The 66,444-nt window shown below is 42.6% G+C and overlaps 1 protein-coding gene across 1 annotated transcript; it reads right to left on the bottom strand.

The window, feature by feature from the left end:
* Positions 1-20,618: 20,618 nt before the first annotated feature.
* Positions 20,619-54,460, bottom strand: ALOX5AP (arachidonate 5-lipoxygenase activating protein). Its single transcript, XM_090275694.1, has 5 exons — positions 54,320-54,460; positions 47,606-47,705; positions 43,393-43,463; positions 38,549-38,630; positions 20,619-21,078 (listed from the first exon to the last, which is right to left on the bottom strand). The coding sequence occupies exons 1-5, from the start codon at positions 54,387-54,389 to the stop codon at positions 20,916-20,918; spliced, it is 486 nt and encodes a 161-aa protein (XP_090131820.1). The 5' UTR covers positions 54,390-54,460; the 3' UTR covers positions 20,619-20,915.
* Between the last annotated feature and the right edge of the window lie 11,984 nt (positions 54,461-66,444).

The raw sequence follows: 66,444 nt of genomic DNA on the forward strand, positions 1-66,444 counted from the left end.
TCCCTGCTTTGTGTCCTCAACGTTCAGTAGGAAAGCTCAGCACAGAGGTCACCATATTATACTGGGGCTGTTGATAGGCTTTCCTCTGGAAAACAATAACTGTCACTTCCTGACTATTTCCTATGGGTCAATCTTTAACATTCATTATTTCCAAATCCGTAAGACACATGTACTTTTTTCCCTATAACAGAAAAATTAGGTTCAAAAGATGTAATAACTTCTCTAAGATCACACAGCCAAGCAGAGGACTCAAGCTTCCACTGGGGAGTGCTGGCTCTGAAGCCAACCATCTCTGTGTAACCCCACCTGCCAGTCGACGTCCTGGCCTCCAACCTTGCCCCCCTGGGCGGAGGGTTTCTTGGGACACAGGACTTTCAGTGCTAGAACCAGGATTGTTGGTCACCCCATGAGGGAGTGTGGACCCCTGGACACTAAGGTGGGCCTCGGGGGTAGATGCAGACACCAAGCTGCACTGGCAAGAGGGAAGAGCATCATTACACACAGACACACCTGCAGAACAGGGATAGTGACCTACAGCTTGCCAACTCTTCCTAATAAAATGATGGCCATTAGCGGGACAGAGACAGTGGGCAGAATTTGCCAAACATTAGAGGAACATCCCCAGATTTTTCTTTCTTCTTTATAAATCCAAGAAATCTAAAACTAGTTAAAATTTTGGAAAATATTCATAAACATATTGAACTCAGCATGCTCAAATGCTCATCTCAGAGAAGACTTCAGGATCCATACCTCCCCCAATCCTAGGACATGATCCAAAGTTCTGCTCATGCTCCTCAGTGGCCAACAGCACCAGAGCCACCATGCACCCACATCCACACCCACAGGGCACATGGCATTCTGCAAGTGCTGTGGCCATCATTTAGACAAAACTGTTCCCCTTCCTTCTGAAACCCTCATCATCTTCCACATCTCTCCCCTCCCAGAGCCTCCCCACAGTTTCCTCCCTGCCTGGGTCAGACCCCTCCTTGCCTGGGTCAGACATGGGCGGGTAATATCACTCTATGGTACCACGTGCTGAACTCACCCTCTAGGATAGAAGCCCTGCCAGGTGAGGCCCAGTAACTGTCTTACTCTTGGGTTCCAAGTATCCACTGCAGTGTCTGGCATGCAGATGCTCAACAAAAAAAGTTTGTTTCAATAAAGTAGAAACACTGCTATTTAGGGCATACTGGTAATGGAAATAGCCTAGCATGAAATGTGTACTGTTTTAAGTTGCATCCACAGGTGGTTCCAGACTTTTACAAGTGCTGAACTTACCTGCTCAACTTCTAGCCATGGTTACTGGTTCCTGGCTGTCCTTGAGGCCACCCCACAGTTGCCAAGGGAACAAGCCCTTGAAAAGCCTCTGAGGCCCCTGAACTCCACCACCACTCTCTGCTATGAGCTGTATTGATGCTGCCATGGGAACTGCCCAGATGCCATAGCCTTCTGCTTCCTCCTCACCAGCCCAGCTCTTAGAATTGCCTTGGGCCAGAACCACCCCAGCTATGGCTGCTTTTATGGAGACATGCGTTCAAAGTTCCCAAGTCACCAGGCTGTAAATGAACTCCTGGAGAACATCCTATGAGATGAAGTGGCTTCACTCTTGGCAGATAACTTAAGAAGGATAAGAACCAAGAAGCATGCAGAATGGGAAAGGGACACTAGGAGATGTTATCAGACCTGCCAATGGTGCATTCTGGCAAATTTTACCAACTAACTTTGAGACTATCTCACAAATTAAGTAACTGAGGTTCAGTAAAGTTAATCAAGTCCATGTTCTTATCTTCTTCCTGGCCACACATACCTGGCCTCCCTTACAACTCAGCATGGCCACTGTGGCTAGCCAAGGGATCCAAGAAGAAGCAACATGGGCCACTTTCAGGCCTGGTCTTAAACTCTCTGTGCCTGCCTCCATACTCCCATCCTCACCTGGCAGTCAGGATGATGATGGCCTCTGGGCAACCTTGCAAGTCAGCAGTAACCAGTGACCTCATAAAGATGGCAGAGCCTGAGCCATTCCAAGCCCCTGCATGACTGTGTTGAAAAGGGTTGCTCCACCAACCTCTGCGCCTTCCCAGAGTATTACCTGAACAGAAAATAAATTTCTAGTGTGATTATACATGGTTGAGGTCTGTTTGTTACAACAAATAGCCTTCCCTAACTGGTATAACAAGACAGTTCTGCCTGTCTTTCAGCTTCCCTGTACTGCATTTCACAGGTAATGACAAATTCCAGGGCAATTAGTGGCATCTAAGATATGTAGACTTAGTTGGACAGGTCCAGAGATGCTGGGATCAGAGCTCTTGTGTTCATCATAGAAGCTGCTTCCTGTGCTCTGGAGAGCTTCCTAAGATTTGGCTCCAAGACAGAATATGAATCATTCACATGACATGTGCTCGGGGAGATTATGGATTTACTACATGGTATCTGAGACTTAAACTTAGCCCTGGCTGGTTTAGCTCAGTGGATTGAGCGTCGGCCTGCGAGCTAAGTGTCGCTGGTTCGATCTTCCAGTCAGGGTACATCAGAGAAGGAAAACTCTGACTCCAAAAAACCTCCGCTGCCTTGCGGCATACCTCTTCAGGGGAAAGGCTAAGGGAGTAAACCCCGACAGAAAATCCGGAGCCGGAGTCCCTAAGGCGGTTTGACGTTGTAGTCAACACCGGCAACTCCTGCAGCGCACCTGAACCCAAGCTGTATCGACTCCGTCTTTCCCTTGGACCCTTCAGCTGCAAAGAGAGGGGGGGTCTGCTGCATGGGCAACAGCAGACCCTCCATATTACCCTGCCCAGGCTCTGTAGCTTCAGCGTCATCGCAAGATGTCGATTCAACACGGGAGGAGACAGATACCGTGTCACTCCCGAGTCGGATTGCACAGCCATTCTCGGAGGTGCAGATAGACTCTTAAGAAGCTACACCATCGTCTCTCGAGACGGACGGCTGCCGACGATCTGAGACTTAAAAGGTGTTCTATAAATACTTATCAAATGGATGGGTGGATGAATGGTTGGACAGATGGATGAATGAATGGATAGATGAGTGAATGGAAAATGACTTGTCCTATAGAGCAAGTAAAGGGGGGAATTCCTAAATGGGGTCTAATTGAGACATAAGAAAGTAGGTAAAGAGAGAGAGTTGATTATTTCAGAGACAATACCCTTTTGCTGTATTTTGACAAGTCCAACTATGTGAGCAGAGATGGACAGGCCCACAGAGGCAGCAGAGGTGTGGCATCAGTGACACCTGCTTCTGGGAATGCTTCACACCTGTCCCCAACCAGTTCAATTTAAATTTCAAATAAACAACTAATATCTGCCTATGTGATGCTTGGGACACACTTATATTAAGAAATTATTCACTTCCTGAAATCTGAAATTCAACTGGGTGTTTTGTATTTGATCTGGCAACTCTAAACAGGCTGCCTAGTAAGTAATCTTGGATAGACCAACAGGGAAGCAGCATACACGGTCTGACCCAAGACCACTGTTTCAAGACCCTAAGTTCCATTGTCAGGGGTGCTATGCCACTTCTGAAGAACCAGAAAGGAAAATACTTCTAGCAACTTTATTTGACCTCTTCCCTGCATTTTGGAAAATGTTCTAAGTGTAGAAAGTGGTGGGTATAAAATAGCGATATCAATTACAACAGCAAAAACCAAAAACACACAAACAACAACAATAACAATAACAAACTTGGCCTTCAATCCACTGGGTCCAAAAAAGAAATTCTTACTACTACTACTATTGACTACAATTCAGGGGAGGGGAGAGGGAGAGAAGGGGGATAAGTAAGGGAAGGGTCTAGTCAAGGAATGTGTATAAATGACTCATGGACATGGACAATGGGGAGGGATATGATTGCGGGAGAAGGGGTGGGCTGGGTAGGGGGGAGCAGTGGGGGAAAAATGGGACAACTGTAATTGAAAAACCAAAAAAAAAAAAAAGAAAGAAATTCTTCCCAGTGACTGTTATTAAATCTGAAACAGAATTTAGACTTTCAGCCAAGATGGAGGCCTAGACAGACATGCCGTGTCTCCCTCCACAACTAAGAAGAACTAAAACTATATCAAAACTAAAGACAACCAGAAGTTCCAGGGAATCGAGCTGCATGGAAGTCCAAAAAACAAAGATATAAAGAAGAAGTATTCATCCAGACAGGTAGGAGGGGTGAAGCCAGGGCAGAGAAGAGGCAGTGTGGCAGCAGCAGCAGAGGCAGCAGTGGCAGGCCAGCAGAAAGCACAGTCACACATTTTAAAAAGTCAGGAGGGACAACGGGGAGCTCTCCCAGCACCAGACCTGTCTGCACAACTCACAGCTCCAGTGCTGGGGAAAATACTGTAAAGCCTCATTGCTTCTGACTGTGAAAACCAGTGGGGGTTGGGGCAGAGGAAGAAACTGCCAGTCTCTCAGCAGAGTCTGCTTATTTATTTTATTTTTTATTACACTTTATAGATTATATTGTCACAACAGTTCCAGTTTTTTCCCCCTTAGCTACCCCCTGCCCAGCAGCCCCCTCCCCCAGCAGTCCCTCCCTTCCCCAGTCCATGTCCATAATTCCTGCATGCAATCTCTCCAGTTTCTCCCTTTTCTATGTTACCATTATTTTAGAATTACTTCATTAATTGATTTTTTTATAACAATAAAAAAAGTAACATCCCCCCCACCCCACAGACTTTAGACCCTTTGTAATCTTATAGAGGACAGTGGGTGACGGTCTCCTGCTCTTCTAGCTGCTTCAAGCTGGGCGTGGTCATCGTTTTATCTATCCTTGGGTCCAGAATTCCCTAATAGGAGTGGGGGTGTGGAGGGGGGGTGGCCTTCCCACATAGGGAAGGATCTTACAGAGTCTGCTTATTTAAAGGGCTCCCATGGTCCTAGAACATCCACAGACCCACCCACTTTGAGAACGACGGCCAAGGCAACAGCTAAAGAAAAACCAGTCCCATATGAAAGTGGGAAAAGTGCCTGGAAAAAGGGCGAGTGCCGAGCAAGTGGCATTGTTGTTCCCTCTCAGACCCCTCCTGCACATACAGCACCATGACATGGTGAAATGGGTCACCCTGTACTGACAAATAAGGCTCTGCCCCTTAAATGTCACAGGTATGACAGCTCTACCTAAGACACAAGGGCAAACAAATACAGAATCCTGTCAAGATGAGAAGACAAAGTATGGCCCAAATGAGAAAACAGATCAAGGTTCCAGTGGGAGAACTAAGTGATGGGGAGATAGCCAACCTAAAAGACATAGAGTTAAAAACACTGGTGATAAAGATGCTCACAGGCTTGACAGATATTCTTAAGTATGGCAGATGCATAAGGGAAAAAAATGAAGGCTATGCTAAATGAAACGAAGGAAAACCCACACAACACCAATGGTGAAGAGAAGGACACTGGGGTTCAAATCAATGATTTGGAACTTAAGGAAGAAAAAACAGTCATCCAGTACAGAATGAGGAAACAAGAATTGAAAAAAGTGAGGAGAGGCTTAGGAACATCTGGGACAATTTTAAATGTACCAACAGCCGAATCATAGGGGTGCCATAAGAAGAAGAGGAAGAGCAAGAAATGAAAAGCTTATGTGAAAAAATAAGGAAGGAAAACTTCCCAAATTTGGCAAAGGAAATAGACATAAAAGTCCAGGAAATACAGAGTCCCAAACAAGCTAGAGCCAAAGAGGATCACACCCAGATGCATCCTAATTAAAATGCTAAAGGTGAAAGATAAAGAGAGAATCTTAAAAGCAGCAAGAGAAAAGCAGAAAATTATCTACAAAGGGGTGCCTATAAGGCTATCAGATGATTTCTCAAAAGGAACTTCGTAGGCAAGAAGGAACTGGCAAGAAGAATTCAATGTGATGAAAAGCAAGGACCTACAACCAAGACTAGTCTATCCAGCAAAGCTATCATTTAGAATGGAAGGGCAGATAAAGTGCTTCCCAGACAAGGTAAAGCTAAAGGAGTTCATCATCACCAAGCCATTATCATATGACATGTCAAAGGGACTAATGTAAGAGAAAGAAGATCCAAACTATGAACATTAAAATGACAACAAAGTCACAACTATGAACAACAGAACCTAAAAAATAAAAATGATATCCAACTAAGCAAACCAGAATAGGAACAGAATCATAGATATGGGGATCATTTGGAGGGTTATCAGCTGGGAGCGGGAAAGGGGAGAAATGGGGAAATGGTGCAGGGATTAAGAAGCATAATTGGTTGGTACAAAATAGACAGGGGGGAGTTAAGAATAATATAGGAAAGTGTGAAGCCAAAGGACTTATATGCATGACCCATGGACATGAATGAATTAAGGGGGGTGGGATTGCCAGAAGAAATGAGGGTACTGGGCAGACGGGAGCAAAGGGAAATAATTTGGGACTACTGTAACAGCATAATTAATAAAATATACTTTTAAAAATCTGAAATAGAATTTATACAACAGGAGCACAAGGGACCTTTCTGTTTTTAACCTTTGGAAGAAGTCTCTCTGTGTTTGTGTTTTTTAAGACTCTTAAAACAAATATCTTCCACATGTAGTTATATCATTGTCAAAAGCTGATATTTAATAAACAGCCCATTATCATCATGAAATTCTGGGTCAGTCCTTGTGTAAATGCTGTTGTTTTCCTGTTAGATTCGACACTATTTTAGCTTTTTTTAAAAAATAAATATTCCTAGGAGCCATGGGAGAAGGTTCTAGAAGTAAACAGAATCTAGTCTTACCTATTTTCCCCACACTGATGACATCACAAACTTACATTAAAACCTCCTTGGAGAGAAAAGGCAAGAGGGCTGGGTGCAAGCCAGCTCCCTCTTGGGGCGGGATGACCAGTCAGCTACCTGGCACTGCATCCTCACCTGTGTGCTGACATCTCGTGTTAGTAAGGTCGAGAACTGCATCTAAGCAGCACATCGAGACTCCCCACCGCATTGGTCACATATTTTATTTGTTACTGTCTCCCATCGATGTCTCTATTTTTGTGCTTGCTGTTCTCAGTCTGTTCTCCAACCATATCCATTGAAATTTTATAAAATGTTATTCCTCAAATTTAAACCTTCCAATGACTCACCAGCTCTTTAAAAAAAAATACACAGGCCCTTCCTTGTACTCTACAATATACCACAACTCAACCTCTATGACCTCCTTTTGTCCACTATCTGCCAACACTCACTCCACCCAACTCATCCTGGCATCTTTATTGCTCAAAAACACCAGTCCACCCCTTACAGTGCCTGAAAAATTCTTGCCTCCAGTGTTTGGCTGTTGCTGCCTTGATATCATTCAAGTAACAGCTTAAAGATCATCTGTCAACGCAGCTTGTCCAGATGGTGTTGTTGGCAGCCGTCCGTCTCGAGAGACGATGGTGTAGCTTCTTAAGAGTCTATCTGCACCACCGAGAATGGCTGTGCAGTCCGACTCGGGAGTGACACGGTATCTGTCTCCTCCCGTGTTGAATCGACATCTTGCGATGACGCTGGAGTGTCCTCTCCAGTGAAGCTGAAGCTACAGAGCCTGGGCAGGGTGATATGGAGGGTCTGCTGTTGCCCATGCAGCAGACCCCCCCCTCTCTTCGCAGCTGAAGGGTCCAAGGGAAAGACGGAGTCAATACAGCTTGGCTTCAGGTGCGCCGCAGGAGTTGCCGGTGTTGACTACAACGTCAAACCGCCTTAGGGACTCCGGCTCCGGATTTTCTGTCGGGGTTTACTCCCTTAGCCTTTCCCCTGAAGAGGTATGCCGCAAGGCAGTGGAGGTTTTTTGGAGTCAGAGTTTTCCTTCTCTGATGTGCCCTGACTGGAAGATCGAACCAGCGACACTTAGCTCGCAGGCCGATGCTCAATCCACTGAGCCAAACCAGCCAGGGCTCAGATGGTAAAACCTACAAATATCCCCCTCTCCCCTCTTCTTCCCATCTCATCACTCCCTTTTATTCTGATCATACCACTGACCACTATCTGATGATTTCTTGTTTATTTCCATATTGCCTGTGTCCTCAAAGGAGAATGTAAGTTCCAGGAAGACAGGGCCCTGTTTGTCCCATTTAGCCTTATTTCCAGTACCTAGAACAGCATATATCACAAAGTAGTCTGTCAATACATGGGGACTGAATGAACGAGTGTCTTGTGGAAAATTTCAAAGCTTCATCATCTCACCAGGCACCAAATTTCATACAGACAGCTTATACACAGTCCAATAATACTAGCAAATATTTGTCTGGGGCTATGGCACACCTAAGTCCTTTACATGTATAGTTAATCCTCACAACAGCCCTGGGAATTCTGCCTTATTATTATTGCATTTTCCATCTGAGGGCCTGCAGCAGAGGTGGAAAAGTAAGTTGCCCGTGACCACACAGGGGGTCAAGAGATGCCTGGATGCAGCCAGGCCATCCAACTCCAAATTCTAAGCACAGACAAGCTGAGCTGGTGACCCCAACTACAGTCCAAACCTTGGGACATATAGGTGACTGGGTCCAAGCTGGGTTCTGGAATATACTGCCTGTGAGGCTTTTGGTTGTCTATATCGGCTTCTTATTATACCATTTATTTAGTTCTGGTCATATGTTCAGTGTGAGGAGGAAAGAGAAGCAACTGTGACATGGCAAGACTTAGGAGAGAACCAAAGACAGAAGAGGAAGGAGGCCAACGAAGACAACCAACTGTCTCCTATATCCACGCACCTGTTTGTCATTCACTCAGTGATGTTTTTTGAGTACCTAACTGCTGCCAGACACTATTCTGGGCACTTTTGTCTATCAGGAGGTAGTAAGTGCTACAAAGGCCCAGAAACAAAGTAAGGGAATATAGAGAGACAAGGATAGAAGAACCCTACTTTATAGGCTTCATTTGGGGTCCAGGAGCAAGGTGCTCCAGGCAGTGGGGACAGCCAGCATAGAGGACCCGAGACAGGCATGTGCCTGGTGTGTCCTGAGAATAAGCAAAGAGTGGGTCTGACACAGAGCGGGCAGTGGAGACAGATGAGGTTGGAGGAGATGGGAGAGGTCTAACAGATGCTGAAAGGTATTTGGATTTTACTCAGAGTTGACATGGTTTGGCTTCCGTGGTTAGAGTCAGTCTGGCTGCTCAGAAACTATGGGACAAGTGTGAGAGTGAAAGATCAGCAAGAGGGGTAGTTCTATCCCCTAGTGAGCATTTGACGATGTCTAAAGTCATTTTTGGTTGTCACAACTTGGGGTGGGGGGTGCGGCAAAATATGCTTCTGGCATCTGGTGAGTGGAGCCTAGGAATGCTGTTAACCATCCTATAGTGTACAAGGCTCCCACAAAGCCCAAAATGTCAGCAGTGCCAAAGCAGGGAAATCAGGGTTAGGGGGTTACAGTGATAATCCAGGCAAAGGGTTTACTCATTAAATAGCACTGAGCACCTACTATGTGTCTGGCAGTGGTCCAGGAACTGAAGATACACTAAACAAGACAGACAAGATCTATGCCTTCATGGAGTTTATGTTGCAGCGATGGTGGAACTTTAGAGCAGGATGGAGGTGGCAGAGTGGTGAAATGGTCAGAATTTTAAAACATCTTTTGAAGGTAAAACCAACAAGATTTGCTGAGGACTGGATGTGCAGTATGAGAGCAAGAAGAGTCAGCATTGACCCCAAGGCTTTGTCCTGAGCAGTTAGTACCAAGTTGTCATTTATAGAGATGAGGACCACGGCAGGGGGCAGGGGGCAGGGGGAGTGATTTGGGCATTGGGTAAATCAGAGATTATGTTTTGGCATATAAGATGAAGATGAGGACAATTGTACTTTAGTCTGAAGGTGGAAAAAAAGAAGTCTCTTTGGTAGGAGACAGAATTTTAGAAATCGACAAGTGTCAAGAAGAAAACTCAGGGATTCAGTGTAGGTGTGACAGCACATCCACGCCCCAGCTCTCCACCTCCACCAGGAGAAAGCAAGGGAGGGCACAGCAAGCCTATGAGAGGGCCTTGCTGACAAGCAGATGAAGAAAGCATTTCAGGAGAAGAGAGTGGTCAAAGCATGCCAGGAAGAAAATCTAAAGACCACCTTACCCCCATTTTCCAACATTATAAACTGTTCTGGTGAGGCCTCACAAAACTTGATCCACTCATTGCTGTCTTGTCTGGTCAGCCACTCCAGGGTAATTATTGAGCATTTACTCCAATCAGTAACTGAATTGGATTTTGCACAAGATGCAAAAATGATTAATACAGAGTTTCTGTCCCCATGAAGCTTTCTAACTACTAGAGAAAACACAACATCCACATCAAAAGAAAGCATTAATTCATCAGCACTCACTGAGTGTCTACTTCATAGTACTCTGCTTGTAGTTGAAAATATACAAGAGAAATGTAAGTCAAAGGTCTTGTTTCACGGGATTTTCAGTCTAGTTGAGGGGACTGGAATAAAAACAAATGAAAGATTTAGAGGAGAAATAAAGGCCCTTATAGGGCGGAATGGGAATGCGCTGGGTGGTTGAATAAAGAGGAAACCTTTTAGATTAAAAGACCCTTTACTGTCCCCTAGCCTGCTGCCTCTCTTTTGCTCTGAGTCATATGTATGTGCGGGATGAAGGCCTCAAGGAAGTTGAAGATCAGGCAAAGGACTGTGAATGAAGCAGCATGATGGTGACAACCTCTGAGAAATTGACCCCAAAGTACATTGGCCACCTGCTGACAGTAGGAAGAGGCTTTTCCTGGGTGCTCTGTCTCCTGCTGAAGCATCCACTGGAACTGGTGGTGGAAATGGAATTAGAACCATCATGGAGCTCAGATCTCTTGGTTTCTCTTCCCATTTATTAACTCCCAGCTGTTATTGCCCTGAAAGTCATCAGATATAAGAATTTTTGCTCTTGAAATGTTGAAACCTTGGTAAAATCAATTTTCACACCAATTTCTCCCTCAGTTCTGATAGAGTAACCTGAAATACTTCTCAATTCTGCATACCCGAGCACTGTAAGAGAAGTTTATGAATTTTTGTGTAATGTACCCAAATCCTCACATTATACTGCGCAAAGCTTTGGTACTTACAGGAATTCTTTGTATAAGGGGCAGACAGATGGGCCTCAACAGAAAATCAGGCATTTGCTTGTTTTAGCCTAATTTCTAGAGTATGAGCTGGGCAGTAAAGTGGTAGATTGCTGGGCATGTGTAGGTAGAATACAGCTCAAGTTATTGCAAATTTTATTTACATTTTCTATAAAAGTTTCAGGCATTTCTTAAAGTAAACATGTACCACTTGAGAAGGAATAAAAGAAACCACACATTTTCTTTTTGTACTAATTCATCAAATAGTATTCAATGAAACTCAAGATTCCTCAGAAGGAAGATAGAAGGACAAAGTACAGTATTTCAAGAAAATGCCTGCTTCCTCAACCTTGCCTCAGTGTCTTGTTTCAAGAGAGTCTGATTCAGCAACAGGAAGATATTTTGATTATCTATTCTATGGACACCTCCCCAAGGCCAGAGGAAACATCACTGCTTTGGTGCAAATAAACATGGATCAGATGATTTCTTTCAAACAGCAAAAGGTTGGAAATCACCTGTACTGAAGACCTGTAAGGCCATTGTCAGGAAAAATTCCCAAAAGTTGCATTTCTTTAACAATGAGAAAAAGCCCTGTGCTTTTACGACCCTGGTGTGAGCCATCATGCTGCTCTTTGAGCCTACTTCTAAATTGGGAAATGCAATGGATCAACTGATTTCTAACGAATGTGATTTTTCTTACCTGACATGTTTTCCATAAATTAAGACAACGTTGCTGTGTTTTTAGATTTAAAGACCAGGTTCAATTGTCCATCTGTGGAAAAGGAAATGAAGCATCTGCTTTGTGCCTCCATTAGGACGATGACTTACAACGGGCAGCTGTCAGGAAAGGCGTCTGGATTCTGATGGAGCTGATTTACACAACAGTGCCAAAGGCCATCAATAATTCTCTGAAAGTCACAGTAACTTACCACAACCCTTTCCTACCCCACCCCCCGGATCAATGTAAACAACACGGATGCCCACACACAATTTTGAGTAAAATGTCAGGGTTTTCAGCTTCCCCACCCATAAGACCCAGACCCTGATCCCATACCTATCAGTTCAGATATGTGGGATCTGGGTCGAATTACTTGCTGTCTCCAAGGTGCATGCTCCACTTGTGCAATGGGTCTGTAATAATGCAGCTTATTGGTTTGTTTTGAAGAATAAATGTGGCACACCTGGAGCTCTTGGCACAGTGCCTTGCCCATAATGAAAACTGGTTATCATTAGCTGTTATTTTTATGCCTGGGCCATGAGTTTAAGATTCCCTAGTCAATAATGATAATAATAATAAACACATTATAGTTTATCAGGATCAATTTTTTTAAAGAAATCTATTTTACAAGTTTTATGGAGTAGTGGTTAATAGTATGGGTTTATTTACTTTACAGTGTCCAAAATTTACTTTAGAATAGTTTGACATTATGGCAGTGACATGAGTTTGTGTTAGTTGGAGCATTGACTCTTGGGGCATTGAGATGCTCTGATAGAAAACTCAGCCTCCAGAGGTGGTCTGGTGGCAATATATCAGAAACACATCAGTTCATCAGATCTCAATCATCACCTGAATCTTTGAAATTTAAGATAGTGAGTGTCAGAAATGAGTGCTTATTGGTGAAATGAGAAGTTTGTTCTGGTGTTTTGTAACTCTGTTTAATGTCTTCATTGGCATGAACATTCCTTGAGTGCAAGGGGTCTTGTCTCTCTTAGTCACTGCTGATGCCCAGCATCTAGCCCTGGGCCAGGAATACAGTAGGGGACTGATAGGGATTTAATTGTATGTGACTCTCCTCTCACCCAATCTCAAAACCACAAGTTCTTTATTGTCCTTCTCCTTTTCGTGCTCTCATTCAACCAGTCATATTTCCTGTTGGTTGTTAATTCATAATGTTACATCGTCCATCCTGTGTTCTCCACTTCCTTAGCTGCTATCTCAGTCCAGGTGCCATCTTGCATTTAGACATTAAAATTATTACCTATCAACTATCTCCAACTTGTTCTCTCTCTCACATCTAGCTAGTTCCCTTCACCAAACTATCTTCTCCAAAGCTGCCAGATTATTCTATTAAAACTCTTTTTTGCACAAATCATCATTCTCTCTCTCTCTCTAAAAAAAAAAAAAACAAGCAAGCAAACAAACCACTTTCAACAATTCTACTGAAAGCATCCAAATTCCATAGGCTGCCTGATAATTTTTCACACCCTAACCCATGGACCTTCCTTTCATGAAATCCTTTACTCTAATCAAAATGGTTTGCTCATCATCTCCTCCTGACCCCTATGTTCACAGTTCAGTATCTTTCAAAACTCTTTACCAAGTCTCCCTAAATCACAGGAGAGGGTGACTCCAGAACATAGAGGAAGATGTTGCTTTAAGTCTTGTGTTTGTGTTTTATTTTTATCCTCACCCAAGGACACTTTTTTCATTGCTTTTTCAGAGGGAGAGGGAGAGAGAGAGACAGAGAGACAGAGAGACAGAGAGACAGAGAAACATCTATTGGCTGCCTCCTTGCAAACATTCTAACCAGGGATTGAACTCGCAACGCAGGCATGTGCCCTGACTAGGAATTGAACTCACAACATCCATGGGACAATGCTCCAACCAACTGAGCCACACTGGCCAGGGCTCAAGTCTTGTGTTTTATATTGAGAACTCATATGAGTATTGCATTTCTATCACATTAAGTATATCCATGTTTGTCTTAATATAAAAACATTTTAAATTATAGCCATCCTATAAAATTGGATGACTCCAGTATCCAGGGGCCAAGAACATGTGTCCAGTTAAGTGGTTTGTGGGTCCTGTAGCTCACCAAGAAGCACCACTTCCCTCACTATCACAATCACACAGTCTTCTCCTGAGCCCCAGTGAAGTCCTTCCTCCCTACCCCTGACTATTTGGGGCAGCAACACGGCCTCCTCTGAGATTCTATGATCCCTACTACTGGTCCTGCTCACTGTTGTTTGAGCTACTGATCATCTGTTCATAAATAATACTGTTCCCCCAAATAAAAGTTAGCCTCCTTGAGACAAAGACCCTCTATTACATCAGTATTTATCTCTGGGTGTAACATCTTTGATCTTTGTACACAAACAGCAATGTATTTTATATGCTTTAAAGTGTCTTTTTAACATTTTCATGTTATCAATTTTTTTCTTTCGTCCATTTTCTCCTCTGATTTCCTGTCCCCTTCTTGACATTTCCTTCCCTTTTCCTCCTGTCTTGAGGTCTGAGTGAACCAAACACCAAGTTATCTCTCACAGACAGGAATTTTTTTGATGCTATGCTTTAAAATGCTTCCAACAGAACAATAAAAAGAGTAATAAGAGGAATAAATAATGGCTAATTTATTTATTTTTGTTTTCTTACCATTTTATCAAGGGTCTGGGCTCAGAGACTTATTTGACTTGTTTTAGTTGAGAATCCCTCCCTGAGGTAAAGTGGAACATTCTAGAAGAGTACACAAGCACCTCTCAGCTTACTGGTGACTTCCTTTCTCAGTCTGGCCTCTCTCATTTAATTTCTCAATATAGCCTCAATATGTGGGAAGAATGAAGGCAGGGAATGCAGGAAAAGAAGGGCTTTGAAACAAGGGTTATAATGAGATGAGGCTTAGGCATTAGCTATGCTTTCTGTGGTTCCCATGAACCCAGATGATTGAAGGGAGAGGAAGGAATGTGTTCACTGAATCACAAATGTTATTGTGGTTTTATCTTCAGTATGTAGGAGCTACACACACATACCCTTTCCTCAGATCCCTCCCCCAATTTTCCTGAGGCTGGAAATTACAAGAGTCTTCCAGCTCCATGGCATTAATCACAACAGTCGGCCCTCTTTCTTTGTCACTGGCCAGTGTGATGATAAGTTTAAATATAACTGGGCATATAAATATGCCCAGAGACGGTGGCTTTCCCACTCCAGGTGAGAATAGGCATCTCCATATGGTGCTGTGGCCAGCCATGTCCTTGTTGCCACTGAGGATCCGAATGTATGTGCATGGAACTAAGCAATCACACACCAACTGTTCATTCTTTTGTCCTCTTGTTGATTGGCTGAGCAGTTATTTATTAACTTGAATTCTGACAAGGTTTATATTTCACTATGTTTATATGGTAGTTTCTAGCCTATTAATAGTAAATCCATTTTTGCAGAAACTTCAAATATTAAAGCCAAATCCCATTAAAATTTTTTTCAAATATGATCAAAGGAAAGACATTTGTTGCTTTTCTTTGGATAGACCTGACTTTCTTGAAACTTGAGCTGACTTCTTTGAGGCAGGGGGCAGTGTGACCACATGCAGGGCTGCGGTAAATTTTAATACACAGACAACCTGCACTACCTACCAGCAGAGCATTAACTGCTTAGGCAAGGATCACAAGAAAAGAAGATGCTAAACTTCTCCTGGGACTCAGGTCTATTGGTGTGCCGAGCCAAATTTTTACTTGGAGAGCAATTCTGCAGAAATGAACAGAAACTGCTACCTAAACATTTTAATAAGAATAAGCCCCTAGAGTCCAAGTTCAGTCAAGAGCACCGCTTTACAGTAATTTCATTTAGACAACCATTCCACAAGCTGTCTCTCTCTCCATGTTCAGATAACCCTTGCCTATAGGGTGACTGTAAAAAGTGATATTTTAATAATGGCCACATCTGTGATCAGAAATACTTAATGAAACACCCTCATGATCATGGTAACAAGCTTCAAAGAGCTACTTTCCAGATTCAGACAAAACCGGTTGGCGTCCTGTGGTAACTTTTATTGGTACACTTTTTAGTATCGTCTGCAAGAAATCATACCTAAAGCATTTGCTTTCAGCCATGAGGCCTCCCTGTCTCCTGCAGAACTTGATCTAGTCCTACAGAAATATAACACAAGCCTCATGTGCAGTTTAAAATGTTCTAATAGTGACATTAAGAAAAGTACAAAGAAACAGGTGAAATTAATTCTAATAATAATTTTATTTAACACAATAGAGCCACAAGATTATTATTTCAATATGTAATTCACATTAAAACATTAAGATATTTTACTTTTTTGTATTAAACCTCCAAAATCGAGTGTGCATTTCACATGCCCTGCATATTTCAATTCAAAGCAGCCACACTTCAGGGGCTTGGTAGCCATGTGTGGCTAATGTTGGTAGCACAGCTCTAAAGCAAAGAGCTTCTGAATGGGTGGCCTGTAGTCAGCTACATAAAGAAAAGCCTGAGACTCTTAAGAACCTGAACTCCTGAGCCCCATTCCTGGCCTACCAATCATCTCTTTGGGGGTGGTGCAGAAAGGCTTGCATTTTTTAACAAGTTCCATAGCTGGAGCTGTGTGCACTGAAACTTGAGAACTTCTCTTAGGCTCTGTGTCCCAAATTTGCTCTTAGCCCTTTAGTCATCACCACCCCTACCTCCACCACAGGGTCACACACACCAGGAGACACCATCCTACACCCCAGTCTAGCCTGTCATTGGCTCATCAGATATATCTTGAGCGCTGATTATACGTCTGAACTGTTCTCAGCTTTGGGGATGGAGGATAAACAACACAGGCAAAGTCCCTGCCCTTTTGAATCTCCCATTCCAGTGGAAGAAAAGACAGTAAATGAGTAAAGGGATAAAAATCCGTGATCAAATGTAAGAAAAGGAAGGAAGGGTAGGAGATGGTGGGTGGGGCCAAGGAAGGACTGGGCTTCTACACAGATGTGGTAATGAAGGTCCTGGAGGACTCTGTGAGGAGGTGACCACTGGCAGACACTGAGTAAAAGAGGGGTGGGAGCCCAGAGTGGTCTGGGAGAAGAGCATTGCATTGGAGCAGGGTACAGGCCAGTGTGGGCAGAGCTGAGCAAACAGAGGGAGTGAACAAGGAAGGTGTGCTGAGAGGTTGCAGTTACCAACAACCACACAGGCCCTACAAGGCCATGTCAAGGGCCTACCTTCATCCTAAGAGCAATGAAAATTCCCTCAGATGTTAAGCCAGGGCATGTGATATAGAGTTGATGAAGGTGGCTATGGAAGTTTTCCAGGAGAGAGGTAACATTGGCTCAGACAGCAGGGACAGCATGGGGCTAGTAAGGAGTGGCCAGAGTGTGATGTGCCTCGAAGTAGAGCTGACGGAATTCAATGTAATGATTGACCATGATGTGGGAAGGAGGAAAGGAAGGAAGCATATAGCACCTTCATTTGGGACCTGAGCAGTTGAGTGATGGTAGGACATTTCCTGAGCTGGGGGAGGCATGAGGTGGGGGTGAGTAGAAACACCAGTCATATAGATTCTCTCTTCATAGCCAGGGAGGTTCTCAGCATGAAAAGAATCCTATTTTAGTGAAAATGGAAGGGGAAGGAGGATTTCATTTATTACATGTCTCAGCTTCATGTGCTCATCACTGTGCCCTTTCTCTGTTTTCAGGAGTTGGAAGGAACCCTGGCCTCCTTCCTCATAGAATTCTCCCCAAGGTGTGCACACGTACAAGTCTGCATGTGTGTACACACACACATACACACACACTTCTGCCCAGAGAACCTGCAATCTCATCATCTACCTAGCTCCCTTTGGCTCCCATGAGGCTAACTGGCAGGAGAGAGCATCAAAGTTGTAAAGTGACTCACACCCTGCATGATCCTTTCCCCATGAGTGTGATTTCACTAAGTTACATGAGAAAGTCAAAGTGAAGGGATTTTGCAGCTGTAACTAAGGTCTCCAATCAGTTGGTTTTTAAGTTAATCAAAGAAGAACTTGCCCTGGGTGGGCCTGGCTATCAGGTGAGCCCTGTAAAAGTGGGTCTACAGGTCAAAATTCTAAAGAAATAAAAAAAAAAAAAGACATCAAAGATGCTTCCCTGTTGACCTGAAAGAATAAAAGTGCTATGTTGTGAAGAAGGCCATGACTCAGGGAAGGGGCCTCCAGGAATTGAGGGCCTCAGTTCTACAATCACAAAGCACTGAGCCAACAATCTGTGAGCCTGGAAGAGAACCCTGAGAATCAGTAGAGATCACAGCTCAGCCTGACACCTTGATTAAGGCCTGGCAAGACCCTGAGCAGAGGACTACCTCAGCTGTGACAATCTCTGACCCATGGAAACTATGAGATGGTAAATGTATGTGGTTTTAAGCCACTATGTTTGTGAGAATTTGTTATGCAATGATAGATAACTAACACAATAAGATTATAATAAATACAGCAATAATAGATAATAGTAATACTCAGCACTTACTATGTGCTAACCATTTTAATTGCTTTATCTCACTATCCTTCACAACAACTTTATAAATTTGGCACTATTATCCCACTTTAACACATGAGAAAACTGAGGCTTAGGAAGAAGACACAGAACTGAGGGTGGGATGGATTCAACCCTGGCCCAGAACTCTGCAGACAGAGAATTCTACCACTTCAGTGTTGCCTCCAGTAAGAGGAGGAGTCCTTACAGCAGGAGTTCTATACCAGAACACCCTTCTTTGTAACTGGGAAGCTTGCTCCTGCCACATCTTAACCCCTCGTGCTCTCAGTTATGCACAGTCCATCCAGGCCACCATCCACAGCCTCCAGTGGGCCATATCATCATTTCCCCTCCTTGCACTATAAGATCCCATTGTCATTTTCGACAGTGTGGCCTCTAGGAGCCAAGGTGTCCCCAGGCTCCACTGGAAATATTTTGGCCTAGTCCACCCTTAGGGAGACCACTTCATCTTGGTTTTTTCCCAGGACTGTCCCAGTTTTAAAGCCCCACCTTCCAAATACTCATCAGGCACAGGCAAGCTGGGACAAATGATCACCCTGCCACCATGCAAACCATCCCAGGCTGAGGCAGGCCTAGGGGTCACTTCTACCCTACAGCTTTCCATGACCTTCCCTGTCACCAAGGAGGAAAGAAAGACCCAGATAGGATATTCAAGTCCTACTCTTGACAGAGAGCTAACAGCAGAAGCAACTCTACAAAAGCAATTGGCACTAAGAAATTTCTGTTGGGTGGGCCTTGGTGTGAAAGCCCAGGTGGGGCTTCAGCCAGGACCATCAGAAAGGCCTAAAGGACTATCCATGGGGGTGCTTTTCCCCTGAATCCATAGGTCTGCTGCCTTGGCATCACATGTGAGGCACATTGACCCAGATATGACATAAGCTAGACTCCATGTCTTCATCTGCTCACTCCTCAACTAGGCAATGAGGTTCAAACCCTGTATTTGCCTCTTTCTGCCCAAGACTGGGATCCTCACAAGACTCAGCTGCAGATTAAGCGTACCCACCCATTGCTGGTCACCTCAACTGAGAGCTCAGCCCTGATAAGCTGACTCTCCTGTAGGAGCTGGCTTCTTTCTGTCAGGTGTCCTAGACTATTAACCACACCTGGTCATCTTCTAAATTGTGCTCTTTGTGCCAAGGGACACCTGGTGTGACAGTGGTTGGACCACTGGAGTCTGTCCTCAATATTAGAAATAGCTCAACACACATATTTTATTAAATACTGCCAACCTGCAATCCATGAGCTCAGCCATATGTGTCTTTACCTGTTCAACCACTATTTGGGGGCACTTACAATGGGCCTGGCTTTATCAGAGGTGCTGACACTGAGTTATAGCACCGTTTAAACTGAATAATATAATGAGGGGTGCACAGTCAACAAATAATTCTTAAAAGAGTCTATTTGTATAAAGGATAGCCTTTCTTTCTTTCTTTTTTTTCTTTTTTTCTTTTTCTTTTCTTTTCTTTTCTTTTTTTTTTTTTTTTTTTTGCGTTTCTCCACAATTTATCTTATTAAAATCTTTGAAAAAAATCTCACATCTTAATTTCATAAAACTCACATCTGTAGATCCCTACAATATAACAATTTATTGGGACATTTTTTCAAGTTCCCAAATAGTTTGAGTCATTGGTACCTGCTATGCACCTGTCCCTGAGCATAGTACAAAAAGAAAAAAAACAGGACATTGGGAATATTAAAGAGCTGATGACCTGGCTGGTGTGGCTCAGTGGATTGAGCATCGGCCTGCGAACCGTGTCTCTGGTTCGATTCCCAGTGAGGGCACATAACTTGGTTGCATGTCAGGTTCCCAGTTGGGGGCGTGAGTGAGAGGCAACCACACAGTGATGTTTCTCTCCCTTTCTTTCTCCTTTCCCCTCTCTCTAAAAATAAATAAATAAATAAATAAACAAACAAATAAATAAATTATTAAAAAGATAGCTGATGATTTAGTGGGGTAGAGCGGCATATCCTAATAAATATCTTTACATGGTAATATGGATTTGCTGTGGCTGAAATATGCATATGGTTCTGTGAGAGGTCAGAGGGCAACACAGAAACCAACCTGGAGTTAGGGAAGGCTTCTTGGGAGAGGGCAAGGGTTTAGTTGTCTCTCTTGTTTCCTTGATTAGTGGTATTCATTCATTAAGTAATTTCAAATAATACATAAAAATGTAAACAAGACAGTAAAACTTACCCCAATTCTCTTTACCCAGGAAAAAATCACAGTTGGTATTTTGGTGAATATCCTTCCAGGCACATATATGTGCATGTGTGTATGTGTGTAAGAATAGTGTATGTCTTATTATCATCATTTAAGTTGAGGAAAACAGAGTAGTTGTTCAGCTGTAGTAAGAGACCCACAGAAAATTCAACCACCAGCTTAAAACATGTCTCTGCATTTTATTGTAGGAAAACACAAATCTGGTTCCAAACATCTTCAGAAAGCAGGCTAAGTCAAGGAAGATACAGAGTGGGTCTGAATAAAAAATCTTGGGTCAGTGCCATTTTCAAGGGACAGAATTGATGCAGTTATTTTCTTCCAGGAAAAGCAAGGTTAACTCAAGCTGTGATGGTCATTAGACTTACTTCCTATCTAAGAGGAGCTGCATTTCTCCAAGGGTTGAATGATGATGACTCTTAGGTATTGATCAGATGAGAGTACTAACTCTGTATTCAGTTAGGGAATGAGAAGCAGAGGGGAGATGGTGGTAGTGATTGTCTTTATGTAGTTTTCAAAGTCACTTCCAAAACATAAGATGAGGTAATAGTTGAATATGCCAGCAAGGGACATGAGGAACAGGAACAGTATGATACGCTTCCCAAATATGTAGCCAGGCGTGCTGGAAAAAGAGAGAGAAACCTGTAGAAGCTGCACAAATGACACCCATTGAAGAAAAAGACATTATCACTTTGAAATACAGGGGAGTTAAATCAGAGCTCTTTTCACTCACAAATTCTCCATTTACTTCATATGAAGGATGGAAGTGTCTTTATTATTAGTTATTGAACATATTTCAAAACCCAGCTAAAGATCCCAGACCTCACCCTGTCTGTTGTGGTTCAGTGGGTTGAGTACCAGGCTTTGAAGTGAAAGGTCACCTGCTCAGTTTCTGGTCAGGGCACATGCCTGGGTTGTGAATCAGTCCCCAGTTGGGGATGTGCGAGAGGCAACCAATCAATGTTTCTCTCACACATCCATGTTTGTCTCCCTCTCTTTCTCTATCCCTCCCCCTCTCTCTAATAAGTAAACAAAATATTTTTTTAAAAATTCTTTAAAGAGCCCAGACCAGCTGCTCTGTGTGCTCCTGGTTTCCTTCTGAAAGTAGCTAGTTCTGCTGGCCATCAGGCTTTCTGACTGGGAGTTAGGAACTCCAACAACTCATTCAGATCCTCTCTACCCTGCTCCTCTCCGGGGGCATCTGTAAGAGCCTTGCTGGCAGCTGTGTAAGATGCAAGCCTTTAAGGGCCTCCAGGAGAGAGGTGATGGTTTACATGAGCCAACAAGGCTAGTGGACTCAAAGAGATGCTTTGGCATCTGAGGTGTCAATCTACCTGAAAATAACACATGTACACCCTAATGACATCTGGGCCCCAGCAACAGAAGACAGGTATTTTAAGTGAATGGAGGGAGAGAGGCTTTTTATACATTCATACTCTTCTATCAAAGGCTCTAATCCTGAGCTACAGAGGCATATAATCAGCTGGGGTCAAGAGCCATTTCCCCAGGGAAATGGGACCACCTAATTGTTCACAGCAACAACCCTGGCTTCCTCCCTCTGTCTGCAAAATCTTGTGACCACTGTGGCTGTGTCCATCTGTGTAGCATTAGCGAAGTCCAGCCAAATGGCTTGTTAAGGCTATTAGTCCGGGCCCTAGCAAGGGACCCTTTGGCAACCAGGACTCCTCAACAAAACAGCTAACTCAGCTGAACAGGTGAGTTAATGCCACTGAACCTGATTCTTGCTATAATAAGAAAGCAATATTTGGTTCCCAGGGGTTTAATGTTACAAATTTTACCTCTTTGGAACGGACCCCAAAGGTTCACAATGTAACCCATAATTTTCCCATGTCAAGAATTTTAAAACCATTCAGCAGTTGAGTATCAACCTCCCTGCTACTGAAAGTGTGATCTGTAGAACCAGCAGCATGGAGCTCATTAGAAATGCAGAATCCCAGGGTCCTCCCAGGTCTATGGGATCAGAATCTGCATTTTGACAAACAGTCTGGTGACTCCTGGTCACATTCAAGTTTAAGAAGGACCTGCTACATGAGACGCCTTGCTCCTTGGCTAGGCATGCTCTTCTCTCCTTGGTTTCCTTGATTCACAGTCATGCTCATGAAGTGAGAACTTCTATCTCCATATTGGGAGGTGGGGGATGTGGTCCCCAAAGAAAGGGTTATGGGATGAATTGTGTCCCACCCAAATTTATACATTGAAGTCCTAAACCTCAGTAACTCAGAATATTTGGAGATACAGTTTTTAAAAAGGTAATGAAGATAAAATGAAGGCACTATGGTGGACCCTGACTCAATCTAATGTAGAAATGACCATGTGAAGACACAGGAAGAAGATGATCATCTACACAACAAGACAAGAAAAGAGGCCTCAGAAGAAAGCAACATCCAGAACCATGAGACACTATTCTGTTGTCTGAGCCCCCCAGTCTGTGGCACTTTGTTATGGTGGCCCTATCAGACAAATACTGAGTTACCTGCTAATGCTAGTAAGAAAGAGAAAACAAAGTAAAGGAGTCTATTTTTTCAGAGAGAGAACAGAGGGTGCAGAGGCAGTAAGTTATAAAATGTCAAATATAGGACTTTGGGTCAAGATGGTGGCATAGGCAGATATGGCTCACCTCTTCTCACAACCATATCAAAATTACAACATCCATCACTCATAACCATCAGAAATTTAGTTGAATAAAAGTCTGACAACTACGTATTAAAGAAATCACATCCATCCAGACTGGTAAGAGGGGTGCAGACATGGAATAGACTGGGCCCCCACTCATGTGTGATAGATAAAAATTTGGAAGGGACATCTTAGGAGTGAGCAGTCCTAGCCTCACACCAGGCCCCTATCCCAGGGTTCTAGTGATAGGAAGTTAAGTCCCCACAACTTCTGGCTGCAAAACCAGCAGGAATTGAGTTGGTGGAAGAAACTGCTGGAGCCCAAGCAGTTCCTCTTAAAGAACCCACACACAGACTCACCTACTCATAATCATTCTCTCTGAGCTCTGGCACCAGGTTAGGAACTTGAAAGGCACCAGTGTCATACAGGGAAAAACTGAAATGTCTGGCATCAGGATGAACAGAAGCCATTGTCTCTCTTCTAAACCCTCCCCCAACAGAGCCAGCAAGCTGGTGCCATATCTGAGACTCCATTAACCTGGTTAATGCTTTTGACCCACCTTGGAGATCCCCAGAGACTCTGCCTCACCCAAATTACAGGCCCACTCAAGCTTCTTTTCCATATGAATTCTCGGCTCATGATTCACAACTTCCTAAATTCTATCAAACAAGCAACAGCTGGCCTCAGTGAGCTCCAGGCCTGGCACTAGTAACAGCCAGCCTAGATTCATAGCTTGACTTCACCTGGGAATTCCCAAGCTCAGCACAAGTAGCATCCAACCCAAATGGCTTTATAGGCCCTGGGAAAAACACAGGTGGGGGCTGACCTTGGCCTACTCCACCTGAGAAACCCCAGAGCCAGAGCACAGAGAGGACAGCTACAGATCACCTCAGAGCAGCACCACCATGCCCCTGCACAGCTGATACTCCATAGAAGGTGGAATTTGGTGGTCAGTAGTAACAGCCAGTCCTTGTAGGTGACTTGCCATGATAAATCCCTCCCATTGATCTTCCAACAGAAACCAAGGCTGAACTACAAGACAAGGATGTACTCAGCCCATACAAACAGTGCACCTTGAGTACCTAGCTTAGGTGATAGGGGAGGCTGTGCCACTGGACCCTACAGGACACCTACTACATTTGGCCACACTACCTAGACATGGAGTCCAAGCAGCTCTACCTAATACATAGAAACAAACACAGGGAGGCTGTCAAAATGAGGAGACAAAGAAACATGGCCTGAATGAAAGAACAGATCAAAACTCCAGGAAAAGAACTAAACAAAATGGAGATAAGCAATCTATCAGATGCTGAGTTCAAAACATTGGTTATAAGGATGCTCAAAGAACTTAATGGGGACCTCAGTAGCATAAAAAAGATCCCAGCAGAAATGATGGATACACTAACTGAAATAAAGAACAATTTATAGGGGAACAAAAGTAGAGTGGATGAAGCCAAGAATCAAATCAAGGATTTGGAACATAAGAAAGAAAAAAACAACAAATCAGAACAACAAGAAGAAAAAACAATTTTAAAAAATTAGAATAGTGTAAGTAGCCTCTGGGACAACTTCAAGAGGTCCAACATTCACATCATAGGGTTGCCAGAAGGAGAAGAGAAAGAGCAAAAAATTGTAAATCTATTTATAAAAATAATGAGGGGACACTTCCCTAATTTGGTGATGGAAATGGACATGAAAATCCAGGAAGCACAGAGAGTCCTAAACAAGATGGAGGCAAAGAGACCCACTCCAAGACATAGCATAATTAAAGTGCCAAAGGTTAAAGATAAAAATAGATTCTTAAAAGCAGCAAGATAAAAACAGTTAGTTGAGACAGACATGCTGTGTCTCCCTCAACAACTAAGAAGGAATACAGCTACCTCAAAACTAGAAACAACCAGAAGTTCCAGAAAATCAAACTACACAGAAGTCCAACAAACAAGATATAAAGAAGAAATATTCATTCAGAGAGACACAGAGGAAATTAGAGTGAGACGGACAGCCATCTGCAAGATAGAAAGAGGGCTGTTACCCGGAACCAGACTGGCTAGCACCTTGACCTTGAACTTTCAGCCTCCAAGAACTAATGTGAAAATTAAATGTAAGGAGCAGACCTTGCTGGTAGAACCGGAAGAACGATGGGCCACAATGATTAGAGAACAAACTCTGAACAAGCAACTAATCCCAGAGCGCTAATCCCAGCTCTGCTGTGTTACCTTAGACAAGCAACTCTGCCTCTCTGTGCCTCAGTTTCCCCAGCTGTTATAAGAGGAGGTGATAATCCAGTTGTTGTGAGAATTAAATGACTTAACATAATAAAGCAAGATTCAGCAAAGGAAAAAAAAAAAACGGTTAGTTACTTACAGGGGAATTCCCATAAGGCTGTCAACTAATTTCTCAAAAGAAACTCTGCTAGCTAGAAGGGATTGGCAAGAAATATTCAAAGTCTTGAAAAGCAGAGACCTACAGCCGAGATTGCTCTACCCAGCAAAGGTATCATTTAGAATCGAAGGGCAGATAAAGAACTTCCTAGACAAGAAATAACTAAAGGAGTTCATCATCACCAAACCATTATTACATGAAATGTTAAAAGGACTTATTTAAAAAAAAGAAGATCAAAACTGTGAACAATAAAATGGCAAAAATACGTATCTATCGACAATTGAATCTAAAAAACAAACTAAGCAATCAAGAAAAACAGAGACAGAATCACGGATACAGAGAGCATTTTGATGGTTTCCAGATGGAGAAAAAGATTAAAAAGTGAGGGCATTAAGAAGTACAAATAGGTAGTTACAGAATAGCCATAGGAATATAAAGTACAGTATAGGAAATGGATAGGCAAAGATCTTATACGTATGACACATGGACATGAACAATGATGGGGGGGTCTGCCTGAGGGAGTGGGGGTTCTGGGTGGAAGCAGACGAAGGGGGGAAATCAGGACAACTGTAATAGCACAACCAATAAAATATAATTTAAAAACTTTTTAATTAAAAATAAAAGTCAAATATTGTGATGGCTCTGATTTATCACATGAATGAGGCCATCATATGCTTATTACAGAAACAATAATGGGAGGGAGATTTGTGAAGCTTTTCAGAACGTTCTCTGGATAAATCTGTGGTAAGGAATGGAATGGTGATGCCTCCTGATGGAATAGTAATCCTTTTAAATATGGGCAAGATTTTACAAAGGTCTCAAGGCTTACCGCCCCCAAAGAGATGTGTCCATGGTGTTTTAACACTTCTCAGGCAGTGAAAAGAGAATTCATCCCATGTCCACCATGTGCAAGGCCCAGGGTGAAAGGAGTCCCCAGCAGGCTCTTCACTGATGTATTTTTAAGTGTCCCAAGCTTGGAGATTGGCTGTGGCCATGGGGGTGGATAGGATGTGCACAAATAAAGAGCTGCCTCAGTGGTGGAAGAAACTGCCTGTCTCTCAGGGGAGTTCATTTAGAGGGCCGCCAAGTCCTAGAATTAATGCAAATCTACCCACTCTAGGAACCACCACCAGGGCAACAGCTAGAGGAGCACCAGTTACATATAGGAAGTGGGTGAAGTGACTGGAAAAAGGGCAAGTGCTGAGCAAATGTCATTATTCCCACCCTGACCCCTCCCCCACATACATCATCACAAAGCAGTGAAATGGATTGATTGCTCTGCCCTGGCAAATAACTGAGGTTCCACTCCTTACAAGGTAATGGGTGTGGCAGCTCTACCTAATACACAGACACAAACACAGGGAAGCTGCCAAATTGAGGACACAAAGAAATATGTCCCAGATCAAAACTCCAGGAAAAAAGCTAAGCAAAATGGAGATAGCCAACCTATCAGATGCATAGTTCAAAACACCGGTGATAAGGATGCTCAGAGAACTCATTGAGTAAGGCAAACACATAAGAGAAGAAATGAAGGCTACACTAAGTGAAATAAAGAAAAATCAATAGGGAATCAATAGTGAAGGGAAAGGAGCTGAGGTTCAAATCAATTAATTGGAACATCAGGATGAAGTAAACATTCAAACAGTACAGAATGAATAAACACGAATTCAAAAAAAATACAAGGAGAGAATAAGAATAATCTGGGACATCTCAAAAAGTGCCAACATCTGTATCATAGGGATGCCAGTAAGAGAAGAGGAAGAGCAAGAAATTGAAAACTAACTTGAAAAAATAATGAAGAAAAACTTTTCTATTTTGGTAAAGGAAATAGACATACAAGTCCAGGAAGCACAGAAAGTCCCAAACAAGTTGGACCTAAAGAGCATCACACCAAGACACATCATAATTATAATGCCAAAAGTTAATGATAAAGAGAAAATCTTAAAAGCAGCAAGAGAAATGCAAAGAGTTACCTACAAAGAAGTTCACATAAGACTGTCAACTGATTACTCAAAAGAAACTTTGCAGGCAAGAAGGGACTGGCAAGAAGTATTCAAAGTGATGAAAATTAAGGACCTACAGCCAAGATTACTCTAACCAGCAAAGCTACCATTTAGAATAGAAGGGCAGATAAAGTGCTTCCCAGACTTGGTTAAGCTAAAGGAGTTCATCATTAATAAGTCCTTATTATATGAATTGTTTAAGGGACTTATTTAAGAAAAAGAAGACCAAAACTATGAACAGTAAAATAACACAGACTCACAACTGTCAACTACTGAATCTAAAAAACAAAAACAAAAACAAAAATAAACTAAGCAAACAGCCAGAACAGAATCATAGCTATGGAGATCACATGGAGGGTTATCAGCAGGGAGGGGGAGGGGGAGAATGGGGGGAAAGGTACAGGGATTAAGAAGTATAATTGGTAGGTACAAAATGGACAAGGGGATGTTAAGAATAACAAAGGAAATGGAGAAGCGAAAGAACTTACATGCACAACTCAAGGATAGGAAGCAGTGGGGGGACTGTTGGAGGGAAGAGAGGTACCAGGTGGAGGGAGCCAAAGGGAAAAAATTGGGACAACTGTAATAGCATAATCAATAAAATATACTTTAAAAAGCCATAGAGAACCTGCAATGAGACAGAGTACAGAGGAAAAGCAAGGGATCACGACCGGGCACATGCTAGCTATCAGTCTTTGAACCACCAAGACCTCTCTTTTTAGGTCACTGAAGATGGCAGAGGAGTGAGAAGAGGATGCGCTTGCTTGCTCCCAAGACCTGTTTGTAGTTTAGTCTTATTGTGGACAGAGCATCTCAGTTAACATCTGGATACTGGCAGGAGTTGAGCCTTGGTGCTGCTGGATCAGAGAAGGCCATCTGGGAGCAACTTGTCTGATGAGGACAGCAGAGGAGAAAGAGATGAGATGGGATTTCTGGCTGGCTTGGCTCTCTGAGATGTGGCTGGTAGTGCGCAAAGATTTTTTAGTGACCCTAGGTTTCCCCTAGGAGTCGGGTGGAGAGTAAGTCTCTGACTGCTTGCAGAGCCAGGAGTGGGCCAGGTGGCATCTGGCTCTGAGAGGCAAGGAACAGCGTACTTGTGTGTGTGTGCGTGTGTGTGTGTGTGTGTGTGTGTGTTTGTGTGTGTGAATGTGTTTCTCTTTTTTCTTTTTCTCTTTTGATTGTTTTTTGCAGACAAGGGAGGAGAGGCTAGGGGTGGGACAAAATTCTTGAGGAACAGAGGCACAGAAGCACACTCACCCATTACCCAACCTTCCTTCCCCTGGATCGTGTGAGCACACACATGGAAGTGCCCGAGTCTGCCCACCCAGTTGTGCAACCAACCTGCCTGATGGTGCGAAGAGGCGCCCCCGGCCTGCCTGCACAGGCACACAACCAGTCTGCCCATTGCTGGCCCCATGCTGGTGCACAGAAGAGCCTTGGACCAGCTGCCCTGGTGTGCTACCAGTCAACCCATCCCTGGCCTTCACAAAAGAGTTCACTCACCCCTGGATGAGGCCAAAGGAGGATGAAGTGAACCAGAACACTTTGTAAAAAGTTTTGGGCACCGGCTCTGAAGAAAGAGCTGGGAAAGCAGCAAACTAGAGTCCAGTACAGAATCATCCTGAGTGCTATAGGAGATATCTCTTAAGCAGACTACTCTCCTCCAAGTGGCATCAGCTCAAAAACTGTATACAAGTTCACAACACAGAGGCAGAAAATAAAAGATCAATCTAAGATGCAGAAACAAACAAGACCAGCCACCCAAAATGGGGAGGCAAATAACACCCCACCAAACAGGAACAACACCCCACCAAAAGGAAAGGAGGAATTTTCAGAAGGAGAGGTAGATGAAATAGAGGCAAGCAACCTATCGGACATTGAACTCAAAACAATAGTAATGAAGAAGCTCAACGAACTCAACAAACTAAAAAAAAACTACAATGAACTCCAGGAGAACTACAAAGAACTCCAGGGAAGCTACAAGGAACTTACTGAGAATGACAGCAGCATAAAAAGGAACATAGAAACTATCAATAAAAGCCAGGAAGAAAAGAAGAATACAATTTCTGAATTGAAGAACACAGTAGAAGCAATCAAAAGGCTAAATGAAGCAGAGGATCGAATCAGTAAGTTAGAGGACAACAGAGAAAAAAATTGCCAGACAATGCAACAAAATGAAAAGACTGAAAAAGAATGAAAGGGGTTTAAGAGAACTGCAGGACAATGTGAAACGAAACAATATCTGTATCATAGGAATCCAAGAAGGAGAAGAAGAAGAGCATGGGATAGAAAACCAGATTGAAAAAGTAATGACAGAAAACTTTCCTAACTTGATGAGAGAAAAAGAATTATGCAAGTGCAGGAAGCACAGAGGGTCCCAATGAAGATGAACCCAAAAAGCCCACTCCAAGGCACATTATTATTAAAATGGAAACATTCAAAGACAGAGAGAATCCTAAAAGCAGCAAGAGAAAAACAGCAAATAACATCCAAGGGAGCCCTGATAAGATTATCAACTGATTTCTCAACAGAAACACTACAAGCCAGAAGGGAATGGCAAAAACCATTTCAAGCAATGAAAAACAAAGGCCTACAACCAAGACTACTCTACCCAGCAAGGCTCTCACTCAAAATGGAAGGGGAAATAAGGAGTTTCCCAGACAAAGGAAGACTAAAAGAATACATCTCCATCAAACCAGCCTTTTAAGACATGCTAAAGTGAATGTTTTAAGAAAAAGAAGAAAAAGAGAGAGGGAGAGGAACATAGGTACAAAGGAAATGAATAAATACCTGTCAATAATAACCTTCAATGTAAATGGATTAAATGATCCAATCAAAAGACATAGGGTAGCTGAATGGATACCAAAACATGACCCACATATATGCTGTCTACAAGAGACACACCTCAAAACAAAACATCTACACAGACTGAAAGTGAAGGGATGGAAAAAAGTATTCTAAGCAAATGGACATGAAAAAATATCTAGGGTAGCAATACTTATATCAGAAAAAAAAAAAGATTTTACAGCAAAGGCCATAAAAAGAGACAATGAAGGACATTTCATAACACTTAAGGAAACAATTCCTCAAGAAGATATAACCCTAATAAACATATATGCGCCCAACTTAGAAGCACCCAATATACAAAGAAAATCTTGGAAGACTACAAGAAAGATATCAACAGCAACACACTCATAGTAGGGGACTTTAACACCCCTTTGTCTCAATGGACAGATCTTCAAAGCAAGAAACACCAATGATAAAGAGGCATTGAACAACACTCTAGATCAAATGGCCTTAGTTGACATATATAGAAATTTTCACCCCAAAGAAGCAAAATATACATTCTTCTCAAGTGCACATGGGACATTTTCAATGACAGACTACATGATAGTACACAAAACAAGCCTCAACAAATTCAAGGAAATTGAAATTATATCAAGCATCTTCTCAGATCACAATGCCTTGAAACTAGAAATCAACCTCAATAAAAAAACTAGAAGACATTGAAACTCATGGAGAATGAATAACATGATATTAAATAATGAATAGGTTAACAATGACATCAAGGAAGAAATCAAGAAGTTTCTGGAAACAAATGATAATGAATACACAACAGCCCAAAATCTATGGGGCACAGCAAAAGCAGTCCTGAGAGGAAAGTTCATAGCAATACAGGCCTACCTAAAATGGAAAGAAGGCTCTCAAATAAAAAATCTAACCCTACATCTACAAGAACTAGAACAACAACAACGAACCAAGCTCAGAGCAAGTAGAAGGAAGGAAATCATCAAGAGCAAAGCAGAATTAAATTACATAGAAACTAAACAAACAATTCAAAAGATCAACAAAAGTAGGAGATGGTTCTTTAAAAAGATAAACAAAATTGACAAGCCTTTAGCCAGGCTCATCAAGAAAAAAAGAGTGAGAACTCAAATAAACAAAATCAGAAATGAAAGAGGAGAAATCACAATCAATATTACAGAAATACAAAGGAATATAAGAAATTATTATGAACAACAGTATCACAAGAAACTTGACAACCTAGTTGAAATGGGCAAATTTCTAGAAACATAATCTTCCAAAACTGAACCAAGAAGAAGCAGAAAGCCTGAACAGACCAATAGCAACCAGTGAAATGGAAGCAGTAGTCAAAAAACTCTCTGCACACAAAAGCCCTGGACGGGATGGCTTCACGGATTAATTTTACAGAATATTTAGGGAAGAACTAATGCCTACCCTTCTCAAACTATTCCAAAAACTCCAAGAAAAGGGAAGACTCCCAGACTCTTTCTATGAAACCAGTATTACCCTAATCCCAAAACCAGGTCAAGACACACCAAAGAAAGAAAACTACAGGTCAATATCGCTGATGAACATGGATGTTAAATTCTTAACAAAATATTGGCAAGCCAGATACAGCCACACATTAAAAATATCATATACCACAATCAAATAGGACTCATCCCAGGGATGCAAGCATGTTTTAATATTTGTAAATTAGTAAGTGTAATACACCACATAAACAAAATAAAAGACAAAAATCACATGATAATATCAATAGATGCAGAAAAAGCGTTTGATAAAGTACAACACTCACTTATGATGAAATCACTCAACAAAATGGGAATAGAAGGACCATACCTCAACATAATGAAGGCCATATATGAGAAACCTGAAGCCAACATCATACTCAACGGACAAAAACTGAGAGCATTCCCCCTGAGGTCAGGAACAAGACAAGGCTGTCCACTCTCTCCACTCCTATTCAACATAGTATTGGAAGTTCTAGCCACAACAATCAGACAAGAAAGAGAAATAAAAGGCATCCAAGTTGGAAAAGAGGAAGTAATACTGTCATTATTTGCAGATGACATGATAGTGTACATAGAAAATCCTACAGACTCCACCAAAAAGGTACCCGATATAATAAGTGAATATGGCAAACTAGCAGGGTACAAAGTCAGTATTCAGAAATCAAAGCCATTTCAGTACACCAACAATAAAATATCAGAGGTAGAAACTAGGAAATTAATCCCATTTACTATAGCAATAAGAATTTAAAAAGTACCTAGGAATAAACTTAACCAAAGTGATAAAAGACCTGTACTCGAAAAACTACATAACACTGAAGAAAGAAATTAAGGAAGATACAAATAAATGGAAACATATATCATGTTCATGGATGGGAAGCATCCACATCATTAATATGTCTATACTACCTAAAGCAATTTATAGATTCAATGCAATCCCTATTAAAATACCAGTGACATATTTCACAGACCTAGAACAAATACTTCAAAAATTTATATAGAACCAAGAAAGTCCCCGAATAGCCACAGTGATCTTGAGACAGAAGAACACAGAACAAGGAATCACAATACCTGATATGAAACTATACTACAAAGCCATGGTAATCAAAACAGTCTGGTATTGGCATAAGAACAGACATATAGATGAATGGAACAGAATAGAGAACCCAAAAATAAATCCTGGTCTCTATGGTCAATTAATATTTGACAAAGGGGGAAAAATATAATATGGAGTGAGAAGAGCGTCTTCAACAAATGGTGCTGGGAGAATTGGACAGGGACATGCAAAAAAAATGAAACTAGACCACCAACTTACACCATACACCAGAATAAACTCAAGATAGATCAAAGACTTAATTGTAAGACATGACACCATAAAAGTTGTAGAGGAAATCATAGGCAGGAAAATTTCAGATATCCCATGTAGCAATATTTTCACTGATACATCTCCTAAGGCAAGAGAAATAAAGGAAAGAATAAACAAATGGGATTACATCAAACTAAAGAGTTTCTGCTCAGCAAAAGAAAACATCAGCAAGATGAAAAGGAAACCAACCATATGGGAAAATATATTTGCCAATGATACCTCAGACAAGGAATGATCTCCAAAATATATAAAGAACTTACACATCTCAACACCAAGAAGACAGAAAGGCCAATTAAAAAATGGGCAAAGGACCTGAACAAACACTTCTCTAATGAGGATATACAGAGGGTTCATAGGAATATGAAAGGATGCTCAACATCACTAACCATCAGAGAGATGCAAATAAAAACCACAGTGAGATATGGCTACACCAGTCAGAATGGCCATCATCAACAAATCAACAAATGACATGTGCTGGCAAGGATGTAGAGATATGGGAACCCTAGTGCACTGTTGGTGGGAATGCAGACTGGTGCAGCCACTATGGAAAATAGTTTGGAATTTCCTCAAAAAAACTAAAAATGGAACTGCCTTTTGAACCAGCAATTCCACTGCTAGGATTATGCTTGAAGAATCCTGAAGCCCCAATTCAAAAGAACTTATGCACCCCTATGTTCATAGCAGAGCTGTTTACAATATCCAAAGCTGGAAACAGCCTAAGTGCCCATCTGTAGATGAGTGGATCACAAAACTGTGGTACATTTACACAATGGAATACTATGTAGCAGAAAGAAAGAAGGAACTCCTGCCATTTGCAATAACATGGATGGAACTAGAGAGAATTATGCTTAGCATAATAAGCCAGGCAAAGAAAAAAATACCATATGATATCAGCTAATATGAAAGACTAATGAACAGCACAAACAAATGAATGAAATTGAACCAGAGACATATAAACAAGTAACAGAGTAACGGTTTTCAGGGGGGAGGGGGGAGAGAGGTAAGTGGAGTAAGTAGGGGAAGATTTTAGTAAAGGATCTAGTATAAATAACCCATGGACATGGACAATGGGGTGGGGATTGACTGTGGGAGAAGGGGTGGGCTGGGTGGGTGTGGAGCAATGGGGGAAAAAGTGGGAAAACTGTAACAGAAAAACAATAAAAATAAATTTAAAAAAATAAGACCTCTCTTTTAATAGTTTTAAAAGTTAATGTGTATCCCAGACAAGAAAAAGGAGTTCATCACTACTGAACCAGTAGTATAAGAAATGTTAAAGGGACATCTTTTAAAAGAAGAAAAAGAAAAGATCTAAAATATAAATAATATAATGGCAATAACTACATACCTATCAATAATCATTTTAATTCTAAATGGGTTAAATTTTCCAATCAAAAGACACAGTGGAGCTGAATGAGTAAGAAACAAGGCCCATATATATACTGCCTATAAGAGGCTCACTTTAAATTGAAAGACACATACAGACTGAAAGTAAAACAATGGAAAAAGATATTTTATGCAAATGGAACTTTATGTAAAGCTGGGGTAGCAATACTTATCTCAGACAAAATAAACTTTAAAACAAAGGCTATAACAAAAGACAAAGAAGGACAACCTAAGTGTCCATTGATAGAAAAATGGATAAAGATGTGATACATATGCATATATATCATGGGATATTTTAAAAACATAAAATCTTTCCATTTGAAACAACATGACGGACTTAGAGGGTGTTATGCTAAGTGAAATAAGTCAGACAGAAAAAGACAAATACCATACAACTTGACTTATATGTGGAGCTTGTAAAAACAAAATAAATGAATAATTTGAGAGAAACAGACTCATAGATAAAGAGAACTGATGGTTGCCACATAAGAGGACAATTGGGAGGTAAAAATGGTGAAGTGATTAAAAAGTACAAATTAGCAGCTATAAAACCATCACAGGAATGTAAAGTACAGCATAGGGAATATAGCCAATAATATTGTAATAACTATGTATGGGGCCGGGTGGGTACTAGACTTACTGGGGGAATCATTTCATAAGTTATATGGATGTGTAATCACTATGTTATATTCCTGAAATTAATGTAATATTGAATGCCAACCATTATTGAAAAAATCTTTAATTATATAAGTAAATAAATATAGACACATAGTTCTCTCTTATTTGGGGTGGGAAAGGTCAGAATAAAGCAGTTAAGCATCTGTAGAAACCATGTACTTTATAGCTGTGACCTCACTTAACTCTCAGAACTGCTCTGTGAGGTATGATGAACCTATTTTCTAGGTGAGGAAACTGAGAACAGATTATTGAATGATTTGCCTAAGGCCACATAGCCAGGAAGAGGCAGAGTGGAAGCTCAAACCTGTCTGCATGAGTCTAGCTCTTTCTACCACACTGACTCCCTGAAGACTCCTTCAGATTCTGGAATTGGTTATAAGTTTTGGAACAAATGTGCCACCCAAAACACACACAGCATACAATTTACAGGAAAACATAAAAGAGGCATCATGCCAAACAATTCCCATTTCAACTGTGCCTAAAACCTCCAGGAAGCAGAGATGTGGTGGGAGAGAGGTGAACCCAGGCATTCAAGAGACCTGAGTTCCAGCCTCAGCTCTCTGCAGTGTGGCCCTAGGCAACTCTCAGACCCTCTCCTGCCTCACACAAAAATGTACACAAAGTATGGGTAGAAAAAGAAAACTTTATGATCTCTGGTTTTAAAACTCTGTTCTTTTCAATAAGGAAATATCATTGTAAACCTGGTAATTTCTAAAGGGAAAAAATCTGTAAGACCTGTGAAAGCAGGATACTAACTCCTTCATTTACCCACTCATCCCCAATAAATCAGACCTTCCATAAATGTGTATCGCATGAAGGAATCATTCTCAGAAAAGAAGCATGAGCAGCCTTCTGTGGTTCCTGAACTCCATGTTTATAAGAATCACCTGAAAAAGTTGTTAAATGCAGGTTCCTGAGCCTCCACCCCAGAGATTCTGGTTCCATATACATCTAGGGAGGGGCTCAGGAATCTGTCATCCCAGGAGAGCCTGGTTCAGTTGGTTGGTAGGTTTCACTTTGAAAACCCCAGCCTTAATACCCATATGCTCACCCAGGAGTTCCAAAAGAAGCAAGTTCATTCTCCAACTCTGGTGAAATAACCCCGTAATCCACATTTAGGAGGTGAGACCAGAGGTTCTAAAATATTGCCACTAAAGGGGAAAATGACGGGAAGGGATCAGTTCCTTTGAAAATGGTGCCCATTAGTACATTGATAGTTTAATATTTCTGGACTTGCTTTTGCCCCTGATCCCCAGGGTCTCCTTGAGAGAATGGCTCAGAGCAAGTGGCCATTAAATGTTTATTAACTGAATGCTGAGTGAATGAGGGGGAGATACACCAAGAAATGTCTTCCCTACCCACTGCACAAAAGTTGACAGAGGACTTCTGAAGGGGACAGGGCCAAAGCAACTTTTGGAGAGAAGTAGAGATGATCCAGAGCCCAAGGTAGCAGGACCTTCTTCCATGGTGAGGCCAAGAACTAAAGCAGGTCTCTAAGGCATCAGGTCATTAAGACATCTGAGAGGTTAAGTGTGACACAGTCCAGAGACAGGTAGATAGACAAAAGATAGGGGTCCCCAATGCAAGTAGTTTCTAGAAGGCAGAATTGAAAATCCCTCTGGACCTAGCCACAAAGCCCCTCAAGCTTGCATCTTCCCCAGGTATATTTTGGTCTAGATTAGGACTGGATATCTCATCCAGTATACAGGGTATCATTTCAATGGAAGACAATTGCTCAGAACTGTGTGTTAAGAAGCACTGTGAGGCCATACTTGATGTCAGCAGGAAAGAGCGCCATGACTGAAAAGTATCAACTGCCAGCACAGACCATGGAGAGGGGTGATAGGATCTTCTTACACCATGTGATGGAAGAAACCAGGGAGGGATTGAAGAGATCAGACCATTTACATTCCAATTAGGTCTGAAGAAATCAAGTATTTTTCAGATTTCAAGCCCATATTCTATTGTCCATTTCCTAGTAGTGATTACCTTTAAAAAAGAGAGCCTATGAGTAAACAGACAAATTTTGTCATGCACCACAGATTGTCTTAGCATTAAAGCAACTTTAAGGTCTCAGGCAAGTGGTGACAGATAAAGAGAAAAATTGTGACCTGGTCAAATCCCTAGCACTTTGAAGAGGAAGATGGAGCTGCATGGGGAGCCAGCACACAAGAGCAGAACCCCCTTATTTTATCGATAGACACTCCCTCCACCCCAACTCCTGACAGCAGGTATCTCCTGGAGAAGGCAGAATAGAGGCTTTCCAAGGTCAAAGAGAATAAAGGACAGAGCTAATAAAGATAAGAGAGATAATGAAATTGTGGTTTTAGAGGATAAATAGGAAGGCTACCAGAGAGGAGTGAAGGAGACATGAGCCCCCAGAAAGAACTGCTGGAAGAAGCCATTCTTCTCCAACTATTGCTCACCACTGAGTCATCAAGTCATTTAGCTTTGGCCTCCCAGTTCCTCAGAAGTAATACTTCCACCTGCCAACCTCCTGGGATGTTGCTGCTTTGTCATGCTAAAGGATGCTATCTAAATGGAGAGCCCATTAGCCACTAGAGAAGTGTGCTATTGCAAAAGGCCAGGAGGAGTGTGAAACTAGACAAGAAAGAAAAATGGAGGGGAAGGCTGGGCTTGGCCTCCCAGATCAAATTTCTGGCTCTCAGACCCCCTCTGCTATGTTAGGAATTCTGTTCTCTTGAGCATAATGTCACTCAGATGTTTCTTCAGTAAGTGCCACAATTTATTTTACTAGAATCAGATTTCCCAGTCCAGGTGCAGTGGGACTGTAACTGCTGCTTTGCCACCATTTATAATCCATGCAATGGTGACCCTGTTCTGGGTCTCCATCCTCTGCCTGTGATTGTATCTTATGTTCGCAACCTTCCTTCTGGTGGTCCCTGGAAGATCTGTTACTCAAGAGAACTTATCACAAGGTGCAAGCTTTAGCTCTCATTTCTTTGGGCAAACAATGAAGTGTTTCATGCGCTGGAGGCCCAGGGATGCTAGACATAGAACATCATTCAAGACCCAGACTGTGAAGAGTGAGGTAGAGGGTGTGGGGTTGCAAGGAACGTACAACACGTAACATTAAAACACCTTTTGTGAGCCCAACACCATGGCTAGGATTTGTTCAATGGAAACAGTTGGCTTTTCAGAGCTCGCAAAGTTCAGGGAGAAAAGGAATAGGGATCCTAGTCAGACTTGGTCTTCCCACCTCAAGTGCTCCCCCAGGCCCTCAAATGCTATGCAGAATGTGGTTGTGAATTATCACTCTTCCTGTTCAACAAGTGTGACTCCTCTGTGGTTCTTAAAACTCCTAGTGCCTACCTCTGAGTTCTCTCTCCTAGGTAGCCAACAAAGTACTTTTGCCTCACGAACAGGTACATCAGCCCAGCAAAGGCAGCAGGAACTAAGTGAAAACAGAAAGGAAAACACCTTAGTTTTGTAGATGTCAAAACAAGCTAAGTTAACACATTAATACAGTCATTGTGCAATTACTGTTTGTCACAAAATCTAGCAGAGGTCTCAGGCTCTGACAGTCTGGTCTGATGTGGATTTCAGCGAACAACCTATGCTGGAAGAAATCTGAGGATTTTAGTAATAGTGATGTTACAAATGGCCAAAAGGCATATAAAAAGATGTTCAACATCACTAATGATAAGAGATATGCAAATTAAAATCACAGTAAGATATCACCTCATACCTGTCAGAATGTCTATCATCAACAAATCAACAAACAACATGTTGGTGAGGATGTGGAGAAAAGGGAAAATTTTCTGTTGGTGGAATGCAGATCATCTCATTTAAGCCACCCTGTGAGTACACATGGTGACTGCATGAGTTTTCAATGGCAGTTGTAACAAGTAGCCACAAACTTACTCTCTTAAATCAAGACAAATTTATTATCTGGAGGTCACAAGTCCAAAATGGGTCTCATTGGGCTAAAATCCAGATGTCAGCATGCCTGCATTTCTTCCAGAGGATCTAGGGCAGAATATGTTTCTTTGCCTTTTGCAGCTTCTAGAGATGAGGAGTTTTTTGAGGTTCTTTTCAGCTAAGAAATTCTACCATCTACTATATTGATAAGATGTGACAATTATCATACAGGGCTTACCAACATTTTTGTCCTCTGGCAATGCCAACATGTGTTTCAACAGGGAATTCACAGTCCCAGGCTCTGACATACCTGCAGACTTCCTTTGTATTTGTCTAGCTGGAACAACACTAGATTTGTCTATATCAAGTGTCATAAAAAACATTAACCCCTAATATAAACATATTTTGACTTGACTTTTCAAATCTTGCTGTACATGTTCTTCATTTAACTAGGGATAGAAAGTGGAAAATAAAGAGTGAGCTTACTGACAGTCTCATGAAACACAGAAAGAGGCCATAAGGTGTCCCTGAAGTAGTTTCTGCTGCCATCAATCACTCACCTCTCTTCTCTATCACTGCCCTTATTCTTTTCCCGCATGGCACCTCTCACTCTTGGCAATAATTTATTCATTAACTGATTTTCTGTGATTCATCTTGCCAGCTACTGTGAGCATCCCCACCATCTCTTTACTGGTCACTGTGTATCTAAGCACAGGGCCTGTCACAGAGTATGTGCATTATGTAAATGAATAAAGTCAAAGGCTACTTGTGAAAAATCCAGGATACAGCCCAAAAGACCAGTGCTCTCATCCTGGTTTGTTATTCACCAGCTAAGTAATCTTCAGCAAATGACCTATCTCTCTGAACCCAAGTGTCCTTTCTCAAAGGTGATAAGAAAAATAATTTCCACTCTACCTACTTTGTGCAGCGAGAGGAGGTGATTAGGACTAAATAGTTCACCAGAGAACACTAGTGGCCTTTTCTGATACACACTGCTGGGCCACAGAGTGGACACTGGCCAGGTCATGCCACGCTTCCACCTAACACAGTGCCAGGCTCCAAAGGGGATCAAGAATATTACCCTGGTTTCTGCTTAATTTTTTTTATTTTATTGATTATGCTATTAAAGTTGCCCCAATTTTTCTTCTTCTTTTTTTTTAATTTTTAAAAATTTGATCAATTTTTTTTTAAATTTTAAAGTTGCCCCAATTTCCCCCCCCTATGTCTCCCTTCACCCAGCACCCCCCACTCCCTGAGGCAATCCCCACACCATGTCATGTCCATGGGTCATGCGTGTAAGTTTTTTGGTTACTCCATTTTCTATACTGTACTTTACATCCCCATGGCTTTTCTGTACTTGCTTATTTGTACTTCTTGATACCCTCACTTCTTCACCAATCTCCCCACACCCCCTTCTCATCTGGCAACCATCAGAATGCTCTCTGTATCCATGATTCTGTCTCTGTTCTTCTTGTTTGCTTAGTTTGTTTTTAAGATTCAACTGTTGGTAGAGATAAATTTATTGCCATTTTAATGTTCATAGTTTTGATTGTCTTCTTCTTAAATAAGTCCTTTTAACATTTCATATAATAATGGTTTGGTGATGATGAACTCCTTTAGTTTTTTCTTGCCTGAGAAGCTCTTTATCTGCCCTTTAATTCTAAATGATAGCTTTGCTGGGTAGAGCAATCTTGGCTGTAGGTCCCTGCTTTTCATGACTGAATATTTCTTGCCAATCCCTTCTAGCTTGCAAAGTTTTTTTTTTTTTTTGAGAAATCAGTTGACAGTCTTATGGGAACTCCCCTGTAGGTAACTAACTGTTTTTATTTTGCTGCTTTTAAGATTCTATCTTTATTTTTAACCTTTGGCACTTTAATTATGCTATGTCTTGGAGTGGGTCTCTTTGTATTCCTCTTGTTTGGGACTCTCTGTGCTTCCTGGACTTGCATGTTTATTTCATTCACCAAATTAGGGAAGTTTTCTTTCACTATTTTTTCAAATAGGTTTCCACTTTCTTGCTCTCTCTTCTCCTTCTGGCACCCCTTTAATGTGAATGTTGGACCTCTTGACGTTGTCCCAGAGGCTGCTTACACTATCTTCATCTTTCTGGATTCTTTTTTTCTTCTTGTTGTTCTGATTTGTTGTTTTTTTCTTTCTTATGTTCCAAATCATTAATTTGATTCTCAGCTTCATCCAATCTACTTTTGTTCCCCTATAAATTTCTCTTTATTTCAATTAATGTATACTGCATTCCAGCCTGGATCTTTTTTATGCTGCTGAGGTCCCCATTAAGTTCCTTGATCATCCTTATAACCAGTGGTTCTAACTCTGCATCTGATAGATTGTTTATCTCCATTTTTTTTTTTTTTTTTAGTTCTTTTCCTGGAGTTTTGATCTGTTCTTTCATTCAGGCCATGTTTCTTTGTCTCCTCATTTTGGCAGCCTCCTGTGTTTGTTTCTATGTATTAGGTAGAGCTGCTTGGACTCCATGTCTAGGTAGTGTGGCCAAATGTAGTAGGTGTCCTATAGGATCCAGCATCACAGGCTCCCCTATCATCCAAGTTGAATATTTGAGGTGTACCCTTTGTGTGGGCTGAGTATACTCTCCTGTTGTAGTTGAGTCTTGATTGCTGTTGCCAGGTCAATAGGAAGGACTTACCCAGGCCTATCAGCAGCAGGGACTGGCTGTGTCCACTGACCACCAACTTTTACCCTCCATGGATGATCAGTTGTGCAGGGGCAGGATGGTAGTACTCCAACATGATCTATAGCTGTCCTCTGGGTGCAATGGCCCTGGGGTTTCCTGGGTGGTGCAGACCAAGGTAATCCCCCACCTGTGTTTTGCCTGGAGCTACCCTGCATGAGCTTCAAAGAAGTCTTAGATGGCTGCTATTTGGGCTGAGCTTGGAGGTTCCCAGGCAAAGACAAGCTGGGAATCTAGTCTGGTTGTGGCTAGTGCCAGGCTTGGAGCTGTTTAGCAAGAGATACACGGGGGAGCTCACTGAGGCTGGCTGTTGCTTGTTTGAGAGGATTTAGAGAGTTGTAAAACATGAGCCTAGACCAGCCATTCATATGGAAAAATTATTGTTAATAGCTTGGGCGGGCCCATAAGTCAGGTGAGACAGAGTGTCAGGGAATTTCCAGGTCAGGGGAAGCAGTGTTAGCCAGGTTGATGTAGACTCAGATATGGAACCTACCTGCCAGTTCTGTGGCTCTGTGGGGGGAGGGTTCAGAAAAGGGACAATGGCCTCTGCCCACCTTTCTGTCTCAGAGAAAGCAGTCCCCAACTCTCACTTTGATGACAGACACTTCAATTCTTCCTTGTATGCCATTGGGACCTTTCAAGCTGATACCCCTGTGCTGGATATCAGAGGGAGTGAGTCTGAGTAAGTCCGTGTGTGGGTTCTCTAAGAGAAACTGCTCAGGACTCCCGCAGTTTCTTCCACCAACTCAATCCCTGCTCGTTTTTGCAGCAAGAAGTTATGGGGGCTTATTTACAGGCACTGGAACCCTGGGCTGGATGGTCTGGTGTGGAGCTGCAACCCCTCACTCCCGAGATAGCCCTCCTGATTTTTTATCCACCATACATGTGTGTGGGACCAGCCCATTCCACTTCGCCTCTTCTACCAGTCTGGATAGATATGGATACTTTAATTCTGTAGTTTCAGAGTTCCATTCAGCTCAATTTCTGACAGTTCTGAATGGTGGTTGATCTATAGTTTAGTTGTAATTTTGATGTGGTTGTGTGAGGAGACGAGCCATGTTTTACCTGTGTCACCATCTCAACTGGAAGTTCCCATTTAATTTTAAATCCACACTGAGTGTCAACTTGCTGAGGTCAAAACTGTGGGCTAGAAAACTGGGAAAGTCTGGAGACCTAGAATCCAGCCTGTGACTCTGCAGACATGGGTCATGGGAAGACTGCCAGGCTGGAAGCTTATTAGCAGGAGAGCCAAGTGACAGCAGTCCCAGAATAGATCTCTTTGGTGCTCTCATTTATAATGCCCTTGTATCTGAGCTAACACTGCTTAAAGATTCTGAGTCACATTTAGCCTTAAACCACCATTGTCAGTACAGCCACTCTCAACCACCCCTCAGGGAGCCAGCGTTAGCAATGCATTATCATACCAGTCCACAGATACAAAGCACAGAAACACAGCCTGCCAGGGGTCTCACCTCTCCAGGGCTTCACAGATCATAGGTAGAAGTCAGGCAAAGTCTTTTGAACAAAGGACTTGTGCTGGAGCCTCCTCAAGCACAATTCAGAAAGAGAACACAGAGAGAAGCTGCGTTACCTTGGCTGCACAGTATCCCCGCACTCCAGAGCACGACAAGGAAAGTGGGGTATGCATCGACACAGTTCTGGCTGTAGAATAAATAAATACAAAGAAGAGAAATCAGCAAACATGTTACCACAGTGTTCTTTGAAAACTACATGGAGCACAAACCCCATTCATAATTCCATGTACAACTACCCACGAAGAGAGAGCAGAGCCCTGCTGACCTTGCCATGTGCTCTGAATGCCCATGATTGTCATTTAACTAGTGGACAGCGCAGAAGTCCCATACAAATACCACCTGGGATGAAGTACTTAGCCCAGAGTGATAGCTACAGCAGCTATTATGCATGAATATGACCTCTATTCTATATATTATGAGAGGACAAAATTGCAGCCTCAGGACTGAGAATGTGACCCATTTCCCAGTTCAAGAAAACTAGAGTGAACATCTCTTTTTATGTAGTTGAATAACATTCTGTATCTGATGGGGTCTAATATTTGGTGCTCCCACAGTTTGAAAATCTATTAATACAAAGATCATCCCTGCATCTGCTTTTGTCGGTTGGTTGTCAGGTTGGTTGATTGGTTTTAAAGTACTGATTTTGTCTGGATGATGCAACATTCCTAAAAATTCTCCATTGTTCAAGGTATTTCCTCATTAGACAGACTGTCTGGTGATTTGACACTGTGTCAGCCATTCAATCATTCCTGCCTATTGTCTCAAGTCATGGTCCCCAATAAAACAACATCTGTGGAGTCAAATGAAACTCTCTCAGCTGTAAGAGAATGGGTTCCTCCTGCGGATTTCCAGAATATGCCCCAATCCTGTCCCTCACTCTGTCTCAAGCCAGCACTCTTTCCCCACCCAGGACCTCTGACACATCTCCATCCGAAGCTCCACGCACACATGCCCCTCCTTGATAGAGGGCTGCTGCCAGGATGAATTCAAGTAGCTGTGGTCAGTGACATAGTGCCTCTTGCCATGAAGCCAAATGGGCATTCATGTGGTCTTTAGAGTTACAAAGCCAGGGTCCAATGTGGGGATGCCACTTAGTGGTTGTGTGAAAGCAAATGCATTTCTTGGCCTCATGAAACCTCAATTTTCTCATCTGTTGGAGGTGAATGAAGACATAAGTAATTTCCTTTCTGAATTGTTGTGGGAATAACGAGATAAAGCAGTATCTTGCTCACAGGTGGCATTCAAGAAATGATGGTTATTCTTGCTCCAATGTCTTCCTTCTTAGAATCCCCAATGAAATTGTCTTTCCTACTCACAAGTAGTTATTACTCCAAATTTTATTTTGTGGAGATTTCAGTGCCTTTTTTTTCTGCAAGACAAAACTGACAAACCCATTTTTGTTCCCATTGCCTGAGGGACTCAGCAGATCTCACAACAGCTCACGGGGCTAGGTTCAATTCGCTGTGCCAAAGTTTTGATGGAGAAAAGAACTCATTGCCACTTTCCCTGTTCCCTTTTCACTGTTCTCCACCTTCAGAATTAAACATAGAAGCACTTAGTGTTTTTTCAGTTAGTGTGGGTTAATTTAATATAAATAAGTAATAGTAATTGTATCAATACTAATCAATAGACTCAGTGTAGCTCTATCACCTTCAAACAATTGGAAGCGAGTCTAGAGTGGATTCTGAGAGGTACAGGGAAGAATGAACATGAGGGTGGCATTTCCCAAAATGTATTTTGTAAAACACTAAACCCTTGATATGTTCTTCAAAAAAGGGAGGGTCTGTAGTTAAGTAAGACCTCCCCTTCTTAAAGGGGAATCATAGTGTCCCTTAGCATATTAAAGGTTCTCAAAAAGTCTTGCTGTACAGAATTTTTTCTTCTTGTAACATCTGTTAACAGCACATGAAATTTGTCATCTATGAAAGATGTGCTAGGAAATTAGACATCTTTCTGCAACCTGTGCTTACCTGCACCAATGAGGAAAAGTTTTAGGTCAGCTAACTAAAAATTTTCTCCAAAAAGCAAACTTCGACAGCTCTACCTGTGCTTATCACCTGCAAGCAGGGGTATGAATTGTTTTATAGCTATGAACAGAGAGTTAGGGTTGAGATTTTTTTTCTCTCTCAAATGCTGGCTTAGCTCTGCCCTCATGGGGTTGGGAGTGGGGCATGCCCTTAATGGATGGCAGGTCTGAGCTGATGGGCCATACCTAGCTGTGATGTCTGTTTCTCAGCTGCCCCACGATCTTGAACTATCTGTATCAGACAACAGTAATATTTTATATTGAATAATATACACGAGATTTTTCAATCACTATCATCATTTATCCTTCCTGCTACTTTTTCTTCATAACCACAGTCTCTAAACCTTTCTGATCCTGCACTCTGTCAATCAAAAGTTTTGATCATACAGCCTTATAACAGGTATATTTTACATAAATTATACATACATACTGTGTATGCTAAAAATGAGTAAATCTGAAGTTTCTGTGTTTTAGTTATTTATTTTTTACCTTGAATCTTTTATTCTATTTTATTTTATTTTTTAAATTGAATTTATTGGGGTGACACTGACTAATAAGATTATATGGTACATTTATTTTTTTTATTGTATTTTTTCCATTAAGTTTCTATTTTTTTAGATAACAAGATTAAAGACATGTCTCTTCTTGCACCTCAAGACTCACCTTGCACTTTTATTTGGTGATTTTGGAGGCTCCTGGAGAAGCTGTTGCTGGGTTGGCTTTCTGCTGAATTAACACATCACCCCTTCCCTGTAGCTTCCAGGGGGCCATGTTTTACTGCATTGATCCCCAGCACTTTCTACACCTACCACAGGCACAGGCACACACCAGCTGTTAGCCGGTCAGCAGGAAGTGTCTTTGTAACAAAACCATGGCAGTGTCTGGTCAACCTCTATCTTACACAAAATTCTTCTTTCCCACCTCCTACCCTCAGTTCTCTCTGCTACTCTTATTCTATTTTTCTTCTCTCATGTAGGTTAAGTGGGAAAGACATTTGGTGATGTTGGTTTCGGCTGCTGGGGGACTCAGGCAGAACCAATTGCACACCACACTTTTCTAGTTCCTTCTTATATCAGGAACCCCACACCATTGCAGAACCTCCAACCACCCTCCAACCACTACCAAATGGCACTTCTGCAATTCAGAGGTTGCAACTGGACCAGGTATGAACACAGAGGCATCTTAGAAGCAGAGGTAGTTCACTCCTGGAGGGAATGGCAGAGACAGACAGCTGATCTGCTCTGTTTCTTCCTCATTGCAGCAACAGGCAATTTAATTTCTCCCAAGGAACAGTGGACTTCCACTGCATGGCCCCAATGCCTTGACAGCCTTTGAAGTCACTTTAATCCAGAGAAGCCAATAGTATCCCTGAGTATGGAGACTTCCCCCCAGCTGCTCCACAGAGCCTCTGACTCTTCAGGCTGACTTCATCCTCATGTTTGCTTGTGCTGTTCTTGTCAACCTATAAATCCTTTTCTTAGGTGGCCATGACTCCTCCTTTGGAATGATCTCTAGGGACATCAGAGTCACCCCCAAGCCAAACCCGAAGGCCCTTCACCAGCTCACAGCCAAGCCCTTCCTTTCCTATAGACCTCTAGTCACAGGCCCAGAGGAACAGCAGATATGCATTCTGCACAGAGGGAAAATGAGGGTTTGAATAAAATCTGTTGTATCCCAAACAAACCTGTCTCCTCCACTTGACTGCTCGGGTGTTTTCAAATAGCTTTTATATTCAAAAGCAAAGAATGAGAGACAGGAGATCCATTGCATTGTTCCCCCATTCTTTCTGTTCTTAATCTTGTTGCTCAAAGACAGCAGCATTATGAAATGTACTGTGTTACTCCCAGACTTCCACTGAGGGGACTACAGGGTTGACCAGCGGCAGGCTACTGCCAGGGGGGTCCTGCCTGTTGCTTCTGCAGCCAGAAGGTGAGGAGCAGCTGCACTAACCCTACAGGAAACCTGTCCACTATGTGACTAAACGACTAGCCCCAGACTTCTGGAAGAAGGGGGAGCTGAGGAGATATCACCACTTCAATTCTTTTAACTCACTGAGATAGTGAGGGGTGTCTACAGAGCCATACAGGGGAAGTTCAACCTCTCCTAGGAACCCCAACTTTCCAGCATTCTGAAGGTTGACCCAGACAGACATGTGGCCTTGAGGGTGGTTGTCACTCTGGTATAGAGGCACCTGTCCCTGTGCCCTCACTCTGTTAGCCAGCAGTGTCAGGATTTGGACTCACTTGGCAGTATAGACCCGCTCAAAGGCAAGTGTCCCCGTCCTCTGGAAGCTCCGCCCAGTTTGGGTCCTGCTTTCGTGCTCCACCTTGTGGGCGAAGAACCCTGCCAGGGGAAAGATTTGCATTTGGGTTATAACCAGCATACTCATGAGTCTGCCATCTCATAGTAAATGTTAAGTTTTTCAACTTGACCTCCAAACAGTCCAAAATGTCCTCCATTAAACATCATGTAGCAAAAATTTATTCAACAGCTACCTTCCCCTAATCACTGTGTTTGGTGTCGGTGATGAGACTGAGAGCAAGACAGCCCCCTTTCAAGGACCTTACAGCTGAAGGAATTAGACAAAGAAGTCAAGTAGAAATTACTTTACAGTGATTTACACTAAGATGATATTGAGTGAGAACACAGTGCTATGGAGGGGCAAAGGAGGCAATTTAATTCAGTGTTTAGCTTACAGAAGGATTCTTAGAGGAAGTGGCACCTATAATAAAGTCTGAAGAATTAGGAATTAGCTAAGTGAATAGAGGAGCAGGGGACAATAGGGAAGATCACTCTACTCAAGTGGAATGGAATATGCAAAGATCCAGAGGCAAGAATTGTCCTTGCTTTAGTATGTCTAGCTAATGATGGGGAGTGGGGAGTAGAACCTGGCTGAATTACAAATGAAGCCAGAGAGACAGGTGGTGAATTGTTCTTTCAATGACATTAATCTATTATCACTTGCCATGAGCCAGACAGTTAGCTTGCATTGAGAACAAAACACACAAAGAATCTTAGCCTGGGGAGCTTATGTGCTGGCAAGGATAGAAGAGGAGGAGACAGCAAACAAAATACAACAATTAAAATTAGACAGTGTGTGGAGCTGTGGGCAAAGGAGAAGCAGAACATGGTACAGGGCTGCTGGAAGTGCCTGAAGGGTGGACAGAGTGAGTCTCAGGGAGGAAGCAGTAAGTCAGTCGAGGCTTGGAGATGATGGTTGAGAAGTGCTCACTGGATTTAACAGTGTGACCGAGACCTTGATGAGAGCTATGTTAATAAATTTGGAATTTATTTCCACATCAAGAGCAAAGAGGAGTTAGTGACAGGTGTAAACTTAGCCATGGCGTAATCAAAAAGCAACACTGTTTTTTTGTGTGAGGACCACAGAGAGAGGTGAGACCAGGACAGGGGAGAATATGGGAGGGAGCTGATGAGGGTGATGACTTTGGGATATAAGAGATGTCACGAAGGAGGCAGAATCCAGAGGTTTGTCTATAGATTGGATATTGAGGGGGGTGGATGAAGCCCGCCTTCTCTCTCTCTCTCTCTCTCTCTCTCTCTCTCTCTCTCTCTCCCCTCCCCCACCTCATTTTATTCCCTCACTCCATTTCAAGAGTGAAAAGGGGAGGAAAAATGAGGTGGTCAGGGATCCATCCACAAGGTTCCCTTCAGAAAGGAGTGGAAAAGGTACCTTATCAATTGTGTATTTGAATAAAAGGCTTTCATGATTTTCTGTTTGGCAAAAGTCCATTTCTTCCTCAAGAATGGGCCCATTTTGAGCCCATCTCTAGGACCAGCTTGTATAAAGGGGGATCTACCATACTGCAGGCACTCTGGTAGACATGTGACACAGGTTCCCTTATTAGGCCAGTGCTGTCCCCACTTTGTAGACAAAGAGACTATGGCTCAGGGAGGCTAAATAACTATGTCAGAGTCACTCCACTGGGGGGCAGTAAAGCTGGGGATCAGATCCAGCTGGGCCTACGAGGATGTTTTCCTCTCACTGTCATACTGACGCTCCCTGCATGATTCCCTCAGCTACACAGATTTAAGCACATGTCTGTCCATTCTAAATGTCTCTTGTTACACAGAATCCAGTAGAAAATTCTCATCATTGTCTTTCCAGAACCTAACGTGACATTCTTGCCTCTGAACATGTAAACTGGGACAGTATTAAGAAAATCAGAGGTTATTTTTGCAACCAGCATCACAACTTGACTGTACTTCCCTGAATCTGCCTTTCTTCCTCTCCCTGCTTGGTAAACAAACCCCTTCCTCTTTCGAAGGCTTTCCTTCTACCTGTAACCTGACCCTGTTCCTGCCACCTCTTTAGATCTTGATTTCACTGGTATTTTTCTTATTTTCTGAAACCTCAGGCTTTTTTTCTCTTTCACTTTACTCTGGAAAAACGCTCAAATCTTCCTACTCTTCAAACAAAACAAGCCTGTCTCTATCCAATATTACACTAGACCTACCTCTCCTTCCTTCTAAGCTAAACTTGAAAGAGTTGGCCTATACTTAACCACTCTAACTCCAACCCCTTGTTATCCTTAACTATGTTGCAGAAACTGTGCATGCAAAGGCCATTAACACGCTTATCTTGGGCAGTTGCTAACATTAGGCCAAACCAGATAGAGACAGGGAGACTTGGAGAGAGAAGTCTGAAAACTGTTCCTGAGAATTAGTCACATACTGGGCACTTCTAGCTGCCTAAACTATGTCATTTCTTGCAATACCTTCAACCATCACACATGGAAGTTATTAATAAGTTTGCTTCTCAGCAGAGGAAACTAAGGGTCAGAAAAGTTAAGTAACTTTTTCAGGGTTGCATTAAAAAATTGTGAGATTTTAGTTAACTGCAAAGTTAATATAAGCTAGTAGTGTGATACACATCTTCAAAAGAATATCTCGTACATAGATTACTTTAATAGAATTGGTGTTTAGATCTCAGGAGCAGGAGATACCTATCTGCATTTTAGAAGAAACATGGAAAGATAGAAAGAGTGAGCAATGACAAGGGATTCTGGAAACCAAGATCTATGAGAAATGACCTGTTGAAGAAGGAATGTAAACACAGAAGCAGCAGGCATTGTCTAGACTTTTCCAGAGAACAGAAACAAGACTGATGGATAGAAGTTATGGGGCAGATTTCACCTCAATATCAGAAAGAACTTCTTTCTGAGCAGTGAGTTCTTGAATACATGAATATGAAGCAATATGCATTGTGTAATCATCTACACTTTGGAGTAAGTTTGAATCTCAGCTTCACCACCACTGACTCTAAGACCTTCAACCAGTGGTCTGCCCTTTCTAAGATCTACCCACTTTGCTTATCTGTAAAATAGAAATAATAATACCATATAGTTCATAAGGTACAAGGATTATAGGAAATAATATTAATATCATTCCCAGCAAGAAAGACTGTGCTTGACACAAAGCAAACTCTCACTATAGCTGAAAATGGGCAGTACACACTCAGTGGGTCATGAGCTCTCCACTACAGCAGTATTCCGGTAGGAGCTGTTGAGGATGTGTAAAGATTTCTGCACTGAGGAACTTCAAGAGTCTCTGATCTTATTTCTAGAGCCTATCAAACCCCAGGTTGGGCTGTGAGGTCTTCCAATATGGAGACCCATGAGACTCACAGTGTATTGGTGTCGGAGTAGCAGGGAAGGCATAAAAAGGTAGGTAGTCCCTACCTGCTCTACAGCCTTCCTTATCACAACTCTCCCAAATCCTTATGACTATAGGGCCATCATGTCCCCCTTCTTAGCTTCAGAGTAAGAAGAGACTTGAGGAGGTTGCCGTTCTTAGAGGACAGATGATGGTGCTAACTCCTGCCACTTTCCATACCACCAGAAAGGTTATGGAACAGCTCCTCTGCTGGAGGACAGCTTTTCCCTGCTGTCGTCACTTAGGTTCACCTCTCCTCCCAATCAAATTACTTTGGCTTCCTGTGCAAATCATTTTCTCCAAGTCTGTGTCCTATCTTTGCTCCTTGTCAAAGCTGCTGGCACCTGGACAGGAGAAGTTGTAGGTCCTCTGGATGCTTTTCATAGAAAATGCATCTATCAATCCTCCCCGGGAAACCAGGCTCTGGTAGTGCTGGCCTAGCTTTCTTACAGTGATATATTTCAGACTTGTTCTGCATTTTCATGTCTGTGTCCTGCTGGATCAAGCTGGAAGAGCATCGGCCACATGTTCAAAGATCTTGATGACTAAAGAACGTTTGAAAGGCAGAGGAGGAAGTTCCACCAGATGGCCAGGTCCTGGCCACTCTGGAAAATGAGCTCACACGGTGTATCAAGGCACAGAGCCCTGGGGCCAAGTGTGGACGCACATGAACTGGTCTTTGGACAAAGACCAAGTGTGCAGTGCCTGGCAACAGGATCTAAATATTTCTTAAAACAAACAGGAAGGGTTTGGAATTATGTTTTGTGGGTGAGGGGGAGGAAAGCACAGCTTTTGCATATTTTCCAAACCCTGTAAGGTAGATCTGTGGCTGCTATATTGACGTTGATTAGAATTGCAAAGAGAGGCTCTGGACATTCATTGAGACTTTTGCTTGCCTCAAAACTCATGGAGAAAACAAGTAGAAGTTCTGTCTCCCAAGTCACTGGAATTTTTCTTGTTCTCCTACATGACATGTTTAACAGTTACAGAAAGGCCTCACACAGTGAGTTTTATACCACGTGGGAACCCAGATCTGGGCCTCACAGGGGAACACAGCTTGCCCCGAGCCACCCAGAATGTGGCAAGAGCTCTTTCTGTGGCTTCAGTTTGTCCATTCCCTAAGCACAGATGAGGCAGCACTGTACAAGGTCACTCTGCCCCCATGTTCTGCAGCTGCTCATAGCGGGCTGGGGAGGGACAGAGACTGTGATGAGGGGATGTGTGGGGTCTTCCCAGCATGAAAAAGTCTCCAGCCCAAAACAGTAGCTCTGTGCTTGTCCATACTTGTGTCTTTCCCACCAGGAAACCTCCATCCCACTCATCAGTTGGTGGAATTCTGTGAGTGAGGCCACAGTGTTCTATTTTTAATCTATCTTAAATGGCCTTTAGATTGTGGTTAAGACTTAGACATTTGACCATCCATAATCCCTCCTCCACCTTTGTACCAAAGAACTTTTTCTTAATCTCATCTGCCAAAAATAATTATAATCTCACCACCTAGCTCAAGTCTGCTCAGGGCTTATGACTCCATTACAGGAAAGCAAGCCCAGCACCCACTCGAGACCCCAGGGCCAGGACCTGGTGTGTTTCCATTAGGAGAGATTAAAAGACTATTCTCATAGCAGAAGACAGTGCAGCAACAACCTCACCCCACCCCTCCCCACCCCACCCACAGCTCTGAACTGAGAGGGAGAGCTCAGAGTGAAGGCCAACCGCCCAGGTGAGCTCAACCCTGTCCTCATAGGTAGTGAGAGGGTACTCGCTCCTTGACCACAACACTCATCAGCTATGTTGTTGGGTCTGTGGGGAAGAGCCAGAGGGAAGACCCTGTACAGAGATGAACCAACACTGCCCACCTACCACCCTTACTACTACCTCCCACAAAGGTACTTGCAGACTTCCAGCTGACCGTGCCTGCTCATATCCTCCCACTGCCCTTTCCCTGCCTGTGGGGCAGGAACCAGAGCTGCTCACTACTGTCTCCCCATGTAACTAGGACACTGTTAGGCACAGAGTTTGTCCATATGGGAGTGTGCAGGGATGAATGAATCCCGTGTTCATTGACAAACTGAGGGAGCCCAGGCACAGTGCCCACTTGGAACAGCAGTGGCCTGGGGAAATGGTGGCCTAAATAATTCCATTTTTCTCTCCCAAGCTGCGACTCTATTGTGTGTGGTTTTGTGTAAACATGTTTGGGTCAGAAAGTTGTGAAGTGCTGGCCCACATAGGAAACCTCCTCAGAGTTAGGCCTCTGGTGTGCAGAGGTGGGGGGTGGGGGGACAAGAGTCAATCTGTGCCAAGAATTCTAATCACAAGCCTCTGTTCACATTCAAATTGGGAGAAAATATCAGAATATCCCAAATTGATGAAATACTCAAATTTCCAAAGTATGATAGCGTGTGAACACTTATTAGCATTAAGCTATAGAGTTGCCATGAAGTGCTCTCCTTTTTTCTCTATCTTAACAAATTGCAAAATACAAAGCCACTGAAGATATTTATAAAAAGAGTCTGATGCAGTCCTAACTCAGAACCTTAAGGACAGTCCTACACAGCACTACCTTTCTCAGGTCTGGGTATCCTACTTGGTTTTTGTTAAACTGATAGCAGGGTTAATGGATGTACAGTCCCAAAGAAAAAATTTTTCTTTCTCCTCTCTTTATGTGAGTATATAATGCATGCAGAGAATGCTTTGAAAATTATACACTGCTAGAAAAAAAAGTATTACAAAGAACACATTTCTTCAAAAGAAAAAAAGCAACACAGGTAAAATAATGATAAGGTGCTTTCCCTTTCACAAACTCCCAAATTCACTTTTTTTCGCCTACACTTGACAGGCAACTTCAGATGCAATGAAATCAGCCCAGCTGAACAGAGTAAAGCCCAGTGTCTGATTGAGTATATGTCTCCCCTTCCCTTTACAAGCTTCTCACCTTCCTCTCTGGCCTCATTAACTAATAATAGTTAAAATGATGATGGCAGACCCTTTGGTGAGGGTCTTTATAAAGCCTCGAGGTGGCTGTTCTGGCACTGCAAACCTGTTTAGTCATCACCGTGAAAGTGAAAGACCACGACAAGGAAAACCCCAATTCATGCAGGAATACACATACTTCTACACATTCAAATAAAAAGAAACAAATACAGATAAAGCAAACGTACACACACACATGCACACACGCACACACGCACATACACACACACAGAACTGTGTAAGCCTGACTTTCAAACCACTAACAATTAAAATCTCCCCTTTTTTCCCCATCCCAAGTGAGAGGTTTTACCTACCATTCTGGACCACGCTGATGAGGGTGACGATGGCCAGCAGGACAATATTGCCCAGGGTTTCCTGGTCCATGTTTGCTTCAGGCTCGCCAGCAAGGACTGCTCAGTGGCACCCGCATCTGCGCTGTGCAGGAAGGGGAAGTGAGGGCCTGAACTCTCTTTCATCATTAGCATTTTTGAAGGTCCCAGAACAATAACACGATGCCTTCTTTTTCTTCTTCTTCAACTAGCCACCAAAGTGCTCTGGCTCAGTGTGACCTGCCAGAGGAAAGGGTTCAGGAGAGGAGCAGGAGGAAAGAACAATAAAACTTGTTTTTTATTTATAGAGCACCAAAAAGATCTGTGTCCTGAGTACAGTCTTTCTTCTCTAGAATTCCGGGGGGTGGGGGTAGGGTGGATACTTAACACATGGCAGGGTCCACAGTAGCAGCCTGGTAATAAGGCCTGGATAAATGAATGAATGTATGGATAGATGGATGAATGAATGAGGAGGAGAGACAGCTGAAAGCAACAGGAGAATTAAAACTCAACCAAAGAATTGAGACAAGGGGCAGAAATGGTGCTGCAAATGACACCTAAAGAAAACTTCCAAACAGGAAGTATTGAACACTGCAACTGGCTCCAATGAGGCAACTGTAGAGATGTCTTCCCTGAAGCCTTGTCAACATAATGATAAAAGTACGCAGAAGGTGTGAGAGTAGACCTGCTGGGTGGGTCGGGGGTCCCCTGACAGTTTACAGAGTAGCTTTCTCTGGTAAATGGCAATCCCTCAGAAGTTACAGAGAAAATGCAAGATTCCTGCAATCTTCATCCCAGACTCAACAACTATTTGGCAGTGATTAAGAGGAGCTTTTAGCAAAAATTCACTTGGAAAGAGAATGTTGGGCCAGTATACTTGGTGGCAGCAGGGACTGCCTGTTGGTGTGGAAGAGGCCAGCATGAGGAAGCTGCCTCACACCTTCCCTATGGAAAGCAGCAGAGGCCAGCTTGAGTACCCCAGCTCCACTTAGGGAGAACAAGCACCACAGAGGCAGCATGCCAAGTGAGGATGCCGGAGACCTGCTGCAGGGGCAGTCTAGTCTGGTTGTGATACTTGAATACCTGCTGAGTGTCTAGCAGTAGCAAGACTTTTGTGCTCTCCTTAAGGAGATATTATTTGTATGGAAGTTTGCTAAGCCTCAGGGATTCTTGGGTCCCAGTAGACAGGAGTCTGACCCCCCCAGAAAGAGTGAAAGAGTTAGCCTGCCAACAGTCATCAAAACTTAGTGACAATGCATTCAAAGTGAAGGCCAGTCCCTTTAAATGTGCTCTGACTCCAAATAATAAAACCATAGCTCCAACTAACTAGGGCAAAAAAGAAAACTTATCGGCTCAAAGAATCCAAGGACCTGAACAACCAAAAGTTGAAAAGAGTGCAGATGTGGTTGGGCCTTGAAGCCAGGGAATTCTCTCTGTCTCATGTGGTTCTCTCTCTCAAATTCTCTCTTTCTCCCTCAGCTTTCTTTAGTTTGCTAGCCCTTTTCTCTCCACACACCAGTTTTCTTCACATAGTGGGCAATATGTCCACCTCCAACTCTGGAGTATTATATCTTACAACTTCTGTTACCTATGAAGGACTCACTTCACTCATCTAAATTCTTAGGACTATCTCATTGGCCCTGGATAGTTAGATATCCATTTGTAGGACAGCCCAATGAAAGAAAAATGAAAGAACATGGTAGTTTCCATAGTTGTCATATGGTTAAAGAAGATTGTTCCTAAAGGAGGGTTGGGAGGAGTACTAGCTACATCTATTATAATGCTATGACTGTCCACTACTTAGAATCCCAGATTTAAATGCCCAGTTTTTAAAAATAGGTTTATTAATTGGGGAGAGAGAAGCATTAATATGAAAGAGAAACATCAATTGGTTGCCTCCCATATGTGCCCCAACCAGTATTGAACCCACAACCTGGATATGTGCCATGACAAGGTGTATAGGACAGTGCTCCGACCAACTGAGCCACACCGGGAAGGGCAAAATGCCCAGTTTTTAAGGAAGGTTCTCTGTCCCACAGTCTGGTGTCTGTCCTGCCTGGTGCTTATGTTTATGGTGTGTGCATGTGTGCCCCGACTGCAGGTACATGGAAAACACATGAACAGAATCTGATATGATCCACCCAGATGCCACTAGGAATATTACCAGCTCTGTGGAACTCAGGGAACCAGGAAGGGGCATTCTCCTCCTTCTTTCCCAAGCCCCCAGGAGCCCCACAAAGAGCAGGAAGAGGGGCCTAGCTATTTCCACTTTAGCACCTGGTAAAAGCATCTGGTAGGAGGCCAGTAGCTGTGGTGGGACACCCACAGCTGAGCTCCCATCATAGTGGACAGCACATGTAGTGGAGTGAGCCCACCGCCTCGGAAAGAGCATTTTAACAGTCAGCTGAGTTGGCCATTAAATTCCAGTGTGCACATTAAGATTCTGGCTGCAGCACAGAGGGACACTTACGCGAGGTGAAGCCTCTGGAAACGGCATTCATCTCAACAGAAAGCTGCTGAGACAGGAAAAAAAAGAAAAGGGCAAGGACAGGGCAGCAGGGGAGGGGAGCACCAACCTGTGCCAGATCCTAGATGCCTAACAGTAGAGCCTCCAGCCCTACGGCCACTGGCCTTCCCCAGGCAGGACCCAACCAGACCAAGCCTGGGACCAGAGGCTCTGAACCACTGAGTCCTGGGGACCTCACTTGTGTGTTTGCTCGTCACAACAACCCTCTGCGCACAAATTATTTCTTCCATTGCCAAATGATACAAATGAGGTTTAGATAGGTTAAGCCACATGCCTAAGGACACACATTTAGTAAACAGCAGAACTGAGACTCAAACCCAGACCTGTGTAGCTTCAAAGTCTGGGTTTTAGCCACCACTACCACCACTCCCTGAACACTGCTTCTGAAACAGTTTTCAGAACTGGGGGCTCCCTGGTTCTCCTGCACTTGTGCTGGGCAGTCTCCTCAGAAGCTTGTGAATTGAGCAATGGTTGCCCAGCGCCTAAGGAAATATGTTTTTATAAAAGAAAAGAAAGGAAAACATATACTTTTTCCAGAAAATAACAGATTTCCCAGACACTTGACCATTAGTAAACTTAATTTAACAAGAACTATTCCACAGCTACAAGGTGTGAGCCCTGCTCCTCCCAGACCTTTGCTCCAGAGGCCTCAGTGCTTGTGCATATGCTGCACTTACTGAGTGTGACAGGCTGGTTGGACAAATGTTCCAGGCATAGGGAAGAATAATTAGCACATTCATTAATTAGAGTGCTCTTAGTAATTTCTCTGTGAAGAACAACCATTTGTCAACAAAGATTGGGACAGTGAGGGCCAAGCAGAGACTCAGGGGAGCAACAATTCAGAGAAGGCAGTGGCACTAATGAGCAGCTCTTTGAAACATGGGAACTACACATGCATTTAGTGGCAACATGCTTCCATCACCATGGCAATGTGGGCTACTTCCTTTGGGTGGTCAGGCAACAACATCCATATATCTTTCATCTCACCTTGAGTGCATGTTGCCACTTCATGACATCTCTTCCGTTCACTCTCCATTCATTGTCACCCTCAGTGCTCATTAGAACAAGGGTTTCCCTCTACATAATGTGGAGAGTGGGGAGGGGACAGAATTTTCCTGGGCTGAGGTGTCAACACTAGACTGGACATAGAGATGCAGCTCAGGTCTACAGGCACAAGTCATAGATGGTTACAAAGCATCTCTTTTAATTTCAGTTAATCAAAAGACTATTCAGACTAATATTGACCCAAAAGATAAGTGACATGAACAAATGCCAAGCATGGTCTGTTCAAGATGTCATGGGTTGATAGTCTCTAGGAAAACCATATCAGCCTGGTTGAGTGTCATGTCTCCTTTCTTGGCCACAGTCAAATGACCTTTCTTTACATGAACAGCCATGGTTCTGAACTGAATTGAACTAAATAGAGATGAGACTTCATGTCATTATATAGTTGAGGACTAAGGGAGGGTGAATTTGCTATAACCTCAAGGTTGTTGACTAAATTTCACACATGCTCGGAACCCTAACTTAGGTGCTTTACAAATTTAAATGAGACTTACAGATATCACTTTATTCTCCAGAATCTCAAGCAAGAAACTTTTCATTAAAAAGAAATATATATATATATATATATATATATATATATATATATATATATGCGCAGATGTCTACAGTCAGCCACACAGATGCCAAGAAACTACAATAGTATGCAGAAAGCCTCTTCCTTCTTCTATCACAGATACACACCACACAATATATTGTTATGAGTTTGAAGGAAAATAAAGCAAGTAACCCAGAAGTGCAGAACAAACCCTGTTGTGTATTGAGCACAACAACAGAGGTTAGACATAAGTTCACTCACCAAATATCACCTTGATCTGTCTTACAGACTCTGTAAGGAGAGGTCAGCAATGGGTACAGCCTGACATGGGAAAATTTAGTTCTAATAAGATTAAAAATCATGATACTTATATATGCTCAGGTCATTTTTTTTAAATATGCTCTATTGATTATGCTGTTACAGTTGTCCCAATTTCTGTTCCCTTTGTTCCCCTCCACCCAGTGATCCCCTCCCTCCAGTTGTCCCCTGCTTTTGTCCATGCCCATTGGTTGTGCATATAGTTCTCCTCAACATCTTCCTATTTTACTCCACTCCTTCCTACCATCCTTCTTAATTGCTGTACCATCTCCCTCCCTTTCCCTTCTTCCCCTTCCCCACTGATCTCCCCCCATAATGTTCCCATACCTATAATTTTTTTCCCACTCTCGTTGCCTTTAGTTTGCCTTTGTTTTGATTCCGTAGCTTCTGTTGTTGGTTGTTGTGATACAGTTTTCATTTTAATGTTCATAGTTTTGATCCTCCTTCTCCTAAACAAGTCCCTTTAACATTTCATATAACAGTGGTTTGGATCTGATGAACTCCTTCAGTTCTACTTTGTCCTGGAAGCACTTTCTCTGCCCTTCTATTCTGAATAACAGCTTTGCTGGATAGAGTAATCATTGTTGTAGGTTTTTCCTTTCCTTACTTTGAATATTTCTTGCCAGTCCCTTCTTGCCTGCAGAGTTTCTTTTGAGAAATCAGCTGAAAGTCTTATTGGAACCCCTTTGTACATAGTTCTCTTCTTTTCACTTGCTGCTTTTAAGATTCTCTCTTTATCCTTAATTTTTAACATTTTGATTATAATGTGTCTTCTTTGGAACTCTCTGTGCTTCCTGGACCTGTAAGTCTATTTCCTTCCCCAAGTTAGGGAAGTTCTGCTTCATTATTTTTTCACATAATTTTTCAATTTCTAGTTCTTCTTCTTCACCTTCTGGCAACCCTATAATTTGGATGTTGGCTCACTTATAGCTGTCCCATAGGTTTCTGAGTTTCTCCTCATTTTCCTCATTTTTTGTTTCCTCTTTCTGCACTGGTTGACTGTTTGTTCCTTCCCTATGTTCCAATTTGTTTATTTGATCCCTGGTTTTCCTTCCCTCACCACTTGTTTTGTATGTATTTTCATTTATTTCAGCAGGACTAGCCTTCATTCCTTCCCCATCTTGCTTAAGATCTGCAAGCTTTCTTATAACCAGAACTCTGAACTGAGCCTCAGAAAGATTTCCTATCTGATGATCTGATAGATCATATATTTGCTGTCTGATCAGCTGCATGATTGGGATCTCTATCATGATCTCTGCCATCCTGACAGTTGGTGTTTACCTTTGTTTCCTGGGTGTGGCTGTCACACCTTCTACACTATAGGGGGCAAAGCCCCATGTACTCATCACACCAGGCAACCCTTCTCACCACACTGTGGCATTTTCTGTGGGGATGGGGGTTCAAGATGTATTCCTGCCATTCACTCTCCGCTGAGAGATCGGTAGCCTCCACCTCTGTCTTCACCCCCTCCGGGCTTCACAGTCTAAGGCAATGGAGGTCTGCCTTCCCTGGCATGGAATCGCAAGCTGACAGATTTGATCTGCAGCCAGGGGTGCTTCCCAGGCACTTCTCACCACTGCTTAAATACAGGTGTCTGTTCTCACTGCAGTCCTGCCGCCTTCACCGCAGCTGCCACCTCCAGCACAGCTTGACCTCTCAGCCCTGGCTTTGCCCCTCCTACCCATTTGAATGAGCACCACTTCTTTATAACTTCATATGTTGGACTTCCATGTAGCTTTGTTTTCTAGAATTTCTGGTTATTTCTGGTTTTGCGGTAGTTGTATTACTTCTTAGTTGTGGAGGGAGACAGAGCATGTCAGTCTAGGCCTCCATCTTGGCCAGAAGTCCACTCAGGTCATTTTAGACAAAGTAATTGAATGAGAAAAGGGAAGTTTTTCAACAAAGGGTGTTTGAACAACTGGATCCATATTTAGGAGTTGAGAGAAACTTGTACCCAAAATCACACAAAATATGACTAGAAATGGGTCTTAAATATAACATAAAAATTAAACAACAAAGTTTCTAGAAAAAACATAGGAGAGAGACTTTGTGACCATGAGGAAGGCAAAGATTTTTTTTTAGATAAAACACAAAACGTTTGTAAAGGAATAAAAACAGACTTCCGGCCAAGAATGAGGCTTAAACTGACACGCGCGGTCTCCCTCTACAACGAGAAAGGAGTATAACTACCTCAAAACAAAAGATAACTAGAAATTCCAGAAAATAAAACTACATGGAAGCCCAATGTACGAAGTTATAAACCAGTGGTGCTCGTGGGACAGGTAGGAAGGGTGAGAAACCAGGCGATGCTGTTTGTGGTAGCACCAAGGACAGTGGTAAGGGGAGCAATCCTGGCTGCATTTGAGCCCAGGCAGCCCGCGACTCCAACACTGGGAAAGGCAGCCCCCGCATTGCCTTGGACGGAGAGGCCCAGAGGGCAGGAGGATGGATCCTGGTCTCCCAGCAGAGAATAATGGCAGGAATCCATCTTGGACCCCCACCCCCACACAAAGCACCAACAGTGCCGCGAAAAAGGTTGCGGATCGCCACCAGTCGCTGGGTAATGACAACAAAGCGCCATAGTGCGGCAAAAAAAGATAGCTGATCACCGCTGGTCACCGGGTTGTGACGAGTATATGGGCTCTGCCCCCTATAGCCGGCCCAAGAAGCAAAGCAAAACACAAATCTGTCAAAATAAGGCAGACTACTATAGAAATCCCGGTGATGCAGCTCACCAGGCAGCAGATGAAAAATCTGACAGACGAACAAATAAGAAACCTATCAGAGGCTCAATTCAGAGCTATAGTCATTGGGTGGCTTACAGAATTAACAAAAGATTCGGAACAAGATGAGAAAGGATTGAAAGCCACTCATACTGAAAAGAACAAAAACACATACGAGACAAGTGGTGAGGAAATAAAATCCAGAGATCAAATCAACAAACCAGGCTCTCTCCCTCTCTCTTTGCCCACTGGGTGCTGAAGTTGGACAGATGGCAGAAAACAGGCTCCACTCGAGGACTGAGCAGCCCAGCCTCATGCCCCCGGATCTATCCGAGAGCTTTCCACTCCTCCAGGCTCCCGGAGCTTTACAAACCTGGAGGGGAGAGAGAATGGAGGAGGAGTGAGGGGAGGCTGCGCTTTCTGGCTCCCGAGACCCGTCTGTACTTTGAGCTAATTGCAGACAGAACATCTCGGTGAGCAGCTGGACACTGGCAGGAGTCAAGCCTTGGCAATGCTGGATTAGAGAAAAGGGAAGTTGGGACAACTGTGACAGTATAATCAATAAAACATATTTTTAAAAAAAGGAATAAAAACAATAAATTTGGCTTTATAAAAATTTAAAACCTCTGCACTTAAAAAGACACCCTTGCCCTGACTGGCATGGCTCTGTGGGTTGGATATCATGTCACAACTGAAAGGTTGCTGGTTCTGTTTCTGCATTGTGGGCCAGATCCCTGGTTGAGACAGCCTGTGAGAGGCAACCAATCAATGTTTCTCTTGCACATTGATGTTTCTCTTTCACTCTCCCTAAAAATAAATAATATCTTTAAAAAAGGACACCATTAAGAAAATACAAAGGCAAGCCACAGACTGGGAGAAAATACTTGTAATATATAAATCTGACAAAGGACCTCTATCCATAATATATCAACATAAATAACTTATTTCCAGTCCATGAGAAGAAGATAACCCCATTTTTAAAATGGGTAAATGGTTAAACAAACATTTCACAAAAGAAGATATTCAAATGGCCAATAAGAACATGAAAATATGTTCACCATCATTTATTAGCAGGGAAATGCAAATTAAACCACGATGAGGTCCTACTATAAACCTCTGAACATCAGCAGCAGAGATGAACAGCAAGTGTAACTTTGATCTATTGCCAGTAACAATGTAAAGATGGCAAAATATAAATAAAAACACTTCGAAAATTTTTTGGCAGTTTTCCAAAATAAATGAAAACACATGCCCTGTATTAGTCAGGGTTTGGACCAGAGAAGCAAAACCACTAATAGGTTATATGTATATAAAAACCTTAATAAGGATTTCACCCAACACAATTGTGGGAGATGCTTAAACAGTCTTTGTGTTGTATTTGTTCTCTAGGGCTTCTGAAACAAAGTACCACAAATGGGGGCCTTAAAATGACAAAAACTGATTGTCTGGAGAGAAGAAATCTGAAATCAAGATGTGAGCAGGACCAATGCTGTTTCTGAAACCCCATTAGGAAGAGATCTGCCCTTGTCTCATCCAATTCCTGGTGGTGGCCAATAGTCCCTGGTGATCCTTAACTGCACCTTCACCTGGTCAAACTCGATCTCCATGGTCACATGGTATTCACCTTCATGCCTCCGTCTTCACATGGCCATCTTCTTATAAGGACAAGAGTCATATTGGATTAGGAGCCTACCCTATTCCAAGATGACTTTTATTAATGAAGTATATTTGCAATGACCCTATTTCCAAATAAGGTCACATTCTGAGATACAGGGGTTAGAACTTCAACACGTCTTTTTGGGGGATACTATTCAGCCCATAACAGTGAAGCTTCTATTTCTGCAACTGGTGCTGAAGCCTACATTCCGAAGGGCAGGCCATCAAGAATGGGAGAAGGACATAAAGCTGGAAAAGAAGGATAAACTTGAACCTACAATAATGAGCCGAGACTAAATTTGTGAGCAAACCATGAAGACAGGCTGAAGCCCAGGTTTATCCTGACTTTAAGTTCAAACCTCAATGACCAATATCTCAACAGAAGAACCTGGTACTTCACCACAGAGCAGTCAGAGAAGCTGAAGGAATTTCTGGAAGAAACTAGGAGAACTCAGGGCTCAGCCAACCAGGTGAGTCATCAGTAAGCAACCATGTGTGTGCAACAGATCCATGTGCCCTGCCTGTACTCCTCAGCAGAGGCAGATGGCTGCCATTTCACTCCCACCTTCCTGACCTCATGAAATAGCCTCCTATAGCACATACTAACCCAGGACTATGCAGGGAAGTGAACTGAGGAAACATGGCCCCAGCCTAGGCAAGTTCACACAATACAAATCTACCATAGTCCACCCCTTGTCAGTGTGGTAGCCATATACACCCCTTTAAGCTAAACAGAAGTTAACTTCTCTAAAAGACAATGGCAAAATCATGCTTCCACCTAACATAATGAAACTTTCTCTCATAAAACAGAAAACACACTAATCCTATCCCCTGCAAAATGGTATAATTCTTTTCACTCATCCTTAGGTGACATTCTTTCTGCTTCCGAGTCATATTCCCCTGTTGATAGCTGGCAACTTAAATGCTGAGATATAAGGTTAACTACTATTAACATATATTATGTTATATAGAGGGAAGTAAATAGAGGAATAAAAAAATGATTAATATATACACAGTTATATTTAAATCAAGATGAAAAAATCTTCAACTCTAGCAAATCAGTCCTCATTTCTTTAACTGACTATAGCTGTTAGCTAATATTTGTAGTTACCTTCTGTTACCCATACCTTAGTTTCTCTCAGCAAGTACCTCAACTGGTCAGCTTCCTTTCCTGGAGAGGTGACCAAATCTATTCCTGAAGGGCTAAGACCATTCTCAGTCCTGTAGGTATTAAATTATTGCCATTTTCCAATGACAGGAATTACAGGACATGGGAGCACAAGCTCCTTGTCCCCATCATATAGTAGCAGTTTGATGTTCTTTTTATAATCAGATCAATCACCCCAGCAGAGAAAGGAACCCCTGTCTTTGCTGGTTGGTTCACTGACATGAAGATATGGTAAACTGCTCTCAGTTTAAAGAAACCATTGTTGTGTTCCCTGATGGAAGCCTTGCTCCCACAGGAACTAAGATTTCTAGATTGGCAGATCTGAAAGTTGCAGAGATGAGAAGCATAATCACTCCTGGTCCACCAGGGGTGATCATGAGAAAAGCCCCTCTCATTTTCAGCCTGTGATTCCTGGACCCCTGAGTCCTGGCTATGGGAGAAATTGCATCATTTATTGGTCACTGATTTCAGCACATACTGCATCATGAAGGATGTAACCCCAGCCTTATGAGGTGTGGCCACCCGGCTGGTGTTATAGGTGAGGCTTTAAAAGCCCATTCCAGATCTAAGTAGGCAAACTGCTTCATTGTAAGGCCAATGAAGGCCACAATCATGAGCTCATTGCTAAATTTTCTTTGCTGTAAAATTACTTCTTTGATCAGAAGCAATGATGGATAGAATTTCATGACAATGAAATCAAGTCCAGAGCTGGTGGGTTTAGCAGAAGCATTATAGTCAGGGAAGGCAAGTCATTTTCCAGAGCAAGTGTCTATTCCAGTGAAGACAAAGCACTGCTCCTGCCATGATGGGAAAAGTTCATTATACCCACCCTTCCACTAGGTGGCTTTCTATTCACTGGCTCTAACTCAGGGAATGGCACTATATTGATGTAGATTTTCATGCATTGTAGATTGAGCACTCAGCGGTAGCTAAAGCCAAATTAGCCTTGATGAGTGGAAATCCATGTTGTTGTACCAACACATTACCCTGTCCCAACCCCCAGGCACATTATTGGTAAGCCCATTGGACAAGAACCAAGGTAACTGCAGAAAGATTGTAACTGATGCCACCAAAAAGGATCATCTTGTCCACCTCACTATTAAGCTCCTCCTTTCCTTCAGTTGCTTTTGTAGACATTCACACAGGACACCTAGTCTCACATTTTCTGTGAATTCAGAGAAATCAATCCATTCACCTTTTCCCCAAACCTCCTCACCACCAGTCTTCTGATCAGGTCCCTTTCAAGTTCCTGACAATCCAGTTAAACCATTGCACAACTGTCCATGAGTTAATGTAGATTTGTGCTTAGGGCCATTTTTTTTTTCCTTTGGGCAAAAGGAACATTCACTTTCACTGCTCATCATGCACCCACTGAGGGGATTATCCTTTACCACTGTCCTCAGGGTCATGCAGAGTGAAGCTATAGACTGAAGCTATCCATGTTTGGGTAATACCAACATACTGTGCAGATACCTGTAAACCAAGCCTCAATTTTTTTCTTTCTCAGTCAACTGGTCATAGAGAACTCCTCATGAGGCCATATATTCAGATTGAGAGAATCGGTCAAATTGACAAGGGTACTGGCCAAGGGCATGTGCTTCTTGCTCATGCAGTTTTTCATGTCTTCAGGACCTGCTGGAGTCCAGTCTCATTCATACACTCCTTTCCCTTGATGATGGGATGTTGCTGTGTGAACCCAACTACCTTGCTTGGGTAAGATGACACTCTGTTTGTGATGGACAACCAAGGTCACAAGATTGCATGATGGCTGATGGTACAGCATTCAGTATTTATTATCAATAGTAAGTTAGGTGTTTCTCAAAAGAAAAATCATTATCTTCAGAGGATAATAGAGTTTTGCTCCAAAATCCTAAGGAACTATGCTGGGGTTCACCTATGGTGGCTGCCAAAGGCTCCAAACAGCATCCCTATCTGCCTCTGACTCTTCAAGCACCATTATATCCACTGAGTCTTAAGGCTCAAGTGGCAAAGCCGCTTGCACAGCAGCCTGAATTTGTATGCAGAGTCTTCTCTTTTTAGAGAGTCTCACTCAAAATTGGCAGCTTTTTAGGTTGCTCAGTAAATGGGTTAGACTAACATGCCCAAATGAAGGATATG

This window comes from Furipterus horrens, unplaced genomic scaffold, assembly GCF_987537825.1.
Source record: "Furipterus horrens unplaced genomic scaffold, mFurHor1.1.pri manual_scaffold_4, whole genome shotgun sequence".
In the NCBI taxonomy this organism is placed as follows: domain Eukaryota; kingdom Metazoa; phylum Chordata; class Mammalia; order Chiroptera; family Furipteridae; genus Furipterus; species Furipterus horrens.

Bases quoted from the DNA above. Each gene is read 5' to 3' on its own strand.
- ALOX5AP (XM_090275694.1), bottom strand. From the start codon at position 54,389: ATGGACCAGGAAACCCTGGGCAATATTGTCCTGCTGGCCATCGTCACC. The intron at 47,706-54,319 runs GTAGGTAAAACC...TTCCCCTGGCAG, and splicing joins CATCAGCGTGGTCCAGAATG to GGTTCTTCGCCCACAAGGTG. The intron at 43,464-47,605 runs GTGAGTCCAAAT...TTTATTCTACAG, and splicing joins GAGCGGGTCTATACTGCCAA to CCAGAACTGTGTCGATGCAT.